This window comes from Nothoprocta perdicaria, unplaced genomic scaffold, assembly GCF_003342845.1.
Source record: "Nothoprocta perdicaria isolate Ctin4 unplaced genomic scaffold, notPer1 scaffold_18, whole genome shotgun sequence".
Classification (NCBI taxonomy): domain Eukaryota; kingdom Metazoa; phylum Chordata; class Aves; order Tinamiformes; family Tinamidae; genus Nothoprocta; species Nothoprocta perdicaria.
Window position 1 is genome coordinate 6,599,102 of NW_020454982.1, and position 72,089 is coordinate 6,671,190.

General features: G+C 39.6%; 1 protein-coding gene and 1 long non-coding RNA gene across 2 annotated transcripts in view; both read right to left on the reverse strand.

Annotated features, from left to right (window-relative positions):
* Nucleotides 1–41,850: 41,850 nt before the first annotated feature.
* Nucleotides 41,851–42,600, reverse strand: LOC112944943. Its single transcript, XR_003248889.1, has 3 exons — nt 42,538–42,600; nt 42,269–42,377; nt 41,851–42,119 (listed from the first exon to the last, which is right to left on the reverse strand). It is a non-coding gene; the product is annotated as an uncharacterized LOC112944943 (long non-coding RNA).
* Nucleotides 42,601–63,177: 20,577 nt separating this feature from the next.
* Nucleotides 63,178–72,089, reverse strand: part of TOX3 (TOX high mobility group box family member 3) — a 63,241-nt gene continuing 54,329 nt past the window's right edge. Inside the window, exons 4-7 of the mRNA XM_026036535.1 lie at nt 68,385–68,654; nt 67,440–67,667; nt 66,029–66,109; nt 63,178–64,678 (exon numbers count right to left, since the gene is read on the reverse strand). Of these exons, the coding sequence (XP_025892320.1) occupies nt 63,941–64,678; nt 66,029–66,109; nt 67,440–67,667; nt 68,385–68,654 (1,317 nt within the window). The 3' untranslated portion in view covers nt 63,178–63,940. The remainder of the gene's footprint in view (nt 64,679–66,028; nt 66,110–67,439; nt 67,668–68,384; nt 68,655–72,089) is intronic.

Below are 72,089 nucleotides of genomic sequence, written 5' to 3' on the forward strand. Positions count from 1 at the left end.
CCAAATTGGGAAAAAAAATGGACTAAAACTTTAACAAATTAAAAGTAAAATGAATTGGCACAATATAATCTTATGCCTGTTAGAATAGAAAAGGCTACTCCACTAGTCTTCCATTTGATTCAATTAATTGAGCCCTATTTTAAGTTTTCAGATACAACATGCTCTTTCATAAGCCTGTACTGAAAATGAACAGAGCAGAGTCTCAGAACCAACACCGTCCATGAGGCTTTCACACAAGAAAAATGGGATGAACCCCAGCTGCAGTTTAGCTAAAAGGAACAAGATCTTGGACTAACACAGAGAAATGAAAGAGGAATTGCAAGATACCAGCGGTGACTGAAAGGAAAACCTCTCTAGATACTCATAAGAATACAGTGTGCAGTTTCACAAGTCATATAATGTAGTTCAAAATACAAGCATTCAGTATAGAAAATTGTCTTATGAGGAAGTAAGGATTGTAAACTAAGAGCATTGCATTCTAAAACCAAGAACGAAGTTTTAAATAACCCTGTATGCATTAGACTAAGCGTGCATACAAAGTTTCTCCAAATCAGACAAAAATCTGATGCTTTTTGGTAAGCTTATTGAAAGTCAGAATCATTCAGCATAGGAAAAGCCTTATGGAGACTAACATAAGATTATACTTGACTTGCATTAATGTGACATTTTTAGAATTATGATTAAATACCATCTAACCAAAAATGTGTTTAATGACTGATCATTGTCCACCTACTCCCCTGGGAAAATACTTAAGTATTTTCTTTCGCACATAATGTTATAAAACATGAAATTCTATCCTGTTTTTCCTATATCTCTAGTTTTTTTTTTTTTTAGTATTTATATGATACACATCACTATCACAGAAGAGTCACCACAACAGTGGCTCCTAATTTACCACCCACTGGGCCAAGTTCAAACTGAATAAATTATAGCAAATTAGCAGATCAATAGATCAACTTCATAACACTGCACCAATAAGAGTCTTTCCTGCACTAGTTGGTGCAATAATTCCGCAAGTTAACTTCCACTAAAACAAAGTAAGTGAATACATGTTGAAGAAATTACTTGCTTTGCTTCATTAAATAAACTATGAGCTAAAATTAGCAGTCAGAAATCATGCAATCTGCCCTTAACTCTAAATGAAATGCATTGTTAAATTAAAAATTAGGCACATGTTCTACTACATGTCACTAAAAAAAACAGTTTATACTGCTACTTTGTTCACTTCACAGTCTACTTAGTATACATTTGGAACCCACTTAGCATTGTAGAGCTCTTAACATAACAAATATTTGACATTTTGATATACGATGTACTAAAACTTCTGCCATTCCAGAGCCTGTCAGGCTCCCCTGCTATGGTGCAGATCCAGTAATCTCAAAGCTAATAGAAGGGTTTCTATGATGAATGTTGAATCAGGTTCTCAACAACTGATCAGCTTCAGCATTACTCAATTTTTAACAATAAAAACTAGCTTTTAAACACCTCTCAACTAACAAAAGGTTTTTCAGGAAAAATTACATGCCAAGGAAACAAGGAGAATGAAAGAAAATGCCCTCTGTACCACAAAGTGCTGTGTTAGCTTGCTAAGGAAACGCTGGAGGACAGGTTGATTCCATGTCTGCTTTGTGACACATTCTGAAGAACGCTCAATTCGCATTTCACCACTAGAACTTTTTCATGGAATTGCTAACTTGCCACACCATTGAGCAATTATGTATCTAAAGTTATGAATAAATAATAAACATGAAAATTCATGAGATAGTTTTACTAATTAACAGCATCAATAGTCTTAGTTGCACTAATCAACAGTTTCAACATATAACAGCAGTAGCAGGCAACGGAAAAATCTTAAGCTTTTAAAGACAGAGGACTCAAGAACATGGTCCAAGAGCTCTGACCTCTTCTAACTGAAAGATACATTTAAAGGTTTGAATAGCCTCCAAAAGCAGAAGAATTTGGAAAAAGACTGAGCACTCCTTAATCATGTCCTATCAAGAAAATAAAATACATAGTCAGAAGTCAACTGAATGGAATAAGAATAGTTCAGCAGTGCATGACAATCGTTGCACATCTACACTCTCCTACAAGTTCCCTATCATCACAAGGGGTGCAGGCTCATGAGTTTGACTCACAGGATCAGAGCCCTGTTCCCATGGCTACAAAGAAAGTCTGTATAATCTCAGGTCATTAAGGATTCTTTGTGCAGATGATAACATTCGCAAAGGGAGGGCTGACAGTTTTTATGGGAAAGTGGCTCTGCTAAAGAAAGACCTCTGTATGGAGACTTTGAAGGGGACTATAAAAATAAAGAAGCCATAGACTAGAGCACCTGCAAGCTCATCATGAACATACTCTCACAAACTATTTCAGGCAAGGTGAAATATCCCTCTGGGCAGATTTTTTTTTTTTTTTTTTGGCCAGATGGTAAACCTCAAGTTCTATAAATTTTGAAGACAGTTTTTTTTAAACACTCAGCAATTTTGTGAAGCTTTAACAGTTGATATGCAAGTGTCAAGCAAGAAAGAACTGAGAAGAAAGATATTGATTTGTTACTAATGTCTGAAACAAGAGCCCACAGTGCTATTACATTTCTGCATTCTAATTTAGAATAAACTTGGGAAGTTTGCCAGCGTCCTGCATAATGCCTTGAAAGCTTCATTAGATGACAATTGATATTGCTCTCACTTTAATTCTTTGGAATCTTACTGGTAATTTCAGTACTATTAGGACTAACCACAGGACATATTACTGGTGGCTACATGAGCAAGAAACATCATCATCCTGCTTGTCTCTATACAGAGCTCTCCTGACAAACACTAAACCTTTTGAACTTCACACAGCTTTATAGCAACTAGTAGTTGTTGAGCTACTACAGTAAGTGAGTTGTTTTTTTTTTTTTTTTTTAATACCAGAAGCAGGTATATCTAGAAGTATATTCTGGGTAAGTCTTGCAACAAATGAGCATACTCTTTTGAAAACAGAGTCAGCGTTAAAATAACGCATCACAAGATCTCAGACGGCAAGGCTTATTGCATGCAATTATTAAAAGAAACCAAGAACAGAAAAGGAAATAAAAAATATTTCTTCAGAAAGACAATATGAGCCATATAACTCAACCAACTAGCAATTAATATCTATTTTTAAGAGTTCTAAATGCACAGAACTTGCAAGAACTTGCAAGAACTGCAAGTTACCTGTGCCTTTCCTCCACACCCACATGTGCATGCCGGGGAGATGGAAGCGCAGGAACCTTCCCCACCAGCCCTCAGGAGCTACTTGAGCACAGCAGCTCATACTTATGCCAGAGCTTCAGCAGGTACCAAGGCACTGACACCAGACTTGGCTGCACTCTGAGGAGGCTCTATCAGAAGGAAAGCACTACCCCTTCCACAGGAAATTTAAGCATGCTGGGAAATTACTGATATTCTGATCAGCTGTAGATAATAGCTCCAGGTGTCTCCCATCACTGGGAAGCACGTGAGTTAGCACAAACAGCCCTCAGACAGAGGTATCTGATAGCATACACCTGGGATGGGAAAGGAGAGCGGAGCAATGAAGATCCCTGACAGCTGTGAGGAGCCCTCAGCTGCCTTTCGCTGACACCAGGGCTCATGGTCAGCTCAGAATCAGGGCACTAGTGCTCAGTTAGCAGAGCAATGCTAAACCAAGCACTGAAATGGTGTATAATACCACTAAATGTTACCACCAAACCCTAGTCGGCATATGTCCAGATTAGACAGCCTATGGTAGATGTTCTTCACAGGAGGCACATCTGACCCCCTTCCAAACTGAGCTATTGCAACCTCAGGGTGGTGTTAAATCAAAAATGTCCCAGACACAACTGAAAAATGCTTAAGTGCTTTTGTTTGTTTGTTTTCTTTCTGTCCAAGTCCTTGCCAAGTCCTGATATTGAGGGCTGTAAGAAAGATTTAATGAAACACATTTTTTTTTTTTTTTTTATCAATTCACAAAATGGGGACAATCTCTGGTATTAACCTCTTCCTCACAAATCACGCTTGAAATTACACTTAACAAACACCCCTTTTCTCCTTGGAGCATAACAGACATCTGGAATTTTCTCCCTTGTGGCCAGAAAGGCACCGCATCCCTGGTGTCTGCACGAAACCAACACAGGGCAAATGGGAGCCAGCAAATGAAATAGACCCTAAATACCACAGCGGGCTGAGACAGGAGGTGTATATATGTGTGTGTGTATACATATATATTTATATATATGTGTGTGTTTGCCTGTTTAGGGTGTGCTGTGAGGCCATGAGGTGGCGCGACATGACATGAGGCGACAGAGGAACCGCCCCACAACCAAGATGGCTCCTTGTAGCTGGCGGGAGCCATTTCACGGCTTCTCCTCTCTGTGCACTTTGCCTCTCCTTGATCCCTCCAGCCACGGGGAGGCACTCGGGAATATCCTAAGGGATCACAGCTGCTCCCTGAGGGCACATAGGTTCCCGCCGTGCCACAGTGTGGTGGCTGCGGCCTCATGGCAGAAGGAGGCTTCACACACAGGTGGCCATTGCTCCTTTGTGGCAAATGTCAGATGGGGGGAGCTGGTTTCTATTACAATTTGCGTGTTTATCAATGGCTGAATGAGCAGCACACCTTTGGGGATCTTTTACAGCAGGCCACCAAAAGCTGTTTGTTTTGTTTTGTTTTCCCTGAGGCTGTTTATAAGGAGCTGCGCTGAGCTCCTCCCTGGAGCTGGCCATGAGTCTGCCACATGGCCTAGGTGAGCCAGGCGATACAGCTATTAACATGGCTTACAGGCTGTACACCATGATACTCTTTATCAGGGGGAAAAAAAAAAAAAAAAAAGCTAATTTAGAGTCTCAGTGAGTCTGCAGATGCCTCATTGTATCATGGCCATTTAGCTTCCACTTTTCTCATGCCACAGTCAGATATTGTGAAAAATCAAGTTCCATTTACAGCAGCCATTGTTATCCCTCAAAGTAGCTCTTCGTGCTACTACTGATGTGTTACAGACTATTAACAGTAATTTAGTTTTAAATGCCAGTGCGTGCCAAGCATTGTGGATATGAATACTAACGGGATGAAGTTATGCAGGTGTAGAGCGTTAAAAAAAAAAAAAAGAAAAAAGAAATGAATGAAAATCCACAGGAGCTGAATGCTGAATGCCAGCACTTTGAGGGAGGACAAGGAGGACGGGATTCATCTCCCCAATTTTAGCTGTCTAAAGTTGGTTCCCTCCCCATCAGCAGAAAGGCTTGCCCTTCCGAGGTGTCTGAAGATAAATGATAAAAACCCAGAGGCATTTATAACCTTTCACTTCTTATAGCAAGAAAATGAACGATAATTTATGGTAATTACTTATCTTACAGATGGACAAGAATAAGGCAATGCCAGACTAGCAATCTCCACAGCTTTACAAAGTACTGTGCAGTCCAAGACACCCTATGACCAGCACAGTGAGGTCCAGGGCGCACCAAAATCTCTGCCTACCAGACTGGGGGGGTTCTCATTCCTGGGGTGACTTCCCTGCCTTTGTTTAACTGTTGCTCTCATCTCCTGCTCAAACTGTTGTAACTCTGTTGTAAAAGGACTTTCTGTACCCTGTCAACATCTTACCCTCTCAACATCTCTCTTGTATGAAGAGAGACTGAGTTGGGCCTGTTTAGCTTGGAGAAGAGAAGGCTGAGAGGGGATCTAATTAACATGTATAAGTTCATGAAGGGGGAATGTAGGGAGGAAGGGGCCAAGCTCTTCTTAGTGGTGGCCAGTGACAGGACAAGGGGTAGTAGGTGCAAGCTGCAACACAGGATGTTCCATCTCCATGTGAGGAGGAACTTCTTGACTGTGAGGGTGACAGAACTCTGGAACAGGCTGCCCGGGGAGGTTGTGGTGTCTCCTTCGCTGGAGGTCTTCAAAACCTGTCCGGATGCCACCCTGTGCCACATGCTCAAGGTGTCCCAGCTTGAGCAGGAAGGTTGGACTAGACGATCTCTAGAGGTCCCTTCCAACCTTAACCATTCTATGGTTCTATGATTCTGTCATCTTCGGTAAATGAGTTCACTACCCACATGTGGGAGCACAGAGTGATAAGTATTGAAAAAAAAAAAAAAAAAAAAAAAANAAAAAAAAAAAAAAAAAAAAGCAGCAAAATCAAGCAAGTAGGCGACCAGTACTCTCAGGAGGACGTATATGCCCATTTCAGTTCCATTTTCTTAATAAGCAGCCAACAGACTCAACAATATCAGGAACATAGAAGTTGAGACTCTGGTGGATGCTTAATCACCTATGAAAACACATTTTTCCCAGTTCTTTTCTATGTTCTTGAAACTTAAGTCTGGAATTGCACTATTTAAAGTGAACCAGTCCAAGATTTGGTCAAGAAACTCTTCAACTTTATAAATATCTAGTCATCTTATTTAATGGATTCAGACAGGCAAGAAAGAATAGATGATGCCTAAAACACAGTGTATGAACCACTTCCTTCTCTTCTTTCTCACTCGTTCTGGCTCTAATGGGTGTTTTGGGCAGGCAAGACTTCCACAGTGCAGCTGCAGGGAGAAAATTGATTATCTGCCCTTTGTGCCTTGTTTTGCTCCTACCACGTACAATAAAACAAAAAACAACAACAACAACAACAAAATAATAATTTTTTGAAGCCTGGAAGTACCTTTTGATAGACTTTACCAGCACTGAAATGGTTACTGTACGTTGAAGTAGCTCTTCACCTTTCTGTTCAATGTAAAAGGAAAAAAAAAAAATGATGCAAATATGAAGCAATGTGTCAGTTCTGCTAAATAAAAATGTGCACAGTAAAACTAAATCACATATATTGAAGTGTTATTTTGGTTTTATGGAAATGTAATCTGTGTTGTGACATTTGCATTTCATATAACTGCTGTGGATAACTAATCTTCCAATGCCTTGCATACCATTTTGTCACTAAAAAAAGTAATACTGTATCATCTGTTTCCACCTGTAAACTAGAATATTCCATGACAAATGTATGAACATCAATTGTATAAATTCACTCAGGATTCAATGGAAAGCATGGCTACATTTAATAGAAAGATTTCTTTTTCCCTTAAACACTACACAGTTATTAGAAGATATCATAGTTTCGTAGAAAATATAAAATTACAACTTCAAAGGACAGAATGTATGGATATTTGTATGCATTCTAAGCCTTCTGAATTTTAAGTGAAAATTAAATACTTCAATGTATACTGCCAAAATAATGTGAAATCTTAGCTGCAACCTTTGAAATTACAAATTTTCTGTTTCATGCCCAAAGATAGCTTGAATTATGTTACATGCTAGGAGTATTATTTAAGTGTTACTTAAATACAGGTGATCCTATCTAAATACATTTGGTAATTGATTGGTGTTTCACTTTTTCTTCCTCATTTCTTGTATTTATTTCTTCTTTTGTTTACCTAATTCTTTTCCAAAAGACCCCAAAGTTCCAATCTCAGCAAATGCCCCTGAAGGAAGTTTTAGCAAAGGGCTCGTATCTGCCTTGGCCTAGATTAGGCCCTGATCTCACAACATGAATATGAACAAAATGTCCCCAGGTCAGCCATTTTGGAAATGTCCCAACACTGGGGGATCTCCAAAGTGGTACTGCTTGAGACTAAGCCTTGAGATTTCGCTCTCAGCCCTTGAAATCACTTAGGCAGCTGTTTAGCATGATGAGCAGCTCCAGCGACATCAGTCAATCAATCAGTGGGACTAGTTTCAGTAAAAACCTGGTGTGCTGCAGTATAGCGCAGTGTCAGGTGCCACTAGATTAGACACGGCACTTCAAGCACTTCATTGACTTAGCAGCAGAGTTTTCACTGACTTTCAATGAGATTTGTATTCTGTACGTATCAAGGGACGTTTCAGAAAGGTAAATCTGTGCCTAAAAATACAGTATGGCCTCGAGATATCCATTTGCATAGGTTTCTGAAAATCAAACTAACAAGTAAATATTTTCTTGGCATAATTAAGATCAGCGCTTTAAAATCAAATGCATTTGTTTGTTTTCTTGGGTGAATTGTGTTTTCCTATCTGTTGTTAAAGCTGATGCAAAAAGATGTCAGTTCTCTAGAATGTAGTTTTCTGCTGTTACAGATATGCTGTATCTGGGATTCATTTGTGTGCTAGGTTAGAAAGAGTAGCAGCTTCTTAAGCTCAGATGTGTAAGTGCCCCAATTTATACCCTAGCACCGCAAAAATAGGTTTTTCTGCATATTGCAGTCAATATAAATGCACAAAAGAGAAAAGCAAAGTAGAAAAAAATACAATTCTTATATTAGAAAACTCGGTACTTACCTAGTGATAGCAGCTGGAATGAAAATGGCTGAAAGCAATAAAAATCCATTTTACCATTTAGCACAGTTTGTCAGAGTAGAGAAACGGGATTGAATTTCAAAGCCACAGGCAAGCTGGCAGAAATCTGTGGTTATGCAGTTGATAGATTTTTTTCTTTCTTTTTCTTTTTTTTTTTTTTCTCTTATTTACAACTCTTTTGATAAGCCTTCAGCAAGTTACATAGGTTGTTCTAGTTGTATCTCCTTTGACTGGATTAGAATACTTGATGACAGTTTGGATAAGTTTGAGGCAGATGGTTCTTGACATTTTTCATGCCATCAGTTACAAACCGTGCAAGGAAACTCTTTCATCCTTTGTTTATCCTTCACTTAGAAGCCACTATAGTAGATCGTTAAACTTTCATTTTTCACAGTGCTGATTAAGGCATACTACAAGGCAGATGTTATGCAGCACCATTTTTAACAATTTACATTTAGCACCAAAGCCTGCTTTGTACTTGTTCCAGTGGATCAATTCACATTTCAAAAACTTCAAGGTCAACTTCTAACATTGCTACTCTGTTGAACAACTAAATGTTTCATAAAGTTCTCCCTATCACTGTAGCACTCAAAAATATGTGCTGGCCACTCTGTTTACTTGTTTGCCTCTGCCAGAATGAATACAACTTTTGTTCATCTCTGATACAATTAAATGACAGATAGAGTTTTAGCAAACCCGAAGACTTAAACTGCATTGAGCAAAAGATTACCATTTCAACACAAAGTAGGTCAAAAGAGTTCGTCGTTTATTTGCTGTATCAGCATTGCAAAATAAATAATTACTATTGCAGTGGAGTTGATCTTAATTTACATCTATCAGGAAATAACAGCTCATAAAAATGTTTACTGTTTTATCTCACATCTTTATGTGCATACTTTATTTATGATTATGTAAATTATATACTTCAAAAAAAAAAAAAGAGTGATAATAGCTACATGTAAACAAAAATTGGTAAAGGCACCTTTAGATCTTAATAAAACAGCTATAATGATGGAACACAATAAGCTAAAAGTAATACATGGCAACTTTATTTTTATGGGCACTTTGTGCTCTGTGGAAAGGTTGGAGCGCTTAGAGGTATTTGAGGCCATCTTTAGGTGATGTAACTCCCCTTGTTTTACATCAAAACATGAAATTCCTATCCATTTTAGTGGAGTGCATCTCAAGTCAGTAGTGGTGGCGTGGAAGGTTTTGTACTAGTGCCAATTTCACCTACGAACAGTAAAGTGAAAACAAATGTTTGGCAATGGAGGAGCAACGTTTTAATCCCAGTTCTCAAAATACCACGAAATGGAGCAAAGAGTAAATATGACACTTGAAAGTATATGCACCTACAAGGCATGCCAGCTGACCAACATGAATATTTGAGAAACTCATTTGAAAAAATTCATGGGATTTTCTTTTGGGAGGTGCACGTCTCTTATTGGCAAATTAAGCTGTAGCAGTATGTCTTATTAATTATTGTTGCTGTGAAGTTCTGCAGCAAAGATTAGCAGATTGAATTATAATTTCATCCTCGGATACCTCCTGATCCTGATCACACTCTTTTCTTATGCTCAATTTATTCTATTTTTTTCCCTGAATCTGTGCCATAAGGACTTTTCTATCCTAGTCCTAACTCCCTCAAGACTTCCCATCTGTTACTACTAAACCTCCCTTTACATCTAAAACTATTTTGTATCTGCATCTCTACCCATTATTCCTTTAAATTAACATTTGAGCTGTTTTTCAAATTAAAAAAGTTTTTTTATCTGCACAGTTAGCCTCAATGAGGATCAAAAGTCGGTGAAAACTTGTTCTTGGATAAACATCTGTACCATTGGGAAAAGTACTAAACACAAATCCACAATGTAAAATATTTTCTACTCCAATCCTATGAAATCTCTATTTCAGTCGTACCTGGCAGTGTTGTCTTTTCATTTGAAGAATTACAGACACCGAAACTGTCAGTCATGCTAATGAAAATGTGGGAATACACAGATAACACCTAGTCACAACTTTTTAGTGCAGCAGAAATCAACCTGGAAATCTTACAAAGAAAAGACTACTGAATCTCAAAAAAAAAAAAAAAAAAAAAAAAAAAAAAAAGAATGGTTTGAGCTAGCGTTTGCGTTGTCAATGAGACTTGGCTTTAATACTTTTCCCACCTAAACCTATACCCCAGTACGGGTATTTATAAGACCTTGAACAAAAAAGGCTCCGTGCAGTAGGGACTGTGTCGTTCCGGAGCGAGGAGCGGCCGTGCGAAGGCCTGCAGCAGCCATGGTCTTCCTCTTCAATAGCCGTATCAGCAAAAATAAGATGGATGCAAGTGGAAAAGTGTGGATTGCATCTTATTTTTGTTGTATTATTATCCTGGCTTACAACCATATTTATCATCCTGCAGTTTGATTTGTTATAATTTATGTTTACCTTTTATCTTCTGAGAAGAAAAGAGTATCAGCCCTTCAAGGATAATGGAGAAGTGATGTTATTTAATTATTCCAAACTATCTCATGCTTTGGTACACAGAAGATAACAGTCAACATACTGCTACAAGCTTGCTGATATGCAAGCTGTGGTCAAGATAAAATATTTAACAGCAGAAAAAATACACTTTATAGTGCAGCTGCTATAATGGGATTTTAAATTAGGAAAAATAATTCTGTTTACTCTCAGTTTTCAAAACGGGTAAAGCTAAATTTATTCAGCCATAAGTTAACCTGTTAGCAGCTGGAGAGAGGTGGATGGAAGTGGTTGCACAGCTGTGGAATTGGCCCATTTTCACATGAATATACACGTGCTATACGTGGCCTGGAGAGAGAGAAAGTAACTGAGAGCAGCAGTGCTATTAACACGTATCACAAAGAAGCGATAATAGTACAGAAATTGTGAAAGAAAAGCTTAAAGAGATTGTGCTGTCATAGAGCCCTGAGGTTCACCTCCAGACAGGCTTCCTGCATAGATTTACCAGTATTTGAATCTTTGGGGAAATAAAAAATAAATAATAAAAAATCATGGGGCAGATCCTTGGCTGTTGTAGACTGGCATCGCTCCATGGAAATAAATGCAGCGGTACCAGTTTATGCCAGCTGAGGATGACACTACATGGAAAAATCTTGAGGCACCTGCAGTTCTGGCAGGGTGAATAATTTATGAATGCATGGAATATTCTGAATTAAATATTTCTGAATATTTTTTTTCCAATATTCACTGCATTCTAATTCTACACCCCTTTATTACCACCTCACAATAGAACCGTGACAATGACCTCCTTATTGGCCAGACCTCCTCTCTTGCCACCCCTTTTCTGTTCCTTTGTCTACTACAGCTTTGTTGTAGGACTATTTTAGTGCATTCTTCTTCTGGCCCTTCTTTGAAAGTGATGCACAAAGGATAGACACTTAGACCTTCTCAAGGACTGTATGGACAAATACAGTCTGGGCTGACTTCCCTAATTGTTTTGTCTGCATTATAAATATTATCTCAATCCTTTTTAGAATTTATATTCCTTCTTAGAACCAGCACCCTTTAAATATTAGGTATGTTTCTCAACCCTCTTGACAAGTTAGATAAGGTAGTGGTGAATGGCGACCAGAATTGCCTCTACACAAGAACCTCTCTAGAACCCTTCCTGTAGGATCCCATATACAAAAGGTCCTATGCAAAAAACTAGTCACTGATACAAAAATTTGCAGTAAACCACTGTGCAAGCAAGAAATCAGTGAGAGAAAAAACAGGGCTCAGGACATATGCCAAAATGCAGAGATTTTAGGGGAAGGCTATGCCCACTGCCCGCACAAAGGGAACAGCTCGGGCATCGCACTTCCGTACTGCTTCACTAGATACGGGGTCTGCAAACCCAACCTGCCGTTCACGGACAGACTTCCTTAGTAGCTCCAGCACTGTCTGAGGCGAAGCCTGGACACTCATCCCCTCCTCGCTCCTCTGCAAGAACAGAGCTTCTGCCGAGGTGATCTGTGGAAAAAAAAAAAAAAGGAATTTGTCCAAGAAATTCTGCAAAACAAAACCAGCTTACTCAGTTCCACATGTAGAGGGATAAGTCATTGGACTTCCAGATGTGAGCACGCATGTGCACAAGTCTTTTGCAAAAAAAAAAAAAAAAAAAGAAAAAAAGTATGATAACAGTATTCTGATACAATTGATATGTGCACATATTTGGGGGGAGATCGCTGAAAAGGATGGTGTGGTGGGTAATTCCCTGAGACAAGGGACTGCAGGGGGCTTGCCCACCTCAAGCGCAGACCCGGGAGGACAACATGGGCCTCACACCTGACATCTCACCTAGGATGGGAGCCCTGGTGTGGGCTCCTGCTGCCACCTCTGTGGAGGTTGGGGTGGACAGGGATAGGGTTGTCACCTGGGCCCTACCGTGAAGGTCTGCTCTGATTTGCCTCCTGGGGGCCGCAGTGGAGCATGGAGCAGAACCGAAGATTTACATGGGCCCTATGACTCCTAATCCAGCCCCTTCAGCAGAAACCATTATCTTTGGTGCCTGCTTTTCACTGGGAATTTTTGTGCTTCTGTACAGCCTCTGCAGACAGGAGCTGTGTTCTCCCTTCCTTGCATGTGCACGATTTCCCATTAGTGGCCCCAAGATTTATGCATGCATTTGAAGAGGAGAAGAGCCCTGTATGAGTGTTTTAACAATCCGAATAATGAAGCATTGTGCATCAGACTGTTAAAAATGGTTCTACACACTGTGTTCAATACACACTACTTGATTTCCAAAGCTGCTCTGGACAGAAATGATTTAGAAAACAACTCACAAGTAAACTAAAGCTCTTCTAATAAAACAAATATTTCACAGTTCATTTAATCTAAGATATTGAAAAGAACTGCCAGTACTCAGGTACGTGACCTGAAGCACAGAACTTTATTGCTTTCTCCATAAGGGATTAGAAATGTTTGGAGTAAAACATATGCTGCTGGGCAGGACTTCCTTTAACCTAACAGCCATATCGCAGGACCACTGATCCTTTCCCAAGAAGTGGATAAAAACAGCAAGGGAATTGAGGTCAAGAAGATTTCACGTCTTTGGGGGTTTTGTTTCTCACGTTACAGAGCAAATTCAAAAGTTACAACTAAATGACTGAAATCAAATTGTTTGCATTTGATAATACAAATTAAGAGCTTTCCATTATCATCATTCTTTTTCTCTTAATAGAAAGGGTTTTATTTTACATTTTACTTCGCTGGGGCACTCACAGAGAGGTCCATGGCTCGTCTCCCTTTACTTATCTAAGCTTTTCCTTCTTACTTCTCCGTTCCGAGATTTGTCCTTTTCTTCCCTTCTCTTCCATTCCATGAGACACTTTTTCAAAAAGTGAAGAAGGATGAGCACAGTCACGGCAGTCAGTCTGCAAGCAGAGACAAGCAGAACATTCCCAGCAGATGAGGTTCACACCACCCAGACAACACATGCAAGGCCTATGCCCAGGACATTGTGTTCTGCATGGCCAGTTATGAATAAATGGAGATACAAATGTCAATAGAGATGCAAGCTTGCTTCCAACTCACACTTTTCTTTTTTTCTGGAACTGGCATGGTTAGGTGTTAGCACTGCATACTGACGAGCAAACTATTCCTCATTTTAGCACATTAATAAAACAACTTACATTCAAGGAACTACATCCCTGTGGTACTAATCCTAACAAGCCAATGATTTATCAAGCTTTCCCAGCTTTAATCTCTAGATGAGCTGACATCTCTGCAGCTTTGTCATGTAACTTCCGTTTTTCTCCCCCTAATCAAAAGCTGATAATTTGACATGGGTGAAATCATAAAAAAAAAAAAAAAAAAAAAGTCTCAGTTCTCGAAAATTGATGGAATCTTAGTGTATATTTTACTGCCATGTAATAATAATTCTCAAGGCTGGAGGACTAGCAATGCTCCAGATGCCCTATGAAGATGAGGGCACCTTTTAACAGATTTCTGTAAAGCAATTGAAGATGATTATTTGCCTTCTTATATATCATCATTTAAAAGTCACATCAGTTTCACTTTTAATAAATACAGATAAACAAAGATCAAAGTGACAGCCATTGATTTATTCATCTGTGATTGAACAAATCTGTCTGGCCAGACCATTCACAGATAAACAGACACCCATTGACGGCACCTTGAGGTAATCCCCAAGGTAGATTATATTAGCTTTTATACTGGGGAAACACAGTGGGGTTTCCATGAGAAAATACTAACAATAATTATATGTGGTACCAAGAAAAGAATCAGATAAAATTGATATTTTTCCATGTTATTTTAAATAATAAAACATTTCAAGGGTTAAAAAATGAAAAAAGAATATAAAGCATTGCAATTGTTACTCTTAGCACAAGTAAAAAAATCTCTATTATTCTGACTTTACATGTAATTTTCTAGCTGTTATTTAGTAAAACTGTGAGATGTATTTGTAAGGTAATAAGGTATATAGGTGATTAACACCATGTAATCCAAGTATAAGATAGCAGATTGGAGTTGCTGTCTTAGCTTTTTGCAAACTAGATCATGTTCCTGCATTGTCATAGACAGAATAATTTAAAAAAAAAATTAAGAGAAGGGTCTGTTTTATTTGTATTTTATATCTCATAAAAATTCAGAGTTCAGGTTTCAACTACTCAGTAACAGGAGTTCACTTACTGGCACATTTAGCCTGGTCGAAGTGAAAGATTTTGGGGGAAAAAGAAGAAAAAAAGCTTTTTTAAAAAATCAAGCCTTAAAAAAGATTTATCTTAGGAAAAAAAAAAAAAAAAAGTTTCTGCTTGGTAGAAGCTTTGGAAAGAGGGAATTCATTCAAAATGAAAAGGAATTCAAAAGAAACTACCACAATACACAGTCAACTTTGAAACAGCAGCAAATAGCTCAAAAACATTATATACCAATATGCACAGCACATTTATAAATTTATAAATAATAGATTGGTTAAACATCAAATAAGTTTGACTAAAAGAACCCAGTAGACCGTGAACATCTCCTAGCTATATTCACCTAATGTGTAATTCACTCCAATTTGCTCCATTAGTGAGGTGATGAGAGGAAAATGGTAGACACCAACATGACAGGAGTCCTTTTATAGTGCCCATTTCCAAAGAAACCAAACCGAAATTTTTACTTTAGTTAGAAAATGAAAAGGCAGGGTTCAAACTTCAAAGCATGCAACCTTTTCTAGAAAAAGGATGGAAGAAAGTAATCATTTTTATGCTAACAAAGGTAGAAATAATGCCCTTTTTCTCTTATCTTCACATAAAGACACTGCTATTGTTGGTACTATTGTGGATTTAACCTACATTTTGAAAGCTGGACTAGTTCCATACTGGCAAATAACCACTGCACTTATCCTCCCAAAATCTACACCATAGTTCTCTCCCTGCATAGCTCTTGGCTTGAGATGTTCATGGAAAGAAAGATGCCTGCAGTAGACCTTGGCTAACCTATCTTTACAAAGCTATTCACTATCTCTGGCTAACTGCCTTTTCTTGTTCCTACGCTGTAAGATCCACAGTTACAATAGGGAGCATTATTTTTACACAGCTTGCCTGATTTTTCCTTTTATTAGTTTTTGAAGAATAAAACAGAGCAGTGAGAAAAATCTCTTTCAAATATCTACTCTTGTGCTTCATGTGTTTGTAGCTTTGCAGTATTCTTAGCGTTCAATTTTGAGTCTGAAAGTCTTGGGGCAGGTGTTCTCAAAATACATTTTCTCTTGACAACGTGAAATCTTTCTCCATGATTGTCATTGCTTAGCAATTACCTTTGCTAATGAGTGTTCTGCAGCCTTCGCCTGGTTGCAGGGTCCGTAAGTTGTTCTCATACTGCAAACTGAGGATGCTCTCCCCTGTGATCCCCGAGCCCCAGCAATATGTCTTATGGGAAAATAGAGAAAGATCAGGGATGCTTATTCTGTTCTGATGTGACTCAAGTTCACTGAGTGGAGGTGGTGGCTGATTCATATTGACAGAAACTTCCCACACATGGAGTATTGCAACAGTTCTCAGTTCAGCTCAAGCACCGTTCCCTGAGTATGTGTCATTTCAATTGTGATCAAGTTGTCTGAATGAAAATAAATATCTGCAGAGATTACCAATCCCTAGCTAAGCACAGAGTGTTGGCCTCCGAATAATTTCCTCTTCTACTCCTGTTTCTAAGATGTCGTGTTTGACTGGCACATGCAGTGATCTTGCACAGATCTGAAGATTACAGATCATTTTCCAATGGGTCTAGTGTGAGTGTATTCCAGGGTCCTGTCTCCAACGTTGATCTGGGCCAGAACTGCCAGAATCCTAGAGTCATTATTGTTTGGAGAAGACCTTTGGGATGGAGCCCAACCATAAACCCCTCAACACTCGACCTGTTAAACTATATCCCTAAGCACATCATCTATGTGTTTCTTGAACACTGCCAGGGATGCTACAATAAAAGCAGGACTGCACATTGTCTCCTGAGCAGGAGATGCCTACTATTGAAGAAGATAAAAGAATGGGAGTCATGGTCATATATTTTCCAAAGTACAGATTTTCAGCAGTTTGTGGGAATTAGCAGCCTTTTGGTCAAACAATTGAAGTGTCTCCATGGTGCTGAATTAGGCCTCACGGGAGGGAAAAGGAAAATGTGCCTAGGAGGATCTATGCTTAGGCAACATGGAAGACATTCCCCCGACCATCTTTGAATGACTCCTAGCTCAGCTTGGGCAATTTGGAAAAGCTCCAGACTCCAAATCTCAGTGAATTATCAGTGGAATAGCACTGCATTATAGCATCTACCTATTATTTAAGAACTACAGCATTAGATACTGATAAATCCCTGGTAAATAGCTAGCTTCTCTACAGATCATACTTTCCCTAGATGGATTACCAATATAAAATACTCAAACTCTTTTAAGATGGAAACAGCTACTTGTAAATGGTTTGCCTGATATGTGAATGTAAGTTCTGAAACTCTTAGTGTTAGGCATCCTGTGCTCAATATTATATAAATCAGTTAGACACACATCTCATATACACGTGTCATGAATCAAATTTAAGTAGTGTCTCTGACCATTTCTTACCATTAGCATGAAGTCGTACAAATTGCTTGTCACTTGCTGCAGTATTTAAAATATTCAGTACACAACTAGCAAATTGTTACTAATGCTGTATGTCAAATAAAATTGCACTATGAAACAAGAAAAAAATGTTATATTCAGGTTGCCAGTCATTTCAGATCAAGATTATGAAGGATTTTTTATATTTCTTTTAACCAGAAAGAACTGCCCATGTCATACAAAAATTATAGAACTTTTATTTATTCTGTTATGGCACACGAGCTTTTATCAGTAATTGGCCTAGATTCCAGGGCCAATTATTGGAGACAATAATAGTTCAAATTAGGTTCTCACATTACTGGATAGGTTAGTCAGACACTTTCCAGAGTTACATCGTGCGGCTAATGCGCCCTGTATTGCACCAAGGGATATGACTGCGACTTATAGTATTTAATTTCAATTTGTAATTTTTTTTAATGGATATTTAAATATATTTTTCTCCTTCTAAGTATATTTTCATTAAAAGTTCCTCATAAAATTTTCATCCTTTTTTTAATATATAATTAAAATTGCTGCAATTTCAGTAGAACTACTGCTCCAGATTCATCTCTGATGTAAATCCAGAGATTTACTGAAACACCAATGGACCACAATAGAGTCTGAGTTAGCCATAAATATACATACTTTGCCTCTCAGTTATATTCATCTTTTTCTGCAAGACTCCTAATAAAGATATTCATTCGCAAGTTCTAAAGGTGTTTGAAGACCTTCTGGAAAGAAGGGGTACTTTAATAAGAATTAATCTTTTGCTTTTACTAATGACTATCTATCTCTCTGTTCATATGCGCACACACACACACAAACACAGCATATGTGTATAAAGACAGGAAATATCACAAGACTAAATAAAATCTTTACAAAATATGCAAAATAGCATAATTATGCAAAGCTGCAATATGCTGCAATTTAAAACAAGGCCAATAGTGAGGGCTAACTCTAATAAACAAGAAATTGCAATCGAAAAATAGCGGCAAGTGGATATGAGTGTACAACCACCATGCAAATGGAAGTAATAAATGCTTTATTCTCAAGGATGCTAAATATTATGACATTTCCCTTATAGAGGTCTGATCTTCTTTAATTGTATTTTTTGATAAACATCCTTATAACATTTGTTACCAACTTTATGTATGGGTGTGGAGATAGACATTATTTGGCGTGTGTTCCCCAAATTCCTGTTTAATTTAACCTACCTAGCTCTGCTCTCAGGCCCACCACAGGCAGGGGCATCAGTGTCCACCAGCTCATTGCACGTTGACTCACATGCAGATGTTGAAGCAGCAGACTTCATGCCAGTTACCATCTAAAATGCAGTTGCATCCTGGAAAAAAGACAAAAACAACAAAAAGAGAAACAGGAAAAATATGAAAAAAGAAGAAGATTGATTTTATTGCAGAGGGATGGGCCAGCTGCCCCTGCTAGATACCTTGTGGTGTTGGTGGTACCTTAAACCATTCTCCTCTGCCTCTTTCACCGTGTATAAAAAGAAGGGTATATCTTCTTTCACTGATCTTTCTCTTATTGCTTTATTTCAGACAAGCATAGCCAATAAAGCGGGTTTGAAACCACAGATTTCAGTCAACATTACTCTGTCAGATGTATAAGGAATACAATTCATCATCAAAACAGCTGTGCTGCCAACATCTGTTGCACAGACATAATTAATCTAGAAAAAGAGAGATGTACTGGTAAAGCTTGTGCCATTCATAATGGGTGATTTAACAGAGATCTGCTGATATATGCAAGAGCCATACTGCACTGTGCCAACACAGAATATACAGATTTTCTTCCTATAGCCAGACTGATGTGGGAGTGTATTAGGAAGGCTTCTGGGTGCTACTTTGAAGGAAAGGATAAAATAGCACTCAAAAATCCTAGTTAAAAATAACTAACTCTAAGAGAGATTCTCAGAAGAGCTTGGAGAACAAATGAAACCCTTGCAAAAAGGAGATATATTTATTTTTACACAATATTAGCATTAAAATGGCACCAGCCTTTTCCCAAATAATTCTTCATTTCTCTCTGCAACCTACTGGCCAGCACCATCTGGCCTTATTTACACTGCATGCTAAATGTTAGGAAAATAGGCACAAAGTTCATATTTCGGTTTCAACCAACTGTATTGGAAAGTGTAACCTAAATTGCATTCCTTCTCGTTTCTGGGGACAAATTAACCTCGGCTTCTGCTAATCCGGCCTCCCAGCCTGTTTAGTTGGGTGCCTGAGGCAGGTCCGGGGCCGGAGCAGCGCTGGGTGCAGCGCATGAGCGCGGCGAAGGCGGCAGCGTTGCAAGCACCGGTGCACAGCAGCAAGTCCTGCAATGACTTTTTGTTTTCAGTGACTAACCTCTGTCCCCTTGCGACTTGCACACCCTTGCACTGTGTACTGCCGTTTGGACTGGAGCTGTGCACCCAAACACAGTGTTTGTGATGCCCGACTCTTTCATGCGGCGCCGGGAGAGGTCACAGCCCCAGCGGTTCCTGCGCCGGCCGCAGCTGCAATAGCAGATTGTTGCGGGCAGCATCAGGCCAAAGGCACCACGGCCAGAGCGCTGAAAACCTTCTCCTGGCAGGAGAAAAAGCTGCCAGTTTAACAGCTGAGCACAGGAGGTTCAACCAGTAGATACCCTTCTCGTCCAAGTAACATGAAACCCTGGAGAAGAGAAAAAAGAAAAAAAGGAAAAAAAAAAAAAAGCTGGAACTGTGTCAAGTTTTTTAACTTGTGAAAGCTCTTGTCAGTGCTGAACAAAGAAAACCAGCCATTTGTGTTGCCAAGAGAGTGCTACTGAATTACAAAATAAAAGAAAAAGAGGGAGCCTCAATATAAATATATAATATTTGTGGCTATATATATGTGTACTAAAACCAAAATATTATAAATTTAGTACAGCTTTATATTTGTATTCTGTCTTAAGACACAAACTGTGAATATACACAACTATGCACATAAATATACAGGTATATATGTTAAATATATATCATTTCTACCTCTGTATTTTCTTCTCTTCTGTTTTCAATATTATTAATCAAAATAGTGCCAAATTACCAGCCCCCTCTACTTACTGCTGCTTGACACGTCTGGGCGCCTTGAAGAGCAGTCCCAATGCCATAGCACCATCCCTGGAGAGCCGTGGGGGCATCTTCTCTGCTGGGGGATAAATTCAAACACCTCTGACAAAACAGACCTTATCATATTAACATCTAATAATAACATGAGAAACAAACCCCATGACTCCGGGCTGGCTGTAATGAGAGTGGTTGCAGTGGGAAGCCCTCGGGCCAGAACCTCTCACATCTCTGGAGCCAAGGACCGCTCAGCACCAAGGCACAGGGTGGCTGCTTGCAGCCACTGTCATGCTAGGTATCAAGCACTTACTTATGGCTATTGCAGTTTTAAGCCTCCACTGCATGAAGAGCAAATCATTTGTAAAAACTGAGCATGTCATTCAGCTCAGAGGCTATTTACTTCATTTTCTAATGCTTAAATAGGAGAGCTTTTGGATGCCAGTAAATACAACTGGAGCACTACCTGGCGGACGTGCCTGCGCCTGTCACTCCATCTGCCACCGGGTCCCTTCCCAAATACCAGCCCTGACGTGTGCTCTCCTAGTTTTGTTTTCCACTGCCAGAGGATGGCTAGTTTAAAAAGTGATGCTAATTTTTAGGGGAAGGGCTCTGTGAAGTAATGCGAGGAGACAGGTGTATGCAAGCGCGGGATGAAGGCAGAATATTAATACATTACTCTGACAACATTGACAAAAGAATTGCCTTTAACTCCTTTGTTGTGCTGTGCTGCTGCTTTTCTCTTATTAGAAAGCAAATGCAGATCATTTTTGCTGATTAGAAGTTCCTGTAGCTCTTTTTATTTATCTCACACTTGAAATCATAACACTCCGTTTGTGACAACCTAATTGTCTCCATAGAAACTAATTGCGTTCTCATGAAATCGAGCATTTGCACAATATTTGGACCCTGTTTACTGAAAACCTGGTAAATGCACATACCACAGAAACTGTCACACAGACACCTACAAACCATTTTATTAGGAATTTCTTAAAACAACACTGTTTTCCACCTCTAACCAGCCAAAAATAAATCCTTCACTCTATTCGGACCAAGTGAACTTCTTGGCTGTTCAGCACCAGGACGGCTGGCTGATTTGTTATGCTGAGGTGGAGAAATATTCAACCTAAGCTGAGTGTTAGATCTCCGGTTACTATGAATTGGTGACACGTAACAATGACTCACAAACCAAGCAGCACATTGTGAACCTTTTTTATTAAAAAAAAAAAAAAAAAAAATCGAGTTGAAAATCCTGTTACTATTATTTTACTTCTGTTTCTGATTTGAGATCTGTAATCATCACTGGGAAGCTCTTTGGGTAACATAGCTCAGCCTTGCCAAGAAACTAAATTCAAAGCTCAAAATCTCAAACAAATAACTTCAAGAGGCTTTAGGAAAGGGTGGATGCCTCTCTTTAACAAATTCCACTGCAAAAAGAGAAGTATTAAAATGAGGCTGTATTCCTTTGTTACATCAATATCTGGAATCGTTTTGTACATATCAGTCATCAAGTGGGATTCTTCTCACTCCGCTAGAGCTATTCCATAGGCTCCCTTTACAGTCAACAGAAATCGATGGGTACTGCCAGATAGTGAGTCAACCCGCACATCTACAACATTTATCTCACAGTAATGTTGCAAACAAGATCCTAGTTAAGCTCAAAACTACAGCACGTTGCCCTGCCCACCTGACCTGGGCGGCCACACTCATCATACAGCTGCGCACCGCGCTCCAGATGTGGACACGAGCAGATCAGGCTCCCACATTCCCAGTGCTTTAGAAAGATGAAGCTTAGAATTTTGTGAAGCTTTTCCCAAACACATTATCTCAATTTTTCATTATCGCTAAGCAGTGACAATTTGCTATTCCTCTCAATAGAAAATGCACGGCATAGTTTGTATGGGTAGAGATGGTCTCATTTTCCTGAGGATTGGTAAAAGAAAGAGGACTGGGGAAAGATAAAATTCTTGAGCATGTCATGATTAGTGCTACCTGAATACCTCAGGACAAGCCCACTTATATATACGATACCACCATATGATGCTGTCTTAGATACTTGCCAGAAAAGAAACAGATGGTGCCAATAAAAGGCAAAAATGAACTTGATTCTTCCATAACAAGGCAATAAAAAACAACATAATATAATTATTTTCCATTTGCTTGTCAAGTCAGGTCATAACACATAGGGGAAAAAAAAGGGTGAAAAAAAACGGACAAACTGCCAGCTTTGGTATCGTCACTGTTGTTTCCTGAGAAAGAGTTCTCAAAACTTCATAAATCCTTTTTAGTCTTTAGTTTGCTCTGCTTCAGAATTTAAACAGGATGTCAGTGTAGGGTTACAGACCAGATTACAGTTCGCTTTGCTGCCAGGTGGATGTGGGCTAGAGAAATAAATAAGATGCATGGAGATGAAGTTTATAGTTATCTCTTTTCTCATATATTGATGGATTTTCACAATGCATCGATTGAGCGTTCTTTTTTTTCCTCTCTCTCACCCTCCATCTCCCTTTTCTATCCCAGGCATCCCTTGGGTACGTGAATATTTTTCTTTCCCCACTCTGGCTTGCAAGTTTGTCCCACACACACCTGCAAGAGCAGGAGCTCTCAGCCACAAAGGGCTGCCAAAGCTCTTGTGTCAAGGAGGAGACGTAATTTGGAGCATCCTTTTCAGCTTCATTAATAACAAAACACCTGTGAGCCAGGGAGTTTAAGAGATTGTGTCTTCATCATTTATGAATCTTCCTCCCTGCTGCGGCACTTATCTTTTTGCCAGCTTGGCCTGGCACAATTCCTCAGCATCCAAAATTTAAAAAGAAACAAAAACCCTTTGTCTCTAGTGAAAGCAGAGTGGAAGGAAAAGGCAGGATGCTGAGAGAGAGATGCACCCGGATCTAAAAACCTAACCTTGCTAGAGCTGAGAAGTGATGAGCCTTGTATATGAGGCTCTGTACTTATTCCTAGTTTGTCTTGTCACTAGTTTCTGTTTTTTTTAAGAAGAATGATAGCCAAGGAAAAAAAAACATAAAGATTCAAGCACTGAACTGGAAGGCTTCTCTTCTCCTACATGCTACCTTTGCCACCCTAGTATAGTGCATTTAATACTTGTTTTTGATAAGCATTGAATAGTGGTTTGTTAAAGGGAAGAAATGCTATTAACACATTCTCTCCACAAAAGGTTGTCAAAAACCCTGTCAAAAAGATTTATTTTTTAAAATTATTGCCTTCCCAGAGAAGCTTCGAGGAACGCTCTCCAAATGCTCCACTCAAAGAATGCTCCACTCTACCAAAGGAAGGGCACTTGATTTGCAACCAAACTAGCAGCAGCTACACAACGCACTGTGGTTCCTTTGACCTCCGAGGAGACTCTGAGCACTTCGCTAACTATCCCAGACTCCCTGGCATGGAGATTGTCTTTTGATATGATTTAAATTCTTGCCACCCCCTTTGAGCCTTTTGAAATTCTCTCAATACAAATGTTAAGACCTAGAAGTCCTTTGGTAGACTACAGAGCTCCAAGACATCAAAGATCATTAAATAAATCAATTATTACGTCTCACAGTGTGGTTCAGCAGAATGAAATATCCCAAAGGCCTGGTAGATGTCCCTATCTACCTGCAGCAGAAACAACAGCAACCACCATTAGGGAATTGTGACTGAGGATATAGCAGGAGCATCATCCACTCTTTGAAAAGAGTAGAGACTACATCTTTAAATGGGAAAGAGTTAAAACACTAAGTTACAAAAGTGATTCACCAAATTACCCTGTTTTGCCTTTGTGAAAAACAATATGTGACTTATCCAATAGCTTCTGCTTTTACCTGTTGATTTTGTGTTTATCTCGTATTATCATGATGCAAATGCTCCATGTGTCAAGGGCTCTGATCTTTCATAGACTCTGTTGGAAAAAAAAAATCTCAGTTATGTAATATCTGGCATTTTTTATGATGTCTGATTATACTGATTTGATGTGTGATATTTGCTTTGAAGGTAGTAAAGAAGGTAGTAAAAAATATTATCTGGACTGCAAATCCTGCAAGGAGTTGGTATATCACTAATTTCCCTACAATGCTGCTAACTCAGTGAGGGTGGTAGGACCTTCACCCACAAGGACAACATCCATAGAGGCACCCGTGCTCCTCCGTAATGAAGCTCTACTGCACTTCACTGCACTGCTCCGTGCTGCAGTGACCACATTCTGCAAGCAGCCAAGTGAGGGCAGCCACTGTTCATAGCCCTGTGCTTCATCTTCTAAATGGTGCCTTGAACCTGCACCTCAGAGCTGATGTGCTAGTTCATTAATAAATGGAATCATTGCACATAACCCAAAAGCGAACAAACGTGGCTTCAGCACACACCTGACCTCAAGCTCAGATCAAAAGCCAAGGAACCACAGATGAGATGTTTGGTCTTTTATCACACGGCCAGAACTGAGTATCCTTCTAAAAAATTAGGAAGGGTATATTTCTTTGCCATTTGGGAAAACCATTTTCTGCTAGCACGGTCCTTAATGGCTAGTGGCCATGGTTTGTGGGAATTCAAGTTTCACGAACCTCCTATGCAGATTTGCAGGCAGCTTTGGGAATATGTGCATTAGAACTTCATCCCGGGAAGAAAAAAAAAAGTAATATTTTTAGAAACATCTTCAAAAATTCATGCAGTTCTTACATTCTTGTATGTTCACAGGTTCAGTTGCACATTTTATTGAACTTCTGGATAGAAAATCTGAGCTGCTTCACACAGTAAGAAATCCCACTGCTGCACTAGTCAACACAATTTAGGTAGCTTAGCACAGAGCTCTGGGTCACTGTTTAAGTCTAGCTTGCAAACTAAGATGCAGACTTCCTTCAGTGTCTGTTCTTTTGGAAAAAACAATCATCATAGAACAAAAACAAGAAGATCCTAGCCCAAAGGCTAAAATGAAGAGATGAAATGAAGATATTGAAGAAAGAAGAAAAAAAGGAAAGAAAAGAAGACTAGTGAGAAGATAGGATCAGAAAAATAGTAATGATTCAAAAATAAAAACACAGCAATTTGAGCCAGGGCATTTCTTCTCACTCAAGTAACTTGAGACCTTAGGAAGAAGCAAGAACTCTCTCCAATGTTTTAGGTTACAAAAGCCTTTGTCAGCTCCAAACAAAGAACAAGGCAGTGCTGCTGAATTAATAAACAAGAGACAGGCTGAGCCTCTAGATTTATCTATAATCTAACTACATAAAATGTTCTGCCTGTGCTACACGTGTAATTCTCCTTCAGAAAGGGACAATTAACAGGACATGTCTCCTACACTGCTGTTTCCCACACACACAAATAACGAAAACTGAACAAGTTCTGGAAGCTTTTGGGCTACTTATTGATATTGTGTGTTGTTTCTGTAAATAGCATCTTATTCATTAAATACAACATTATGGAAAGAAAAACATACAACATGAGGAAGAGATACAGACTTGATCTGAAAGGTGATATTGTGTTCCTAAAATTTAAGTGTTTAGCACCCTTTGGGGAACTATGAGTTTACCAACCTCAAGCTGCTGGCTTAGCGCATGTGGGACTTTCTTAACCCCAGCATCAGCTTTACCAGCCTAAGTCCCCAAACTGTCAGGTCCTAAATGCTCACATCGACTGAAAAGTGACTTAAAAGAGCAATAAGTAGAAAGTACAACAAACAGCTGGCGAGTGCATAACACACAAGCAAAGCCTCACCTGCAGCTTAAGCAAGAATCCCTGCATCCAGGCTTTACTGTCTTTTTATTTTCCTCAGTATTTCCAAGAGTTAAAAAGGGGTTTTCTAGCAAAAAATTGCAAGGCAATTGCATCAGTAAGGCAAATACTGTTGGGAAACTTGACATGCCCTTCTCTGCTGTGCACATTTGTCATTAATTTAAAGGAATATACTGGAAGTAAAGGAAAAAAAAAAAAAAAAGAAAGAAAGAAAGAAAAATAATCTGCTCTCTGACAGCAGAACAGTGATCCGGACATCCAGAGCACAGAGTTTACAGCCCTTCCCAACGCCTACAAAAGTCAAGTGCTGGGGCAGTTGCTAAAGCAGGTACTTGACCAAACCCCTGAACTCAATACTCATAGGGCAGGGAGAAAAACAGGTATTTCTCTGCTGTAGTTTATATTACTGACCTAATCAAATCAAATGGTTTAATTCAGTACAGCTTAATTTGTCTTCAGTTTAGCAGTTTCCTTGACTTCAGTCCAGCTGGGTTGATTTATTCCAGCTAACGAGTTGGCCGCATTCTAGTGTAACTGGTGAAAACTATTATCCCGTGAAAGGACTATCGTAAAGAAAGAGGTATTGAGAGACCTGGTATGAAATACCGAATGTTGATAATACTGAATGGTCGCAGTATTTATAGCAAAGACAGCTCGGTCTTTCACTGCTGTGATTATAGGCCCCTTTTGTTATTTCAGAGCAAAAGAAGAACATCTTTGTTGCTTGGAAGTCCATGTGCTCCTCCTATTTGTTTTGCACTTGAAGTTCTTACCCTTATTTTGTGACAACCTAATTATCTCCATGGAAACTACCCAAATTGTCATGAAATAGAGCACTTACATAATATTTGGACCATGTTACTTAAGACCTACTAGGTACTCATATAATACGAACTTCCACTGCCAAAAAAAAACATATGCACCTCTTGCTTTTCCTATCTCTTTTCATTCAAAGTGCTTACTTATTACATTACTTATTGCATTAATGTTTGAGAAGCATCTTATTTTTTTCAGCATGAAGATTAATTACAGTGATTTTATATTCATATGTATAGATGCCCATAAAACTAGGTTTATGATGATTTATAGTGCAGTACAACATACAGAAGTTATCACAGAAAACAAGAACTGTTTTATAAAAATGAATTTTCAATCTGAAAACTGAAAACACAAATCTAGCAAGCAGAATATTTCCTATTTTGAGTTAGAAGAGGAGTTCATGTCATGGAAGCTTAACAACACGGAGGTAATTCCTATAAAAAGAAGATCAACTTTGGGAGTTCTATTAAAGTATTTTTGTCCTCTGGTGCTTCTGAAAATCCCACTGCATGCTATTAGCTACAACTTTGCAAGGTCCAATCCTATTAGCTCTCTCCAGTAAGTGCTCATAACCTCCACTGAAAGATTGGCTCTCCCTCCTCAGAAGATGGATCAAGGTTTTCCTACTTAAGCTGCATTCATCAGATTTTAAATTCAGTATCACTACTGCTTGGATTGCATAAAGTTTCTTGAATATTTCACAATAAAAAAGAAAAATCATATATATACATCTTTTTCCAGGAGTAGGAGAGGTGAGTGGGAGCTGTGTGGCAAGGTAGCACACATCAGCCAGCTATCTAAAGGCCAAATCATTTTTAGGGTGCTTTCCTAAAGAATTGGTCAGACAGACAGCATTATCAGTGAGGTGATTGCAGAAGACTTTGAGAAAGTCTGCTCGACTCTGAGCTCGCCATGATGTGTGTTGTCTTGTGCCCCTCTAAACATGTAAGAACTTAAGAGCTTTTTGGAGACAAAGGGAGGGAATACTAATGTAAAGTTGAGTGAGAGACAAAGCTAGGAACAAGGAAAAGGCTTTGAGGTTTGGCCTTGTGCATGTCGGGAGAACTGAAGCTCTGAAGATGAGTGAAGACATGAAGAAACTGGATAGGGATCAGTGAGGAACTTCACTAGGAAAGGTTCAGCAAGGAATTGTGCCTGGAAAAACACAATTTCTTGTGTTAAACTATTAACTGGAATTCACTGGCTAAAGTATTGAAATTTTGGAGAATATTTCAAGAGAATAATCACCTAAATATTCTAATGCTTGGTGTTCCAGGTGAATACATAAGGTATTTTCCCCACCTCCAGAGCTACTCATTTCTAAAGCTGTCCTGTGCTCCAGCAACAGCAATTTCACCCCACATTGTATTTAGTAAATTGCACTTAAAGTGCATAAAACCTCCCCAGAATCTCTGCAAATGTGGCCATATATCTAAAGGCAACTGTTACGTATGGATCATTATCTATTCTATTGCTCAATATCTCCCATTCATGACCATGTCATCTCAGTAAAAATGAAGTTGTTTTGCATTTATATGCCAAGTAAGATGTTCCGGAATGTATAAAATAAAAATATTTCCATAAACATAATTTGCTATTCATAAAGCAGGTTATATCATTCATATAATGCCTTTAAACCAAACAAAATATACATCTGGAGATTTAAACAGTTCCACAAGGTCCCAGTAATTTTGTCTGAATGCATTATTTCCTGAATCTACATATTATTTTCTTCTAGGTTGTGTGCTAATGCCTGTGACTGAAATATCTGAAAGGCTTCATCATCCCTGTAAAGTTTGTATTAACTGATTCAGGAAAACATGAGGTTAGGCACAAGTTTTTTGAAGCTAGAGATGGGGACCAAAACTGTTTGTGTGTATCATGTAGCATCTAGTACTTATCATGTGCAAATCCAACCAGCTCATCATAGGGTAAAGCATTTCTGTAATATGCATCTCCTAAACCCCTTTTTCTCTCTCATTCTTCATGATCATGGTCCAAACACTGACTGTGCAGGCAACAGGATGCAGGATATGTGCAGGATGGCAGTCAAGTGGACTATTAGTTTTGTGCTCCACCTACTTAAAGACCAAAAAAAAGAATTCCATCTAGTTTCCACATAGAAAAATTGATGGTGGAAGAAGAAGACAGCGTTTTCATGTATTTTTCTGCCTGAGGTTTAAATATCAAGCAATATTTAATAATAAAAGGCCAGATTCTGTAACCTTTAACTTGTTGTGTAAGGGCTTGAATTCGCTGAAGTGTGTCAAGCTGCTCAGAATAAAAGTTGTAAAGTCAGGCACAGAATAGTAAAATACTAACTGTAATTCAGAATAAAGAAAATCAGAGATGATACATCTGTCTCTAAAGAAAGACATTTTCTGGCATTTTAATAAAACAGTTCATCATGGTGCTGTTTTGTAATACTTCCAGAATCTGATTCTTTTCCTCAAAGAAAAATTTGACATTATCTTCTGCCATAGCTCATTAGACTTAACCGTGACGTGAGGGAAAGCAGTCACACATGAGTAATGCATCATCAATAACAGATGAAGAGAGATTATTGGTGGTATCTAGCTTTATAAAAAGATTTTGTGGGTAAGTGAACATATATTTAATCTCTATTAACTTTTTTTCCCTACAATTTAGAGTATAAGCTTCACTGTCACTGCAATACTAAGACATCATTTATCATAAAAGGAACAAAAGACCAAGGCACTATTTAAAGATAGTGAAAGACTTTGGAAACATTTCATGCTTTCAGCCTCATTATTCTGACTCCTCCTTCTCTCATTTGTTTCTGTATATTTTGTGTTACACTGTGCATCTGTCCAATGGCACATCTAATCTGGAGGTCAGGATTTAATATAATAATTCATACTAAAACATAAATTTCTCTCTCAGCTCCAAGCTTTTCCTGAGTTTTCATAGCAGTTTTACTAAATAGGTGAAGTTGTATGTCATTTATCCTCAGAATCAGTGTATTCAAGCCCAGTGGTTATGTATTTGAAAAACAATACTTATTTTCCTGTCTTTAGTGCTTTTCTCCAGAGACCTCAGAGCATTTCTTAAATAATAATTAACAATAGCCTAATCAGACTCATTTATATTCTCAGTTAACCAGTAGAAACTCAGAAATGCAGACTGCTTTCTGGAACCTTATAATAAGCCTGAGTTAAGGCCAGAACCTGTAATTGCAGATGTCCAAGCACTACGCTTTCCACAGAAGAGTTTTTGCACACTATTACATGTGCTTTATATCAGTCTGTGACTTGCTTGGCACAATTTCCTAAGCTAGCAATTTTCTAGGCAAAATGAGGCAGAGCACTGAAATCTCTCAGGATTTTGTGTCTAGCCATAGACATGCAAACTATTTATTCCTGTGTTGACACGATAGTTTTCTACTTAGGTTATGAAAACTCCTTGTTCTCTTCTGCATCTTCAATTTTTCCACCTCTCCTCAATGCAAGAGAAATGGAACAGGAGCATTTTAATGGGGAATACATGCAAGGGCCATAGTGCTGCCTGGGTCCTCAGCAGAGGAGCTCAATCACAGCTCATGTTCTCAAAGCAGGCACCAACCTAAACATGTTACACGTGCTTAATTTTTAATATCCTGGTACATAGGAATATGCTTGGTGTGTTTCCTGGGGTCCGACAAGCCCATGGCCTTCAGCTGTATTCCCACTGTTCACCCACATGTTACACAGACTGCTAAAATCAAAAACACAATCTCTAGATCTGTTATAAACTTGTCTTTGCCAACCATCCTGGAAATGTCCATAAACAAGATATTAAAAGTCTATTTGAAGAATGAATGCAAAAAATATAAGGGTTTCCTCCACCCTACCCATGGATTAGTGTATGAAAAGGACAATTCTTGTACTTGCAAAAAGACATATAAAAGGAATAAAACTTATTAGGAATTAAAGTGTATCTTAGAGGGGGTCAGCTGTTGAAAGCTTTGTTTGTCTGAAGGAATTAGTGAGAAGGATAAAAGAACTCCATAGTTTGTGAGACAGTTCAAGAATTTCATCCATATCCAACGTACTCCATCCACTCGCTAACAGTGTTCTTGTTACTCAGAGCCTCTCCCCTCTGTAGAATCATTTCATTTTTAATGGAATAAATACATAAAATTAAAATATGAAAGATTCCCTGTAGCCATTAGCTGACTATTGACAATGTCCATATATTCGCCATGAAATATGGAGAAATATGGTAGGCTTACCTACCCTAATATTCACAGGTCAATGGCAGAATAAAACAAGAATAAAATGGAATTTGGAAACTGAAAACAAATTTCTAATCTACAAAAAGGCTTTTAAGTTTACTTTGTGTTAATTATTCTCTTTTCATGGGATTTCTACTTTCATATCCTCATAGACAGTAAGAAGACAATAAGAGGCAAAAAATAAAGACCTGGAACAGCTGACCTGTGTCTCCTGTTAGTAATAAATTACTAACTTCAGACACAAATTTATAGTTTTCATTACTATAAGACATCACAAAAAGTCATAACTAATTTAAGCCAGTTTCATTGCAAGTTATTCTTTTTTTTTTGAGAGAATGTTTATATTATTTCCATTTGATCTGCTAGGAATGACATTTTGCACACCATTATTTATAATCTACAAAAATTAATTATGCTTCTAATTAACAGCATGCAAATAAATTATTGCTCAAGGAGTTATTTATTCAGTTGTAAAGCAGGAGCCTTAAAACTGTATATAAACACATTTTAATCATGCTTTTAGGGGTTTCTTTTTTTCCCCCTCTCTCTCTCTTCTTTTTACTTATTCATTTCTTTTTTTGAGGTTCATTAGAGTTTGGCGTTGGTGGAACTTTTCAGATTCATAATTATTTGTTCCTCTCTAAACAAGTGGATGAACCACTTGCTGCACCCACATGTCCTGCAGAGACTTCCCTCCACCTGCCTCTGCAGAGGTCCATGTCCAGGGCAGCTCCTTGGCTTTCCATGGAGGAAGAGAAAATCTAGATGAACCTCTCCAAGTCAGCAAGTCTGGGCTTATGCCCTCTCTTTTTCCTGGTGGTTGTCATGCAAGTCATGTTGAAAACATAATGAAACTATCAAAGGTATGCTGGGCATTTTAATAGGGAAGTCTAATGAATAGTTATTAGTAATGAAGAGCTACAAAATAGATTAACATATCTCCTTTCTAATAAAATGTAACCTAAAGGAGATGGATAGTGATACTCACCAACCTCACTCAACAACTCAATTTAAAATTGAATTATACGGGAGAAAAAACAGCTCTGTTCTGATTTCAAAATTATGTTGATCTACTGTAATGATCCATCACTAGCAGAACAGTAGGTGAAACAATAATAAATCACTGTTATTTATAAAGCAGCAAATCATAAGAAGTGTCACAAGAAGAAACAAGTCATTTTCACTTCAGGTTATAATTAGATACCTATTGCATTTTATTTTTGCACAGGTATATCAGTAGTATGGTAATCCATAATCCATCACACAGCTTCAAAATAAATGCAAACTGAGTTAAAAAACTCTCTTCCCTAGTGTATTTAATGTGTGTATTAAGTAACTGCAATAAGTATAAAGTACAAGTATAGACAAGAATATTTTGTCTATTATGTGACCATATTTTAAAGATTAAAAGGGAATTTTTCACAAATGGCTTTTGAATTAAAGAACCTGAAAAATTTTCATGCTCCAAAACATACATTTACTAGATTTTTTGGAGGAGCTTTTTTTTTTCCCTTTCATTTAAGGAAGGAATTCCCCTATTTTAATTTTTCCCTTTTCTCCTTTTCTTCCCACTTTGAGAAACCTTGTTCAAAAGACTGTGCTGGAAAGCAGCAACTGCAATATACACCTGTTCCCATCACTGGCTTTTATTACGATAAGGATTAGAGAGTCTTAGTTATATTTACACAAAGTTCTGCCTCCAAAGCAGAGTGAAGTCCATGCAGCTTACTCTTCACAAATAAATATTTAAAAATAAAACGCACAAGATTAGTTTGGATGTAAAGACATTGAGTTTATTTATTTATTGACATACTGAAAAGGAGGCTGCTGGAAGCCAGATCCAAGCACCGAGGACCAAGACCAGCATATTCCTATTTTAACTTAATATATGGAGGCTCAGAGTTTCTGATGTCCACAAAACGAGGCCATTTCTGGACAACGGGCTAGGAAACATGAAGGTTCATCAAACATCAATTAACATCAACAAGCATCAGAAGAATCAGTTGCCCTACAGAATTCCTAAGCCAGTTGCTGGTGGGGTCTCTTTTCCAATGGAAAGGACGTTCCCCCCAAACCTCACGCAATTTCAGGGTTAAGCACTCCCTGCTCCCTACAAATCCACTGCCATTTCCCTGCCACAGAAGAGAATCCAGCCCCCGTGTCGGTTCGGTGGAGACATCTGTCTGATAAATAGCTCATTTTGCAATCACTATCATATAATTTAGTATTTTGACAGGTGCATAAACTTAACATGAGCTTTATATAAATATTAAACAGCCTTTCTAAAAATGAAAGCTCTGAAATGAACACAGCTCCCTAGGTCTGCCTTAATAATTATTCTGCAGGAAGGTTCTTCTGAGAAGGAAAGGGGAAAAGAAGATTTCTCTAGTGAGAAAGTATTGGAGTAATTTGGTTATATTGTATTTGAGTTTCATGACTACCGTGCTATCAGCCGGTACCAATAATGATGGTTTTGTATCAAGCCTCGCTTTTCTTCCCTTTGTTGTTGTTGTTTTTTTTTTTTTTCTTTTTCTTCTAAACAGTTTAGAATTATCTCTTTTTCACTGCTCTGAAGGGAGATGTTTACAATAAATTAGCGAGGATATCACTGAATGCAATCAAGCTCGAGTGAACACACGAGAAGATTTTGGAAAGCAAACACATGATAAAATTAATGAAGATGTCACAGCCTGATGCTGTGTTTTTTTCCTATTCTATGAGATGATTTAGAGATTGATAGAACTGAAAACTGTTATTTAACTTGTTTTTGTAAAAAAAAAATTTAAAAAAGGTTTGTTTTTGGTTTTTGGAAGGTTTGTTTTTGGTTTTCCGTCCTTAAGTACAGTCTTAAATTAGGCTTTTAGGAGGCCGATCTTTTGTTGTAGTAAAACATCTGAAAAATAGTGGTCTTACTATTCTTTAGGTCTTTCCTGATAACAACAGTTAATAGTCGTACCTTAATTTTATTCTGTTCACCAGTTATACCCAGTCTTCTGAATACAACCATGTAAAGTGTTTCTAACTTCCCACCTATGACAAGGAGTACACAGCTTATCCCGGCAGCTAACTTGGAGTCAAATTCAAAGTTTAAGAACATTTACCATAAGTTTTTGGGAAAAGGAAATTTGTTCCTTGTGGCTACTATGGCAAATCAACTTCAATTCCTACAAAACATTTATTTGAATATTTCTATATGATGTTGATGTGGCTTCTCCTTATATGCATAAATTCTCAAATCACTCATCATTATTTTACTAGAATAACTCAAAGTATTTAGAGTATTTGTATACATGAAATAACTTTCAAAGACAGATTTTTTCCTCTAAGGCAAAGAACTCCCTGAATGTTTAGCAGTAGTTTTTAAAGACCTGTCTGAATTTCATGGACAGGATTTATCATGTGTGATTTCCATTCCATTTTCTTCATCTCTGTTACAGCATAAAATTTCATCAAGTGTAAATGTCAGATCTTTTCTTTATTATTTGCTAATGTCATAAAAAGCTGAATTGTTTGCTTTGTTAAAGGGCTTACTGAGCATTGACTTTTCTTTATTTGTATTTTACTACCAAAAGTATTTTAAAAAATAAAATTAAAAAAAATCATCTCATGTGAAATGTGATTTAAATAACAGAGCAAGTTTTGCCATTATCATAAATGTATAAAGTGCTTTGTGAGTAATAAAATGGATCATGGATTCAGGATAATTCAAACTGAAATGTTATGTTCAGTATCAAGATTAGATTACATTAATGTCGTTCATTTTAAATGGTTTAAAGGCCATCAGATGCATGTGAAAAGAATCTGTATCATAACTTAGAATAAATAGACTGAGACATTTGTTTATAATGTCAGCGCTAAACAAATCTATTACTATATTTCTCCATGTAACATTATGTTATAGTTGTTATTAAGCAAACAGAGCATGAAGATAAATTATAGCTTTAATTATAAACATTACCTTTGCATATTTATTAATTTATAATGAAACAATGCTCACTAACCTGGGGTTATTTATATTTGCTAACATTTTAATTAACTTTCCTTTATTTGCGGTGCTCCTTGCTGCTACTGGGCATACCCAGCTAGGCACTTAACACTGGTTAGCTAACATGACATACTGCATCTTACCTATGCAGCCACGCAGTCTTGTTATGGCTTGTTTTGCCATGAGATGCATATGAAAATCAGAGCTAACAGCTGATGGGAAAAACCTCTATAAACTCACTCCTACTTAGACTGCCTCACTTCCTTTCAAATTACATCCATCTGTCCAAGTTGCTGGCCATAATTCAAAGAAAAAGAACTGCTTACCCAGAAACGGCTCCCTCCAACAATACGCCCTTGGTTCAATATCGCTCGCTTTCATTCCTAAAGTGATTTGGAGAGAAACCTCCTTCAAGGACTCCCTGTTTATTATAGCTCAATAATGAGCAGATAATGGGCTGCATGGATGCATTAGGGGCACATTACAGACCCAAATTTTTCTTCGCCTGGTTCAAGAGTATCTGAGGAAGAGAAACTGCTGAAGTTTCAAATCCGTAGATGAGTTTCAAATCCTGTCCAGCTAGGAAACAGCAAAGCAGGCTTACCCATAGAGTTACTGCTGTACAATGAACCTCTTTATAACTTTCCACCAGCCAAGCACACCTGAGGCTGAAGGAGGAGTCGGCCGCCTTGCTGGGCCCCACCTGAGCACAGCTGCTTATGAGGCACAGGCTTCATCTGCCCCAGGACCTGGTTAGGGAAGAAAAAACAGATAAACAAACCAACCAAACAAAAAAAGCACCACACACCCACACGCTTATGAGGATATTCAACTTAGAGAGGTTTATCTGAAGCTTATGTTGGTGAAATGGATATTAAGACATTCCTACAAAATTGTTGTTAAAGCTTCTCAAGAACTCAATTTCTCAGATGTAACTTAGTCCTTTGATGTTTTTAGCTCAAGACTTTTGTGTTATTTTAGGAAATTTCCTTTTTTTTTTTTTTTTTTTTACTGCAATGCCTCAGAATGAGGTAGGTTGTTTTAACATCTGTCTGAACTGCAGAGAGCTGCAGTCACTTTGCTCATTGCCACACCCAATAGCAATTCTGTTTTCACTTTTATGTAGGACAACCTAAAATTCCATGTCCTAAAATCATATACGTTGTACTGAGTTGCAGCCACCAGAATGGGAGAAGTTGTGTGTTATATGTAAGCAGCCTCTTTTGCAAATCCTATAAATCCCATCTAAGAACAGCTGAAACTCTTTAGTGAGCTCACATGTTAATTTTTGATAATCATCACTATAACTGTCTAATTATTCCAACTCATTATTCATTATGACTAGGGAAACCTTTGCTATCATCTCCCTTGACCTCTATGGTTTTATTATTCTTTAAATCATTTGCAGCATGTCTCTTGCCATAGCTCAAATTGTCATTAACCTTAGTGATATCATCAAACACTTTACGAAGTTCTTCATCCAAAACTTTGGAAAAGGTCAAGCGTACTATACAGGGGAACTAAAAGTAAGGGATTTTGCCCAGGTAAAACATCTCTAGTGGTGGCCTTTGCTCATTCCTCATCTCTGTGGCAGGGCATTGAAAAAGGTAAAAAAGTTAAGGTTATATATGAATGACAAAGTAAGAATCATCATTCTTCCCTCAGAAGAATATTATCTTAGTCCTTGCCTAAGATGGCAGTATTTTTAATGATATCCAATTAAACTCAATAAACCAATTAGCATTAACTCTCAAGGTAATTGAGTCTCCGGGCTTGACAAAGATCCTACTTAGCCCAATACAGGTGGCACCCATGTCTTATTGGGCTCACACTCCCGTTCCTTGGAAGGAAACAAACATCTGCTGGGGCAAAGCTTTGCAAAACTTTCCTGTTTCAGCCCTTCTTTAAAAAATGCAAGAGAAAACACAATCTAGCCCTGCAGAAATTAAAGTGGGAAGTGCTAAGTTAATGGGATTTTACTTTGTATATATGGAACAGGCAGATGGAGCAGAAACAGATCCATCCATGCATGCTGCACCTGGGGAACCAGAGTTGTGGGACTCCTGCTTCCACCTCAGACAGTGAATTTGGAAATTCTTATGCCGTATTTATCTTCCAGTATTCCAGAAAATCCTATTTGGGGGTAAATATCTTACACAAATGCAAAAGACCAAAGTGAAAAATCATTTGGGTTCATTCCAGTAACTACTTTACAAAGCCCATAATACACTCTTAAAACGCCTCAAAAAGTGATGGAGCACTAAGCAGCTATGGATTTCAATGAGTCTAGCTACCATCTCAAGGAAAAAACATTTTCTTCAGGATTTTTTTTTAGCCTAGGTTTCTGCAGAATCATTCCCTTAATAATCCATACCTATGCAGTTTTATTAGAAAAGGAAGAAGAATCATCTAATTGCAATAATCTCTGTATTTTCAGGTAGATGAAAACTACATAAGAGAGTAATTTGCTATACAAAATTCTCTACACAAAATCATATCTTCATACCCAATATTAACTGGAGTCTGGAAAATGATGGTCTCCATTTATTATTACATCACATAAATTTGCTTCTGATTTCTTTCACCATTGATCCCCAGTTTAGTTATATTTTCTTAAGTACTTCACTGTGCCGAATATCTTCATTGTTCACATCCAAAAACCCAAAGAGAATTTGAGAAGACATAACACTAATTCTGTTGTGACACATTTAACGTCGCTCCAGAGATGACAGTTTAAAAAAGTAAAGCTATTTCCAGCAGGAATCTTTCCAGCACATCTCAACTGCAGGACTTGATTAAAGACCTAACAGGTCTCATTCTTGCAGTGGCAAATGCCACCTATTTGGGATGACAGAAGAGATGACAAGTGATAGGATGATGCTTGTGCTTGGGAGCCAAGCAACATCCAGGACTAAATCTTGCTGGATGCTGGCAGACTTCCTCTTAACTTTCCCAGCACGTACTAAAAACACTGTGCCATGGGTAGCATGTGTGTAATCTTGACACAGCAATTTAGTCAGGCCTGCCATGGCACCTCAGCTGTCATTAAATATGCAAGATACAACCCATTCGATTCAGTCTTTAGGTGATTTACCCACTTCACCAAAACAAGGCAACCATTAACAAATGTCATACTGTAAACACAAGTAAGCTGAGTTTTATTTCTCCGGATTTTCCTGACACCAAATAAAGCTCAGAAACTGAACATGAAAAGAGAAAACACGTTGGTGCTCATTGTACCTGCCCAGTCTGCTCCATGGCAATGGAAGCATCCTTGCTGGTACAGCTGCAGAGCTCTCCGCCTCCTTCCCACTTCCTTGCTCTTGGTCCTTCTCCAGCAGCAGGTGATCTTTGGTGTTTCCTCTGCCCCTTTCCTCCTACAGCTTAGCTGCAGTCAGCATTTGCCCAAAAGGCTGCAGCATCTCTCAAGACATTTAATGAGCTTTATAAATTCCTCTTTTTCCCTTTACTCGTTTCCTCCGGTAGTTTTAAATCGGTTGTTCTCTCCCACAGAGCAGAGGTCCTGACCGGACAGACCTTTGACCATGGCAGTGCTAACACAGGCGCACGCTCCGCACTAGAGCCCAAATAGCTGGCACTTCCCGGGAACAGAGCTGGAAAACTAACGAGCTTGGACTTGAGCTCACCAGGTCAATAATGTGATTCAGGCTGCCCGGGGAGGTTGTGGAGTCTCCTTTGCTGGAGGTCTTCAAAACCCGCCTGGATGCCACCCTGTGCCACATGCTCTAGGTATGCCTGCTTGAGCAGGAAGGTTGGGCTAGATGATCTCTAGAGGTCCCTTCCAACCTTGAACATTCTGTGATTCTGTGATACCTGAGGAGCCTCTGTGCCCACAAAGCCTGTCCCTATGGACACGGGCAGAGCTGGAGAGGGAGAAGCAATACCTAATGCCCAGAAGTGATGCTCCTCCTCCAAAAGGGGTTGATTTCTCTTTTTCCTCACACTATTTTCTATAACTGATTTAAAATAAAAGGAAGGGTGCTGTGCTTATGCAGATTCCTGGAAGATTATTGGAAAGCAGAGAGATGCAGATGCTCTCGTGGCCTTTTCCATTCACCCCTCAGAGGATCCACCAGGTGGACCCTTGCCTTGGACGGTTCTTCATCTACCTCCTATGACACATTTGAATTAAATATTTTGGATAATATAGACAAAAACAAGGATTGGCTATCAAATACTACGGAGAGGTAGTAGTTATTTTACCAAGCATACCAGTTCTCTGATTCTCCAAGAAAATTCATTGGAGATAAATACCTTCAGGCTTTGTGGTTTATTTAAGAACTTATAAAAGAAGAGAATACACAGCATGAGTGGGGTTTTCCTCAGTAATCCAATCAATTTTCACCACTGGAGAAAAAAATAATAAAACCGAACTATAATCAGCAGAACAACCTCCATTTTATACAACAGTATTGTCCTACACTGTTTTAAGCTTGTTATTGCTGCAACAATAGCCACTGTTGCTAAATTGTTTTCTGGGTATCTGAGAGAAATTGAAGGATAATTATGTAATCTAAAGATGCTACAAGAAATTTGAGAGAGAATTCACTGCCTGCTAAATTACACCACTCAGGAAATATATCTGGAGTGACAAAAGATAATTCATTTGTAGTTTATTGGCGTAAATTTAAAGTTGTAAGCTAGGTAACCAGTCTTATTTACCATTGAAATTACATGTTCTTCTGCTTTAATCCACCGTCTCCAGATCTATACTTACAGGCAAAGACAAAAAAACCCCTTTAGAAGTATGAGATTCACAGCTATTGACAAGCATCTTCAAAAACCTCTGTCTGGGAAAGAAACAGAAATAGAAGCACACACACAGGCATGGGGTGGAGTGTGACCTTAGGAACTGGACCAGGTGACCAGTCAAGGCACCTTTCCACCATAAATTTTTTTCATAAACTTATTTTTGAGCCTTTATGCTCATTATTCAGCTATTGAATTTTAAATTGGGCTTGCTGCTAGATTCAGATATATCATAGGATCAGCTTTCAGCTCTCCATTTCACAGCTTCAATTTTGAGATTTCACTCATCATAGTCATACGACACATCTTACCTTAGGCTAGTCTAACCCATAACACAATCTCCACTTTCATGGACAGACCCATAGTGTCAATGGGAGTATTGTACAAGGAGTAGTATGGGAACAGGTTGTTAAATCGGGCTTATTCCACTGCAAGATAGCTTCTTCCTAGGTAAAAAAAAATAAATAAAAATCAAGCCTCAATGACAATGAATATTATCTCAGCTTGAGGACAATTTTGCCATAGTTCTCAGTAAAATCCAGATTTCAGTACAGTCCTCATTTTCATTCTGGTTTTCCTTCTTATTTGTGTAATTCAACATGATACATATTTGCTCAACACAGTTCATATTATTTTTACAAAGAAACCTTTCACTGCTGCCGTTCCATAGAACCACACTAATCACAACTTAGCACATAAATTGTGGGAGCTTTAATGTTTTTTCCTCTCTGGTTCCATCTTCAGGTTTGACTTTGATTGGAGTGGGCTCGCCAGCAGACTTGGATGGTTTACAAGCTGTCCCCAAAATCCTGAATGATGTGTTTCTTGCTGAGTCTTTGCCCCCCGGGATCCGCCAAACAGGCATCACACTAATCCAGGATTGAACTAGTCAAGCATGTGGGAGTTTGAGCTGTCAGGAACTGTAAGAATCACACATAAGAAACCCCAGCTTTTCTCTTTTCTCACTCAGTTCATATATATAACTACATTTATCAATATGGTGTGTGTTCATCTCACCACTAGCCTATTTTCCTTTCTCTGCTTTGAAGAAGCCACTGTAATCAATCTAAATAATTCTAATAGTCCCAAATGTTCCCTTTTGAAAGTGCCTCTGTGCAGAAAAAAAGCTTTCAAAATTCATGTGAAACATGAACAGAGGAATAGGCGAGTGAAACTGGACACATCCCAGTGTGGTCACAGACCTGCACCAAAGCCCGAATGGTTCTTCAGAATAACTGCATGAGCCTCCTTTTCCCCTGTGCAATTTCAGTGTTACCTCATAAATAAGGAAATGACGTAGAAATCCCAAGTTTGAGGAAATTATTAACAATCAAAAATTTCTCCTGACTTTGATGTCAGGAGAATGAAGTGGCTCCGGGAGCTCCCTGCAGTTCCTGGTGCTCCTGCCCAGGCTGTGAAGGAAATGGCACTGCCTGTGTTAAACGGAGCCCTGCATCTAGTTCCAAAGGTCCCAAATAAAGCTCTGCACAACTCCTCCAAAATTCTCAACAGAAGTTTACTCCTAGTTTACAGTACTGTAACCAGCCCTGTATTTCTAAGATAACCAACCATTTAAAAAAAAACATGGTAAATTTTCTTCACATGGAGGGTAGAAATCAACTGACACATACATCTCCTAAAAGATTAAGAAAAATCAAAGAGGACAAACTTTCCTCACAGTTCTGTCACACCATCAGTGGTGAAAAATCCCAGCTTGAGATCTCTGTAACAAAGTAGGCACTATCTATTTCAAGAAAATGCTTTTGTCATTTATTATGTCATAAGCAAAAGAGTAAAATAAACTGTTTATTATCATATATAAAATGCTTTTGACCAGCCAAGTGAAAAACTAATTTCATTTTCTCATTGCACTGCCTCGGGCATCCTTTAACATCAATTCTTATTACAGACAAAGAAGGGAAATTAAAATGATCAGTTACAGTGGAAGAAAAATATTTGTTTCAGAATTTTAAAAAGTAAGACTAATAGGGACTGAACCTGTTAATCACTCTTGGTAATTACCATTAATTTCATACGAAATGGAAGAAGGATCCTAGGGATCTATCCTTTAATGCCCCAGAAGGAACTCTCCTGTGTGGAAGTATTAAGGCATCTAGAAAAAAAAAATACTTGAAATAGTAAAATCAGGGAGTCTCTGCAGAGACTGCTAGGTCTCACTGCACTCAGATAGCAGAGTTAGCTATATAGAGGCTCCCCAAAGGAAAATTAGAGGCATTTTTCTTGCTTCTAGGTGGAACTCACTGTTTTCCTTTGGGTATGATTAAACCAGCTTCGCCATCCCCGTTGCATTTACTCCTTAATGTCTTCTCTGTCTTACAGAGAGCATCAGGCTGCCACTCTTTTCTCTTTCCTGGACAAAATAAAACCAAACAAGGTAAAAAACAACCCCACACCCACGAACAAACCAAGGGCAGCCCAGCCCTGGTCCCACCACCGAGGAGGCACATGCACAATGCTGGTGAGACCTCAGAGAGGTGTGAGAACATTAACAGGAATGAACCTGCACTTACCAGCATCTCATGTTGCACTGTGGCTCTTCTCCAGGTAGGAAGCTCTTTTGAACATCCACAGCTAGAAAATCTGCAAGTTGCCAAAGGTAGCAAGACCAAAACATTTTATATCTGCTTTTTTCCTCTCTTACAAAGAGTCAGAGAGTGCTGTCTAACTCATTGCCATTCAGTGCCAAGAAGACGCTGTAGCAAAACATTTAATCATTTTGGTTGCTACAAGACTTGGCACGTGCTCTTGGGCTTGGCAGGAGAGAAGACCTTCATGGAGGCAACACCAGCTCCCTGCAAGAGGGTAGCACAGACCTTGTGCTTCCTGCAGCTACCTTCTGCCAGGGCAGGAAGGTGAGATACAACAGGGCAGCAACACAGGGAACAAGACACACTTCACACCTTTTTATCTGGTTTTAATACATTTTCCATCACTTTCCCAAGTTGCTCACAGATCCAGGAATACAGGCTGTTTGACATAGCCCTGACAGTGCTTTAGGACTCATCCTTTTCCTTCCCTGACATCCTCTTTCCACCCAATCCCCTTGACATGGGCAGGAAGGATGGGTTTAAAATGACAGGGCACTGTCTTAAATGGTTATCACTGTCTTCCACAACAAAGACCCCAGGGAAGCTCATGCAAGTATATGAGTTTTTAATTCACCTATGTATTGACCAATCGCCTTAAGATAATGAAGTGGGTGAGAGATGGGAGAAGGAAGGCAGAAGCACATGTTGGGAGAGCAGGCAGCTTGGTCCTTGTCTAGGATCAGCCCCAGGGGATCAATCCAGGCATAGCCATTGAGATCAAATTAGAAATTCTCCAACTCTGCTGGAAAGTTTAATCTTCAGAAGAGTTCACTGCCAGCACATCCTCCAGGAGAGCTGTACTGTGAATCCTGCCTGGGATGCAGCAGAGAAGGAGGTTACAGCATCTGGGACAGCCTCATCCTCACTTCTTGTACTGTGATGGAGCTGCTACCACTTCTGGAGACCATAGTGGTCAGGCCATAGCAGCCCAAAGATCAAGTCTGTAGGTGCCTGATAACAGTTATATCTGCAATGTTACACACAAAACGAAGACTTACACCTTCAGAATTGAGCCTTAGCCAGATATTTTTCTTTTGCTCCCTCATTTTTTTCACTGCTTGAAATATTTTCCGGCAGGTGCTTGAGTGATCAGCATAAAAAGCTAACTCACCATCTATCTCCTTTCTAAGTGACATGTTGATTTAGGACTGCGTGGCACATGGGCTATAACATGACTGAACCCTTCTTAATTATTCTTTTATGCAACTCTATACATTATTGTTAGCTGTTTCTTTGCCAGACTAACATTGCGATTGCACCAAGTACCCTTCACTTTAATTTTGCCTGATAAAATCCAGAAGAACTTTAATGTTATTATTAAGCTATTGAATCCTAATGTAATTCATCCCAAAACCAGACAGCAGCAAATAGCTACTGCATGGGGATGATGAGCACAGCCTGCTGCTAATGTGCTCCCAGGAACCTGCCTGCTAAAGGCATGCAATGGCATTAGGAACCAGCATAGGCTTTCAGTAAATAAAAACAGTATTATAACAAATTAAAGATGCAAGGGATTGTAGAATAGCATTTTCAGAAAGCAGGAAAGGGTTAAAACAGAAAGCACTCACTATACAGCAGTAAAGGCAATATTTTGAGAGCACCTATTATTCTTGTGAATATTCTCAGGAGGCTAAGGAGGCTTTATATCACAGATAATTAAATGCAGGCTCTTTACTATTATATCCGTTGTATTCTAGAGAGCAGTAGGTTATAGGGCAATAGACTGAAATTAGATTTTAGCAGAACATGTGTCCTGACCTTTCTTTAAAGCAGATCTATTTACTTTATAATGCAGTTCATCTTGTAGGAACTGATGTACTCATAGCCAGTGTAAAGGTTAAGACATATGCGACTCTTAAACCTTCTTGCTTCTACCTCTAACATAATTCTCTTTGTTTATATTGTGCAAAGAGATATTTTAAATACCCAGGACTGAAAAATTTTTCTGAGGTCACGTTAATTTCCGCTCTCCTAATGTTTATACACGCAGTGGAGCAAATGCGCCTCTAAATTGCAGATCTAATGGGCCTGATCTTCCCCATGTAAATCAGAATAGCTCCAATGAATCAAGCAGTCAAGCCAATGAAATTGCACTGATTTATATCTAGGCACCTAACTTAGAGCCTAAATGGATTAACGCCAGATTTACATGATTGTAAGTGCTAAGATCTTGGCCTCATGTACTTTGATGCATTATGGGCCAGACTGCACAACCCTTATGCCAGTCTATAACCTGCATGACTAAGTACTTGCTGACGTGGCTGGAGGGTGCACAATCTGGCTCTGTATTACACAGATGTAAACAAGGAACCTCGAGAAAGTTATTAAGTGGCTTTGATGATATCATAAACAAACACGTCATGACACTTAAGTAGCTTTAATAGTATCAGAGCCACAAGAAATATGTGCAGTCATATATTACAGACACCCTGTGTTATGGTCCTCAAACATAATAGATGAGAACTGGTACAACTATATTGTACCCCAATCTGGGATACCACTTGATTTGTGGGGGAAGAAAAGCATGAAATAGGACAACAGCAGAGAATGCAATGCAAATAGGAGGCTCAGCACCTTCCTTACTGCCCTTACTTTTGTAGCCTGTTGATAGCTCAGAGCTGCTTTCTTTTTCCTTTGGCTTGCAACCTTGTTTGCTTTCCCTTGCTCTTATTTTCTCCTCACTTCATTTATTTCCATAGCAAAACCTTCTCCTTCTGAGCACTACCTTTCTTTGCAATGCTTAAGTCTAAACATTAATATTGACAGTAACAGAACACTAATATATATGATGTCTATCATGTGTGTGCACACACATATGAGTATTCACAAATGCACGCACGCTTAACAGACATTAATACACAGATAGTAAGAATTGCTGATGCTGGGTCGACAGTGCAGGCTGATTTATAAGGACCACACCCATTATTTAAGCAGTGACAGCATCCAAAGACTCAAGGCAGTTAGTACTTAAGTGATCTCTCAAAACACATGCACGCTCATACAGATACTACCATGTAGTGGCCTGGCAATGCTTCATACTCTGGCATCCCACAGCCCTCTAGGACCTGCACAAACTTGCTCCCATAACACGTCACTCAGGGCAAGAGACCACAGAATTAGCTCCTTGACCCCATCTGGAGCTCATAGCCACTGAGCTCTACATAACTCATCACAGCCCAACAGGCAGGTCCCACTCTGCTAAGAGTACCATGAATGGGAAAATACAAATGAATTGGGGAAAAAAAATGACTTCCTGATGGACCATTTAGATAATGATGCAGTTTTGTAACATGTAGAATTATTTGATGTGCCAATTGACCACAACAAGAGAGAAGTGATGAATAGCACCTACACAACTTGTCAAACATGACAGCAAACAGAATTATAAAATGAGGCTTTTATGAAAGAAACTACTAGGGGAGAATAAAGCAACTAAGGAAATAGCAGATTAGGCATCCTGAAGGTGCTTCAGAACTTCTCAAATCTTCCATAGTAGGTTTTGTCATATACCAAGAGCAAGCCATTTCCCCAAAACTACTCTTGCTAATGGCATGCTCAAGGATGGAGCCTCATGGGGCAGGAGAAAACTCACAAGCATCTCTCGGTCTTTTCCAACATTTCTCCAAAAAAACTGATTGCCAGCTGACTTTTAGATATTTCTACCAGGGCTGCTTTATATGCCTAGGATAAAGGACACGGCAAATCATGAAAGAAAGCAGTAGTTAGTGCTAAAATGCCACAGACTGCTTTTAAAAGGAAAAATAATGTATTAGGCAAGGTTAGTGCACTGCATTTTCTTTAGTAAAAGGACAAACTATCTCTCACAACTGAAACTAAAATCAAATTATGAAACAGCACCAAAAAACATGATCATGGCAACCATCTATAGTAACAAAAAAAAAAAAAGGCACTTAATCTGGCAGTCTTTAGAGCTGAGTAACAATTGTTTCTAGAATAATGAGGGATATCAGCAGAGATTTCATTATGAACAGAACAGCTTTTTCAGGGCACTTAGAGGAAAAAGTAGAAATATTATGGAGAAGGCCTTACATAATAACCTTTTTGTAAAGCTTGGATGGCAAGATGATTCTGTAAGACATTGAAGTCACATGCCATTAATCAGAAATGACAGTCTTTATTCATGTATATTTGACTGAAACTGCATAATTTTAGCCTCCAATAGCCCTGGAAAAATGACCCTAAGTATAGTGCTTTTTCAAATTGACAATGATTGATGATGGAGCAAAAAATTATGAGCAAAGAAGTAAACATGAAAAATAGACAACCCCTTTGCTATCAAGCAAATTTCTTGTTTTCACTTTTCAAACTCTTTCCATCTCCTTTTTTTTATCTCTATAACCTTGCTCATCATGTTTTAATCATTTTTATGCTACCACATTTTTTACACTTTTCCTGCAGTGCCCCCACACTAAACCCTATACTTGCTGAAAGATTCATTCAGATAAATGAAATTGATTTCATATTTTCCCATTCATGAAAAGAGCCTTCAAAGTTAGGAGCTCTTTATGCAGCACAAAACTAAAGAAACTGATTACTTCTAACAAACGTTTATCCACATATCTTGACAAAACTGAGCAACACTTACTTACATGAGCAGCATTACTGCTGCCATCAACAATAAACCAGCCCCTCAAGTGCAGCACTCCAGGCCCTCATTACAAACATTAACTACACCCATGACCATGCAATAAATAGTGGGTTTTAAGTGATTAAAAACCCCACCCTGTTGATCTCTCTTACAGACCACTGTGTGTTTGTTCTAATTGACAAAAGAGGGGAGAAAGGGCAGCACCTAATTAAACCTGTTTTGCATTAAGGTGCCTGCAGGTGGAATTAATTGCTGCTCTTACCTGGTGCCTGCTTGCAGCAAATGGGCTTCAGGTGACACAGTCATACAGATGACACAGCAGAGCAGATTGCTTATCAGGACCAAAATGACTGAGCAAGAGGAAAACCAATGGACACTTGTAAAATATAGAAACATTCCAACATATTTAATAACCTAGATCCTTACAAAAAGTCTTAGGATTTAAAGATGAAATAAGAACTAGATGATGGCACTGTTTTTTTTTTTATTATTTATTTATTTTCTCTTCAAACCAGGTGCTGGCCAAGCCTGAGCACATTCCAGAAGTCACCCCAGTCTTGCAGGTTCCTTTTGCTGCACAGGCTCGTGGTTAGGCTGCCATTTGTGGCAGTGACTACTTGTCCTGGCATCTGAAAGTTTGTTCTAATTTTGCTTTTGTCTGGAGCTACCAGACAACTGAAATCTCTTCTGTCCCTCAGGCTTACATAAAAAAGTTTGAGTTTTTTTTTTGCTTTCTTGCATTTTTTTTCCCTTTATTTTTAACCAAAAGGTTTCTCATTTGAGAAAGTATCGCTACGTATTTTCAAGGTAAAAGTGAGATGAGCTGTCAATGCAAGCAGAGCCAAAGTTTGTTTTCTCTCATGCTGCATCGTTATCCCACATGCCTTTACATTGTTCTGCAGCAGGATCCCTGGCTGTGGAAATGACAGTAAGCACCAAATTTATTCTCTGTTGTTTACTTTGAACAGCTTCTGCCTTTTGGCAGATGAAGCCAAAGGAGCCGTTTGAAGATGATTGCTTCTTCATCAGACATGTAGTTTTGCCTGTCCCACTTTCTGGTATCTGCACAAGGTGGCTGGAAATGCTGATTTGCAAGCAGGAGGATCTTGGAGGCATTCCCAATGCAGGGACACATGGGAGCACTTGGGATGGGGAGAATAATTACAACAGAGACACAGCCCGAGCCCACAGATCTGTGACAGATCCACCGAAAGGACCAGGTCCCACTTCTTACAATTATTGCTAAAGACCATCTGACTTGTCTGGAAAGCAATAGAGCTCCAGGTTGTCCTCACTTCCAGCTGTCACAGTTTTCTACTGGCCTATGAAGACAAGGAGAAGCTGGAAAAGCCTAGGTCATAATTCTGCATTCCCTGGCACATTTTTTTCAGCCTCGGAATTATGCAAGAGAGGAATCTGTCCTCGGGTGCCTGCTTTTCTCCTGCCATAAGTCATGGCTTGCAATGCCGCATTCAATACCAGCGAAATGAAAAGAGCCCCTCTCTGTAGGAGGCACTGGGACAGACTTTCGCCGAGCGAAGGCCTCCACGCAGGGAGGGCCGCAAAGCGATGAATGCCAGTGTTTATCCAGCAGGAATCTGGAGCATCTGAAGTTCTCTTTTGTTTTTCCCCCCCCTCCTTCTTTACTATCCTTTCATCCGAGTGAAAAGCTCGTGAAGAAGAGCCACTGTGCAGTTTAAAAACAGATTAGAGAGCAGATGTTCATCTAATCCAACCACCATGAATTTTTGTTTATTGTTAGGTTGTGTTTAGACCATAGGAAAAACAAGGCTGCTGCCCGAGCATGTTTGTGTGCATTGCTCGTCAGGCCATCCTACGATGGCTTTAAATGACAGTTTAAAGCAGAGAGCCTGGTCTTGGCAGCACGGTCACAATAACACTCATTGGTAGTAGTTGAGCCAAGCTGTTCCTCTGGTCTCCTGGTGCCACCTGAGTTTACACAAGCCTTTACAGCCACATGTGTCCCTACTGTCACTGTAAAGTATGACATAAAGTCCAGGTTACTATTTCTTAGGCCTTACTTTTTAGTAAATATTTATCTACTAATGATAGATTTTTTTCTAGGCTCTAGGAACCAAAGCTCCAGATGGGACCTACCATGGTAGACGGTTGTCTGATCATGGCTGATGTCCAGCTGGGAGCTATCAGGACTCATTTCCAAGTTAGTCCAGATCACTTTGGATTTACTATTTGTTTGTTTTTTGCATCCCCATGGGTTGCAAGTGTTTGATACAACATCCTGGAAATGTTTTTCCCTTGACTATAGCACTGGGCCAAAAGTGGGTGGATCTATTAGTTATGTCACTAGTTAGTCAGTCCCCAGTATAAAATGCATAAACAAAGGCACATGAATCAATGCTAATAAAATATTAGAATAAGAACTCCCAAACAGTCTTAATCTATTGATCACACAAAGAAGCTATAAAAACAAGAAAAAAATTCAGCCAGTGGCAATTCAGGGACTCCAAACTCCTGGTGCTCATTCACACAAAACTTCCTGATGCATTGCTCTAGCAATGTAAAGATACATCCCCTCAAAGGGGATATAAATATTAAAACCTTAAGGTCAATTTGTATTGCTGGAGAAGGGGAAAAAAATGTCCTTAGGGTAAATGAGAGTTAAGATAATAGATTTTAAGGCCAGAAGGGATCACTGTGATTATCTAGTCTGATATGGAATGGAATTTACTCAATAATTCATTGGCCAAGCTGATGTCTTCTGGTTGAAGGGTTGCATGTCAATGCCACTGGTATCCACCACAAAGGGGGGCAGGAGAATATTTTGTAGTGAACATCTCAGAAACCCATGATGTAGCGAAGGTCTCTTGGGGCATTCAGATTTGTAAGAATTCCTTGTGCTTAGGAAGGGATTTAATAGCCTGAGAGCACTAGGGATATGTAGCACTGCTTTAGCATTTCCAAGATGGGACACAGCATCCTGCAGCAGCAGAAACAGGCGGCAGGACCAGCATTCAGAAAAAGTGGCCTTTAAGAGGAGTTATTTTCTTGCTGTTTAAAGCAACTGCCTTTATACACATGGAGACCACATTCATCTTCATCCCCTTGCTCAACTGCCAGCAGACAGGTTTTGTGGTGGAAAGAATCGTGATACTGAACTGGTTGTGGCAGAAAGCAAGGTGGAGAGATGCCAGCTCCAAGGGGAATGCAATCGCTTCGGTCTGAAACATCAGACCTGGCCATCTCTGCCCTTGGGCCTGAGCCCCCAGCATTAAAGTTACAAAAGTTCATAGGCATTTTGCTGGATGGAGCTCCGTGTGCTCTAGATGACCTACTTGTTAAAAAAAAGGGTTCAGAAAAAGGGTTCAGCCTTGCTGAAAACCAGATGCTGCAAGTGAGCTGAGCAATCTTGAGTAATTAAATTGTAATAAAAAAATGCTTCATTCATTAACTATGGTAATTGACCAAAAAGCAATAGGACACCTGCTATTTTCATTATAACTGCCTTAGCATAATTTAGGGTGCGATCTTTCTGTGAAACAGGTCATTTAGGTTTAACATGGCTTTAGATGGTTTTATTAGACAGCTCATTAATGTCCTCGCTTTTTTTTTTTATTTTTTTTTTTTTTATTTCCAGTCATTGATTTTAAGAGAATTTGACCACAGGAGAATCCTTAAGGCAGGATTTATATCAAATAACATGTCATCAGATTTCTAAGAGTAGTCCCATTCCTTTTAGTGTCTTTTTCATTCCTTCCCATTACTGTATATAGCATGAAGTGAGGTCTTTATAGATCTCTCAAAGTTCAGTGTATGTTCCCTTCCATATTTTTTTATTATTTAAATGTGATAACATACTCTCTCATTGCTATTTTTACTTGTCATATGCCAGTACATGGAAGTCTATCCCGTATAGAGTACTGTCTGAGGTATTGGAGGTGTAGGGTGTTCATTTTTTGGTAGAGTGTTTGTTTTTTGTCTTTTTTTGTTTTTTTTTTAACATCATGTACAGTTAGGATTTATTCTCTAACTGTATCTCAATACTGGGCCGCTTGGACAGAATTTCTAGGACAAAACTGTACTTTTCCAAATCACTCTTGCCATTGTTTGACCAAGAACTCAACCAAACACATTTCTCTGAATTTTAATTAGTGACAGAGCCTGTACTAAGGAACGAGGAAAAAAAGTAAGATGAATTCATATAAAATAGCAATTTCAATGTTTATAGTGTCAAAATTACCCCATAGCCTCTGATTATGTTTTGAGAATTTCTTCCTGGCTGTTTCATAAGGGCTTCACTTATTTTCAGTTGAGCTGTACAGCTTGTACTGCACACTGAATGATTTAACCAAGCAGATTTAGAGTTCAGTAGACAGTGTTCTTTGTTAGATTTTAGTCACATACCAAATTCAATAGACTCTCTGCTGCAGGCGTACGTCAAAATGCCAGGAAGGCATGAGACATTGTTGAATATGTTGGAGTTTATTGTTTAGAAAAAAAATTAAACTTGGACTCTCATTCAATCTTTAATTAAATAGTCATACTCTCAAGCTCAAGGGACAAAGGAAGAGAAGGAATAAAGGCAGTTGTTCTGTAAAATACAACAGCAATTTCTTTATCTCAGTATTGAACAAGCCAGTATATGTCATCCTCTCTGAAAATAAGTATCCGTATTTTGGGTAAATGTGTTCCAAGCAGCAAATTACCATCACTACTGCTAACTATTACCTACATAAGATCATTAATGAGCAGACAGCTTTTCTGTATAAACAGAGCTGTGTTTGTTTCCTAATAAGAACTGCCATCATCTTCTCTGTTGGTGAGTTTTGGAAAACAAGTCTTAGATCTCTGTGTAAAAACCTCACACAAAATTGAACAGTCATATGTGATAGCTAGCTAGAAAAACAGCCAGTCATTTTGCTGCTCCCTGTCTGTAGATTTGTCCTTAAATATGAACACAGAACAGGCTGTCTCTTAAATCATAAGCATGAAGCTCAAATTGCTTAGATTGAAGACCTGCCCAGAGTCTACCAAGCCCGTGAGCTCAAGCAATGTTTTCCAAGGCCACTCTTGCTGATCTGACCACAGCCAATGGGATTTGGAGTGGGAAGGCCTGAAAAGTGCCCAAACTGTGGATGAGCCCTGTCACAAGCGCCACGACCTGCCCACTGTGTCACCACAATGCCCAAAGCATCAGCCTTCTCTAGTGGTCACCAAAGGACACACACTGTCTCTACGAGGCAGGAACACATTTCTTGTGCGATTCTGTTTTACTGGGGAGACAGGATTTTGATGCCGTGCCATCCAGGCACGTGGTCCTCACAACTCTACGGAATATCACATCGTCAACCAACGGTGAAAGAACAACGCCTTTGGCTGCTCTCTGAAGTTGACTGTGCCATCATGAGAATAACTAATAGAAAAGATAAATCTCTTTTATCCTAGGAATGGATAGAAAAAATACATAATAGCATCCTTTATTTCAGCTAATTTATTGAGAAAAGGAAATGATACAAAATGTAAACTATTCAGTCGTTAAATTGTAATCTTGTTTTCCTCCTTGCAGGACCTATTCAACAGAAACATGCAGCAGAGCAACCAGTAGCACTTTAAACCAAGCTTCTTTCTATCCATATGCTTAATCATATTTAATGTACATAGTAAATGTTATTTATGCTGCTTCTGCAGTTTTACGGACTTACGGCCAAAGTAAGTGCCATTTTCTCACTTTGAATTGCAAAGGTCAGTAACTCTCCTAGTTAGTTGTGTGCTCTGGCAGGATAGTTGCAGCAGTGACCAAACAACCACCATTCAAAGCTGTGTGCTGCTGAACTTTCTTAATATTTGAAAAATAAAATATGAAAAGACTCCTTCAGTGCTCACCAATTAACTTCAGAGCAGATAATGCATATTCCCATTTTCTTAGGCTCTTGTTTTTACCATGTTACTCGTCTTGCAAAGAGTGTTGGTGTGCCACTTACAGATGCTCTTTGGACAAATAGTGCAGGATCTGACCTTTCCCATCAATGTATCTAAGCTGATGAGGTCTTTAGCTGAGAGTACAACAGCTGTTTGCCTGTTTTGTTCAGTTCTTTTAAAGCAGAAGCTAACTTTTTCACTTAATTGAACAAGCTTGAAGTCAATTCCACCAATGTTCATTTTCAGACTACAATAGCCAATAATCATTTGCAATCCAGGTGCAGGGGAGGTGCGCGAGAACCTTTTTAAATGTAAAATAACATGATTCTGTGACAAATAGAAAGGAAATCATTTTCAGTCTAAAAGAAGCTGGAAAATTCATGATGTGTACTCATTAAAAGTGCCTTCAAGATATCAAGACAGGCTTTCTCTATAAATACAGGATGAATAAAATGGTAAGTATCAGCTATGATATGCAAAGCACCTCAATGAGCACATTTGTTTTCATTTTTGTAGAGTTTTGCTTTTTAATCTAAGCAAACTTGTATTGCTTTAAAAAGTTTTATATGGATCAAAAGGAAGAAATGAAGCTGGGAAGAGAATCCAAATCCAGCAGTGTTGTGAAGCAGTGTTGGGACTTGCCCCCATCTTTCTCAGATGAAGGGAGACCTCTCTGCAGCTCAACATATTCCGGGGCAACTCCCCCATTTGGAGATGATGGGGATTCACTGGACTAAAGTAATGATAGGATTAATTCAGCTTTGTGACTGAAGGCCTCGGTGTCAGCTCCTCTTTCCATGGTGAATTCTTGTGTATCTGCTCAGGTGCTGGTGGATAGGCACTGGGCTTGCAAATGGCTGAATGTGCTTCACAGGGAAACAACATCAAGACCATGTCAACTCTTCCAATGCCAACTACATTCCAAAAATGTCCCCAGAGTTCAGGACTGATAGCAATTGTTAATGCCACATTGCAGAGTTAAATGGACTGTACATGTGAAGGTCCACAGGGTTTGCTGGTGCCAAGCAGAGAGAGGGAGCATCCTGAGGCCACTTAACCTATCTCAGACCCACACTGGGCTGAGTCAAAGCACCTTCACTCAATGCAGGCACTTAAGCATCACTCTGAGTTACAATAATTCTTTTAGTTAATAAAAATATTGAAGCTAAGGCGATTCTTTTCCTGCTTCATTAGGACCTGGCCCAGCAGCACTGAGATCGAGAGTTTTACCACAGACTGCAAGAGGGGATGGCTGAAACCTGTCACTGAAATAAAACTGTAGGCTGGGAATGCTCTGTGTGCTGCTCTAATGGGTTAATGAATCTTTTTTCAAGTACTGTTCAATTCACAGAGGAATCATCTATCTCTGCTTTCTGTTAGCTGAACAACACTGCTCCCAGGACTAAGTTTCTTTCAGTGTCCGACCAGAAAATCTCAGTCACAGCAACATTTACCCTGAGCTGCAGATGAGCAGCCACTCACCCCTGCTTTGCCACTTATGAAACCCAAGTGGATGTTTTAAAGAAACGTGCACAGTTATCAGCACTTACACAGTCCAGACTTTAATTAATCACCAAGAATAATAACCTCCTGCTCCAGCGTTTCCTGAAGCCACCTATTCAATCTGCTGCTTAACATTTAATAATAACCTCCTTAACAAACTTTTCTTCTCACTCCACTTTCACAGAGCAAAATCTTTAACAGAAGTGAAAAATAAAATAAAAGTGTAACACAGATCCTTTGGGAATTCTCATCATTTCCATTTTGGATGTTTGAAGAAAGATGAAATAGATTATAATCAGTTACAGGCTTTTCTACTGTTCTCAATTATGTTTCTTACTCAGGGACACACTTCCTAAGGAGCTTAGCTATAAGCATGTGCTTAGAAGTCACCAAATCCAAGAAGAAAACAGTAGGGCTGGGATGCCAAGAACCAGAAATGGCCTTGTAGTTGGCCATAGATACCTCTGGTTTATCACCAGGTTCAAAAGGCAGCAAGGGGCCCTTGATGCCTGAGGGCGACATTTAGATTTGTTTGATTTGATTGGAGTTTTTATTATTGTTTATAATTTCCTGTAATTAAAACCTATGACATTTAAGCATATGCCTAAATACAAACGCATGCCAAATCAATCAGCTGTACATCAACAGGCTCCAACACAGGAAGACCCAAATATAATTATGCAGCCTGGAGGGATTAGTGTCCCATACCCCGTCCAAGACCCGTGGTCCATCACTGACCACCCAGCCAAACAGGGGCAGCTCAGCAACACTCTCCTCCTCACTACCCAAATCCACTGATAGTGAGAACCTGAGCAAACTGCCCAGAGCCGTTTCCTTCTTCCAAGCATTTCACACCCATTACGTTAAGTAGCCTCGTATGTGTGCATGGTGCCTTGCAGGGATTCTACGAGTTCGATGTGCTTATTGCCAGCCCAATTTTACGAGCAGCAAATACAAATCTGGAGGAATTTCTGCAGCACATAAAACCTCATGAAGTCCATAAATTTGAAAACAAACAAAAAAAAAATGTTCAGTTTTTTGGCACATTCTAAGAACCCGAAAGCTATTTGAGTTCCTTCTTGGATAGCTTCTTGACATAGCTGTATCTTTTTTTCGCTTGTGTTCTCAGCTGAGGCAGTCCCATGAGAAAAGTTTTGTTTTGTTAAAGACAATGATAGTGATAGGCAGTGCCCACGGACCCTTCCATCTCCTTGGCTCCCAGAAGACGGCTGGAGATGCGTGCGATTAAACGCAGGCTTCCCCACGCAAACACTCTCTTGACTTCTCCGCTCGGAGCAGGGCAACAATTGGTCTACGCTGGGGTTTCTTATGGGTACAAACTAGCCTAGAATATGCAGTCTATCCCAGATGAGGTGGATGAAGAAATAGGTCAGCATTTCTTTTTTCCAAGCTTACTTGCACGTGCCAGCTTTTGCAGCAAGGGGCTTGCTCCAGTGGTGTGTGGCTCCCCAAAGAGCGACCTTCATTTGCTGCTGGATAGGCACTGCCTGAGCCCATGGGTCCGTGCATCCTCACATGCTCCCAGCTCTCCAGAGAGGCCCAAGAGACACAGATTTGTTCCCAGGGACAGGAGCGGGGTGGCCAAGAGCTGTCTAGCCAGGACGGAGAGCCCTGAGATCCACCCTTGCTGTGCTGGCAACACTCGCCTTCAGCCAGGAGCTTGTCCTGCTGCTGGCAGCTCCTGTTGAGCACAACTGCATGCTCTTCCCATAAAATAAAATGGAAAAGAATGTTGTGCTTTCCAGTTACACAATAGCAATGGTGAAGTGTTATACAAAATCTCAGGATGTGCTGCCTCTTTCTAGCATTGTGCTTGCGTACACTATATAAACACCACCTGTACGAAATGTAAGATACAACCAGTGCCTGAGCACAGGTATACAAAGCTGCAGCAACTGCTCAGCGAGGACCCAGGCAAACGGGTATCACCTTGCCTAAAACTACAGTCTTTCACCAGTTCACCTTTAGATTCACACTCCTGCTTTGTTGCAGGGAAGCACTCTGATCTCCAGGATTTTCTTTCTTTTTTTTTTTTTTTTCCTTTTTGCAAAATCTCTATTCACGTGGCCTGAATCTCAGTGGCCACCTCCAGGGCCAGCTCTGTACCAGGAGTTATGCAGCACTTTCCAGATTTCCCCACGGGAACAGCCTAGCAGGTGTTTGGGGAGAAGGCTACTGGACTTGAATACCAAAGCAGGGGCTTTTCCCCCTGCAGAGGCCCCTGCTTAAGCAGAAAGCATCAACAATGCAGATGAAAAGTAATAAAAATGAGAGGCTCTGGGCTCTGAATCCTTCCTAGGGTCAAGCACTAACCATCTTTAGGCAGTGACACAGCCCACACTTGTTCTCCTCCAGAGAGCCTGACCCCAAAGGAAGAACGGAACAAAGTGCATATTTTGTCTGCAGTGGATAAATACATTGCAACAAACTTCAGGTAAGGCACACAGAGGGCAAGAGAGGATAAAAAAAAAACCTCCCACAAATGAAATCTCGCTACAATTCATGCAAACTTCTTAAAAACACTAAAGTTTTTTGATATTATTGACTTTGTGTTGTATGGTAGAAGGTTAATCAAACTAAAGTATTACATTTCTATTCTGTTATTAACTAAGGCCAAATAGCATTATACATAATATACTGCATTTTACATAACGCATTTAAATCAAGAATATTTTCTCAGATGCTCAGCAGTCACTGTGCAGATTTCAGTGGCAGTTGTCCACGTATGGAAGCATCAAGCCTGGACAGAAACACTTAGCTGTGATGGCAGCACGTGCCCAATAGTTTGCATTTTCTCATTTCAGGATGAAAATGGCTTGCTTTTCTTCCCCTTGCAAATATCTCTTTGTATGGGAATTATTCCCTCTTGTTTTCAAAATATATGTAAGTGTTCATGTACCTACTGCATTTCAGCACTGGTCTTCAGCTAAGCCCTTCTCAGAGCCCCCACAAATACCCTTGTGGGGGGGCATGTCCCTTGAGTGCAGGCCCAGTCCTGAGTGAGCTCCCTTGGCTGTTCTGCATGTCATGCAGTTCTGTTGACAGAGATGCCTGATGACAGATCAATTAGTTTTCACTGATCAGCAGCTTTGAAATGGAAGGAAATAATCAGAACAAACTCAGTTTTGGGCTAATTCCAAGCAAAGCTCCAGCAGGCTTCAACAGAACCCAACGTAAGGACATTTTTATTCCTATTACTACTCAAAGGAGACTTTTATTACTATTTTGGTTCAAAGCTGTTTAATTTGTTCAACCTTGCTAGCAAGCTCTGGACATCTTCTGAAGTGAAAGATTTAATTTGTATGGGGATAAATAAAAGGAAGGGAAAAAAATAGGGGAAAAAAAAGTGAACGTTTTTCATAGAGACATAAATACCTCTGAACTGCCACTTGCAATTACATGTATTCCACAAGGAGCTGAAGATACACTGTATCTGCTGTAAATGACCAAAACTCTTCTAAATTTACCTGCCATGATGTAATAAGGGAGAAAGTCCCTTTACAGAAGGATGATACGTATCATTATCATCTTACATATTTTGCTAGTGCCACGCTGTGCTAAGCAATAACAAAATCCTGCATCAGGCCTTGCTATAAAGCACCTACAAAGATTACACCCAAAAAAATTCCCAAATGTATGCATGATTTTTACAAACATTTTTCACATACAGTAAGTGTACACATATGGGCATCTCAATATGACTCAGCACTCTTATGGCATGCTAGGAGAGGAGCTTACAGGCAAGGCACATACAGGCATTGCTTGCTACTGACAATTCACACATACGTACATACATATATACACCTAAATATATACACATACACGCATCCTTATATAGGTTCATCAGCCCATCAGCCTGTCCTGATCAACAGCTGATAGGTCAAAATTTTCAAAAGTGGCCTCTGGTTTTCAGACGCTGAACATTTGACACATCTGAAAACAAGGAGTAAGATGGAACTCCAGCAATATTACATCTCCTTGCTAATTTTTAAATATTCATGCTGTTTGGTCAGTTGGACTACCAAGGCCAAGTCCAAGGTTAAGTATCTTTAACTACCAGTGAGAAAAGTAGCTTAAGTGTACAACAGGGGACTTATTATTTATGTAATTGTGTTGATACAATGCTCAAGTTTGTTTATCAGCACACTAGTGGACATAACATTAAATTAAACCAGCCTGAAGGAACGATACCCTTTAGGTTTCACAAATATTGCTGGTAGGTATAACGTTGTTTTGTTTGCCTGTATTTCCCTGTATGTTTTGTCAAACAGAAATATGTTAGCAAGGCATTTGCTTAAGCAAGACTGCTGACCCAGGTAGGGATTTTCAGATGTGTGCACAGATCTAAACGACTTTGTATACAAATCGCCATTCGGATGGTTAATTCTTCACACGTTTATCGTGGTGCAGTCACCGAAACAGTCCAAAAGGGAGATAACTAGGCTTGAGAATAAGCCCAGTAGCTAGTTTAGACCATGATTTCATACAAGAAAATGCAGCAAAAGGGAAGTCGGGTTATGTGAGGATCCTGTGCTGTTCATTCTCCTCTGTTCTTTGGAATTGTTTGGAAAAGGGATACAGCATTTTGCAATTAGACCCCCTGATCTGTGCATGCACTTGAGCAACTGTATAACTGTAAGCATATGGCTCGTGACTTTAATGAAATTACTACTTAAATACATGAATTATCCTCTTGTTTTAAGTGATTTGCTGGACCAAAGCCTTTATTTTTAATTAGAGCAATAGAACTAAACTAACACAATGACCCTAATTGGAGAAAAAGAGAGAGTAAAGGTGGCAGCATCACCACCAATACCCAAACCCAGAGGCAGAGAGCAACCACATCTGGAGAAAGTGCCCACAAAATGACAACACAAGTACTGTAGCATATCAACAATTTTTGGCCAATGGACTACAATGTGGAAGAGCTGAAAATATTAAAATCCCACCGATTTAGACACAAAAACATGATTTAAAATGCTATTTTTTGTCTGCAGCCAACATAGCACTGCATAAATCTCGCGTGCAGCCTATTTGGGTGTCAGACTGGCTTGCCGAGTTCTGCACTGCCTTCTGCGAGATTTCAGCACCCTCGTTGCCTCGGATGCACCTGAGAAACACTAGCTTCCTGGGCACTTTAAGAACCAAGTCCTTTAATACAAACCTCACTTTTCTCACAGGCATTTGAAAACATTTAGCTTTTTTTTTTTTTTTTTTTTTTTTTCTGCTGAATGCAGCTCTGATAACAGAAGAGCTCCCCAGGCTGCCTGACACCCCAGACAAAACTGTGAGCAGCCACGGCCGAGGCCAGATCTCCAATTCCTCTGACACCAACTCTATGGCCAATAGAGTTGAACACCAACTCTATGACCAATTCCACGACATCTTTGCTTCTCTAACACCAGTCTGGGTGGCTGATTTAAATTTTGGGGTGCTGGGATACAGTATTTGCTCCATCCCTGGACCAAATCCCTGCCGCTACAGAGCAGATTCCTCCACAAGTCCTGAAGAGCAACCACACTGCTCTTCACCAGGGAAGCTGCTACAGGCTTTTAGAAAAGGATTCACTTTAATCTCCCCTCCCAAAACTGCATGAAGGACCAACCGACCCAACCAGGCCCGCACCTTAGCCCTGTCATGGTACAACACTCCGAGGCCCCAGCGCTCGTGTGCAGCCATCTCAGATGGGCTCGGAGGAGATGGAGGCCTCAGTGCCTGCCTCACGGGAGGCCCGCGCGGCTGCGGCTCGCGCGCGGGCGCCGAGCAGGGCAGGTGGTGCAGAGACACCATTCAGGCCGGCCTATTCACTCCCTGCTCCTCTAACTCTCCATTCATGCATAGCAAAACACCATCTGGTCCTATTTTGCCTCCAGCAATCACAGCTGACCAAAAACGATAATAACAGCTGTTGCGAAACAAAAGCCAAACAAAGGGGGGAGGGAAAGGTTAGAGCTGGGGCCGGTGCCCAAAAATACCCCGTGAAGGCAGGGGTGGAGAAGGAGCCCCTCAAAGAGGCGCTCCCCATGGAGCAGGGCGAGCTCCGGACTCCTGGTTAAACTCGAGATATTTAATCCATCTGTCCGGCTCCCCACAATGGTCAGGTGATAACAAAATTGAGATTATGTTGCATAGAGGTATTTAGGGCCTTTGTTCTCCGAGTGAGGAACTAATGACCCTGTGTCAGCTAAAAATTAAACCTCCTTATGTTCTTTCATCGCGTGTCAGCCTGGGTTAATGCGAAGGGAGAACGTGGTTAACTGGGGTGATAAAGCAGCCGAAACCTTGGGAAATGCAGGCAGCAGTTAAGCACTTGTAAATGATAGGAAGCAAAACATTATTTAAAAGGTAGATGACACTGAAATCATAGAGATGCTCTGTTTTTTTCCCCCCACATAAATGGCATATTAAGTGATTTAAATTAACAGTTTTAAGTATGACTTATGGTAGCAGAATTATTTACTCAGACTCAGAGAAGACGAACGCCAACTTGTGCAGCTTGAAACACAACATGCTCTGCAATATGCTACGGTGGGTAACATAAAACATGGTTTTGTAACAACGAGAAGAACGCTCTGGCTTTGCCATGACTCAACTCATGATATTTAAAATGTACAGTCCCGCCTGACACTTTTTAAAATTCTTTTTTTCTTAACTACAGTAATTAAAAGTATTTTCCTGGAACTGACCAACAGTAATTCAGCAGCTCTTAATCAATCGTGATGAAACCCAGGATTTATGAAATCATTTAATGAGTGTAATAACACCTGCTTCTCGATGCAAATAGTTGAAAACAGACTTCAGTTGTAATTAACTCTTATCACTAGTGACATTTTTCCAGCGATACTTCATAGGTCTTCAAAATGACAATTACCGAACTAATACACAATTACTGTCACATGCAGTTTAGCAATTATTTCTGAAGACATTTGTCTCACGGTTTCAAGAAGGCTAGAAAATGGTTCCCTTTGTTATGTAACATTGCTTAAAACTGACACATACACAGACACAAAATCGTTGCTGACCAGCCGCTGCTGTGACATTTCCAAGGCACACAGGCTCCCCTCCTCTGCAGTAAACACTTGCTGTCCCAGGCACTATTTGATACTCTACGACGGCTATTACAAACATGGGGAGCTGTCAGCTAGCACTGGTTATAAAAAAACCTTCAATTTATACATTTTCTTTTTTCCTGCTCCAAGAAATCTATAAATTTATAATTAGCATCTCTTGCTGCTCAATATTTGTACATAATAACGTACTGGAGGATTATGAAATATTGAAAGGCAGATTCATTATTAATAACTTACACTGTACAGTGCCTCTTCCTCGGCTCGGCCACAACTTTAGGGGACTGGAAAGACCCCTGGTTTTTGCAGGAGACCCGAGCATGGTAACCATTGACACCACCTGGAACAGGATTAGGATTCTGCTCAGGCTTGACACTTGCTGTTTTTAATTTTCATTTTATCATAAGCAGTTCAAGATTGTTGCCAGTGGTAATTTGCAATTTTTATCAAGACCTCTTCATTATAGCTTCTGACAGGACAGATGCTGTAATTAATCATGCAAGACAACTGGGGATAGTGGTCAGACGGCACTCACAGCACAGCTACTGCCTGCAAAGGAGGAAATAAAGGATTTCTCCTCCCTGTCAAGAGCAAAAACGTACAAACAGCCCTAATATCCCAATAACGAGGCTGTTTCTAAACCTGCAGTGCAGGATCCTCGCCCACTCATCCCTATCTCCCACACGCTGCCCTGCTAAGCTCGGGCTGCATTTGGAAGGGAAACCTCGAGACACACGAAGGCAGCCGCATTTCACACTTAGTGCCCTCTCTGAACGCACCTGCTCGCTGTCCTGCTCGTCCTGATTCCTGTAACGTCACAGAGGTGAATGTTTGAGAGCTCTCCCACCTGCCTTCGCTCCCTGCAGCCTTCCAGGAAAACCTTGGAGAAGCCGCGTGCAGCTCCATGGCCGCGAGCACCCATGGACATGGAGCCGAGCGCACCTCGGGACCCACCTACTCGTCACGTTCAACAAAACAAATCCAAAAAAAATAAATATATTTCCCAAGATGGCATTCTGAGGAACAAGCACTTCTATTTTTTTCTTTTCTTTTTCTCTTTCTCTCCATCAAAGACTTCTGGTCCACAGGTTTTACTGAAATGTGTTTATTCTATAGCAAGATAAAAGCATTTATTTTAGATAGGCAAAATACAAACAACTTAATTGCTGCTATCATAACTCATAAAAAAGTATAAAACAGCATAAAAACACAATAAGCAATGTAGCAATTAATAATTCATGTTACCAGTGTTTACATTAAAGCCTCATTTATGAAAACTTTACAACACATGATATGAAAACTTACAACTTTTAAAGAAAATATTTACATTGATTATTCGGTTGTGGAGTTTCTTTTAAATATTCTACTGGTTTTACAGCGTATTAAAAACTCTTGCATTTTTTTTTATCTTAGCTTTTTTTCTAATAACAGTTTTATTTAAGTGCATTTCCCTTTTAAAAATACAGTGTATTAAATCTGAAACTCATCACTTCGACACAGAATATAATATTCACATTTGTTCCGTAACCGGAATTAACGTAACAGGGTAACCGTCATTTCTATTTTGTCATGGTGGTATTTGGAGAAACGAAGTGAAAGGATGGGTCCAACATTTAAGTTTAGTGACTTGCATTTGTTTTTCCGAAGACATTTAAGGAGGAAAAAATTAAGAGCTTTGGCAAAAATCTGTGACTTACTCCATTTTTTTCATGACAAAAAATGCCATCAACTAACTCATGTCATACAAGTATGACTGTATGAAATCCAATCACCATTTTACAGGTAGTTACAACTGTGCTTTAAGGGTCTCATGAGTTCCTACTGCCTTCAAGTGCATCATTCACTTTTAGAGAAGCAAGGGTTATATTATATAACTCTGAAAGACCATTTTGCAGTCATAAGGTCCAGGTATTTATCAGGCCATTTGATTCACATATTGTAGGTAAAGCTTAAATAAATTAAAAAGGCATCACATGAAAAAAGAGCACAGCTTTTTTTTAAAAAAAAGAAACAAAACAAAAACAAGATGATTTATAGTCAGCTAAAAGATGATACACAGCTACATTGTAGTTCTTTATTGCCTATCTAATAGACACTTTAGAGGATCATTTGATCTGTTATGCATCCCTGCATAACAACCATCAACAATTTACAGTTTCCAGCCAAATATGGTTTACCCCTAGCCCCCCTCGATAAACGCACAGCGACGTCGCAGCATCATTTATCTTCAGAAAATACTGACCTGTGATAATACTTGAGTCTGTGCCTGAGGCTGTATTTGTGCCTGGTGCTGCTGAGGTGCCGGCTGCGGGCTCCCCAGCGCCGGGATGGGAGAGGTGATCTGAGAGGCCACCGGAGAGTGCTGCTGCTGCGGGGAAGGCTGCGACTGGTGCTGCATGTGCTGCAGCTGCTGCTGCATCTGCTGCTGCATCTGCATGTGCTGCAGCTGCATCTGCTGCTGACTCATCTGCTGCTGGAGATGCTGCTGCTGCTGCTGCAAGTGCTGCTGCATGTGGTGCTGGAAATGCTGCTGCTGCATCTGTTGTTGTATTTGCTGATGCATTTGATGCTGGTGGAGCTGCTGCTGTTGCATCTGCTGCATCTGCTGCTGCTGGAGCTGCTGCATCTGGTGCTGCTGGCTTTGCATGGAGGGACTTACTTGAGAGGATGATGGCGTTGGCACCATGTTTGAACCCATAGAGCTCATCAACGGAGCTGCAATGTTTGTGGGCATGTTTGGTGCAACGGTAACAGAAGCTACAATCTGATTCATGGGCAGTCTCATGGTTAAAGGCTTGGGAGCAATTGCCCTGGGAAGGGACTGCTGAAGAGTTTGAGGAGATGCAGATACTCCTGGGTGTTGCGAAAGAGAAGTATTCAGAATGAGGGAGGAAGACAAATTCGTGGATGCCAGCGTTTGCTGGACAGAGCGAATGGTCTGGGCTTCAGCAGACTCTGCAGCCGCCTGTGTTTGAAAAAGAAATTCAAGAGTTGATACTGGAGAAACACAGGTTCTCTCCTATCTATGCCCTGGACATGGAACGGACAGCAAAAATTCTCTAGCAACCTCTACAGTTTGTCTGCTGTAGTTCCTTGTGTCCAAGGCATCAAGCCCTCAGCATCTCCAGCGGACACAAGCCTATGGGGAACGCTTTCAAACGCACGCAGCTGAAGCAGCCTAACCACGCTTGAAGAATTGAGGCACTCTCATGCTTTTAAAGACATAAGGACACCTATATTAGGTGTATTTTAAGATACTGGGTGCATTTAAATTAGATATATTTAAGCACAGAGGTGAGATTCCTCTCACCAAGTTTTACATGTCTGCAATGTACACACTACATCTCTAACAGCTGCCTAGAGTCCCTTTAGAGACAGTGGAGAGGAAAAGTCTCTTCCAGAGCAATTATCTGACATGCTTTAGGCAAGTCCCTTGCAATGTGTCAAATCACGCTTTTAAAGCAGCTTTTCCATCCCTGCTCTCAGCAACAACCTTGGCCGAGAAAGCTACAACAAGGATGTCTCAAGTTAAGGGAAATGAATTCTGGATTTAGAACATATTTCCACTCTCGGTATTCCCAAATACAACCCAGGCACTCAGCAATCCAAGTCCCATGGATTTTAAAAGACAATGTGACTTCTGATGGTTTTGAGAAGGGAATTTAGGATTAAAAAAAAGACCACCTGTCAAAGATATTTAGCATTCCAGCTGCCATTGGACTTAGCATCCTTGTTTTCATCATATGCATTTTAACTAGAATCTGGTAAAACACTCAGTGTGGCTCACTGGCAGTTTGTCCCATTTTTAAGAATATCCCAAACTCAGGGCTAAGGCACAACGCTCTCCCTCACCTAGAGGAAATACTTAAGCTTTCTCATACAGCAACTATTGTCCAACCCCAAGCAACTCAAGCCTCTCTTTTAAAAAAACAGCACTTGGAAGAAAATAAATTGGCAAATAATCTGCAAATGTTAATGATGCAAAAATCAATATATTTTTCATGAATAAATTCTCTTTTACAGTCAACGACATAATTTTGCTTCCAAAGATAATCCCTCAGAGAGTACATTTGCGTAGCTACTGTTTGGTACTCATTATTGTGGCATTAGAGATACTAAATATAGCAAAACTGTATCTTTTTGCAAAGACTAAGTGTAGCTAAAGCACAGTACCACATCTTTTAAAACTATATTTAAAAAAAAATGCTAGAATTTTAATTTTCTTTTGAGAAACAAACCCTTTTCCCATCCCCCTATTTAAAAACCATTGCCAAATATTTAACTTGCATCACACTAAAGTCACTTCTCGGCTTACCTTGGAAACAAGGCTTGCTCTATAGGCAGCAAGTGCCTTCAGGTATTCTTTTTTGGCAGCTTCAGTTTTTCTTTTATACACCTATTGAAAGAGACCACAATTTCACCAACTCTAATTATAAAGACATTATTGCCAAAGTGCTCTCAAAATAAGACCCAAAAAGCAGAAACCAAAAAACACCATATGCTCTACCAGTACACATCTTCATTCCTGAAAGTTCTCAATATCCTTGCAGGTGATTTCAGGCTGCCAGGTCTACTTGCTGGACTCTTATCACACTTCATGTTGATTTATTATGAATAAAGAAAATTGCTAGAGCAACCAACTGTTTTACAAGAAGATGTATGCACAATTCATCTCCCAAGAAGAGATGTCATACTGACTGTGTGCACCAGGGAGAATTTTAGACACCAAAAAGCATCTGAAGTGATCTGAAATAGCAAAAGCACTAAGGCAGTAATTGCTTTCAATAAGTATTAGAACTACTTGTAGAAAATCTTTGCATCTCTGTAAAACGGGGTTTATAGAGCTTGGACGATTCACTTTCCCCAAAGCCAATACTAGAAACTCCCATTGAGTGTAACTAGAACAGTTAGGCAAAAAGCCAATAAATCCTCAATCATTAGCAAATTTAAAGTCTGCCCTTAAATCATGATCACATGTAAGATCAGACTAAAAGCTTCTAGGAGTGTATCACACGCAAGAGTTTTTCACATCGTGCCAGAAAGGTGTTGTTCTCTCGGAGATCTCCTCCTCCATCACAGCTTCCATTAACTATTAATGGGAGCTGCACAAAAGTACTAACAACCCCAAAGGAATATATTATTTTTCCAATTCATGTGTAGGAGTTACATGTGTATAGAAAGAAGAATAACCCTCAAGGAAGAACAGCTGATCTTTAAAAACTCCTCATTCTGCAGCAAGTTTGAGCTGGAGATAGCATTTCACACGCTGTATTGTTGTAATGAGCCATACAGCACTGCCTTCAAAGCTTCAAAATCAACAGGCTTTGTAACAAATTCATAAGGCAGATCAAAGGAAATGGTAAATGGGGTGTACCTTCCCCTCTTCTATTCTAGCTGCTGATTAATAGGAAACAAGGGCTTTGAAATAAGAATCATCAAAAGATGGGTCTTAACAGGCCCCTAGCACGGCATCACCCAAGCTTTCTACAAACTGCCCTTTAAAATTTAAAGACAAACACAGCTATTCAATATTACCTACTGGGTCACATAACAAAACGCGTTTCAGAGGGCAGATCTTCAGCAAGTTCAAAATCAATGCAGCTCTACGGGGTAAGATGTCTACATCAGCCAGCAGCGCAGCCCGCTCGGAGCAGAGGCGGGAGGAGGATTAGTTAGGAGGATTACTAGGTTACTTCTTGCAAGAGCGCCTCGCATCAATTTTTTACCTGTTTTTGTTCTTCTCCTAAACTGTCCCACATGGAGGCCACTATTTTTGAAACCTCTCCAAATGTAGCATTCGGGTTCTGCCCTTTAATTGCAGCCTGGGTATCCCTGAAGAATAGCGCATATGCTGACACCGGCTTTTGTGGCTCATTGGGATCTTTCTTTTTCTTCTTCTTTGGAGTCTTGGGCTTCTTGCCAGAATCTGGGGCAGCTCTTTTTTCTCCAGTGGCCTGGGAAAGAGGAACAAAGGCACAGTCTATATATGCTTGAAGTATATGTCAAAAGAGTTCTGAATGGTTCTGGACAGTTTGGTTTAATAATAAATGGATAAAATTAGCGTGCAGGCAACATTTTGGAGAGTCCTGTTGTGCCAGCCTTACTCCTACCAAATAGGATTTACTCTCAACTTAACCTCATCGGCTCTACTGAGACTAAAAGCATAAATAATTGCTCCTCATTGTGAGTAAGACTCAGAGACTCAACCCTGCGAGTTTCACCTGAAAAAGGTTAAACTACTCCCCCCACTACTCATTTCTACAAAATGTTAAGATCTAATCTACAGTATGTTTTGAACTGACAACCTGTGTATTCCCATAAAGACATAATTTCAGCAATAGAGACTTGGAAGTACAGCAGCTTGGAGTCATTTCCTTATTACTAGGCTTAGACTGTTTACTTCGACACGAGGTAAAGTGAAAAACGCCCTATCCTTCAGGCAAAAAACAGGAACAGTTCCCAGCCTCTCTCTTTAGTGGACATCCACTGTGGCAACCAGGCAGTTCCCCTATTCCTCTTGCAGGGACAGAGGTTGTGCAGGTTGTCCTGCTTTCATTGCTCTATGCAGACATTATGGCAGCAAGGGGATACCATGCCTGAAGAAATACCTTTGTGACAGTCATTATATCTTGATATTTTAGGGACTCATGACGGCATGTAGCATGACTTACCCGATTTGATTCATCTGCATCTTCCTCATTGATAGAGCTGGACGGGGAAGGAGTGGCCGATTTGCTGGCAGGAGGGGAGGGAGAAGTGTGTGGCAAGGTCGTGCCCCCTAAATTGAGTCCCAGCTGGGTGCTTAGCTGAGACTGGTTGATGGTGGTGAGCTGGGCAGGAGGCATCATTCCCGAATGCGCCGCATCCGTCATGTGCACGATAGACCTCATGATCAGCGAGTGGTCTTGGCGATACTGAGAAACCTGCGTGTGACTCTGATCCTGAAAGAGATCCAGGCATTTCATCATCAGGGGTGTGCAGGGAACATGCTCAGGTCAAGTTATTTTATCAAGTGGGGAGACTTGCTGCTACCACCTTGCAGCTTGGGTCACCTCTCGTTCCTGAGCTCAGTGCAGCGAGGTGGCCACACTTGCCCCAAACTCCACTTCTCCTCCATTTGTTTCTGGGTGGAATAAAAATTGCATTTCTCCATTTCTAAACATGCATGTTTTTTCCCTCCTGATGCTGTGTGAAGTAACCACATAAACAACATGGAAACCGTCTGTTTGACTACATCCAAAAACACTGCTACAGTGGAGACACCAATTGCTGTCAAATGCAAAAAGTAAACGAGTAAACAAAAAAAAAACCAAAAAAAAAAAAGAAAAGAAAAACATTTTCCTCTACTGACATTTTCATTATTCAGGGTTGTTACTAAGAACAAGTGAAAGCAATTCTCTTTGAGTGGAATTTTAAGGTCATCTTAACGGAAAGCAGAGGCCCTACCGCACTTCAGCACAGAGCCTGCAGCACGGGACAGAAGCCATTCCTACAGATCCTGCTTTCCTGGGGCCAAATTCGTCTTTAATCCCACAATCAGATATGCCTGAAACGGCCAAGCCATGCATGAATCACCAACTTGAATGTTCTTATGCTTTGTCTCTCTCAGAAGCTCAGCACTTGCAGGCTGGAGTCTCAAGACTCAAAAGCAAAAACTTGTCATGCATCTGTTCGTTATTGCATTTGGGAAAAAAAACGTAAAAAGTGAGGTTCTGAAGGGAAAAGTCAACTGCAACCTGATTATGAGCTACTCGATTTTGTTATTTTTAACTACATACAGAAGATCAATATATAATAAAAGAACATGTAAGGCGAAAAGAAGATTTTCAAAGCAGTTAGTAAACGAAGAGAACAAATAGCTCACAAATTGATTCAGCAACATCACTAATCTATATCCACTTCTCAAACAGAGAAAATGGAGAAAAATTAATTTTTGAAAATTTCCATCATTAATAACCTACACTGCAATTATTAGTAGGTTCAATGAGCTTTAATGAAATAACATAAAATGAAGCAGCAATGCTGCCAAGCACCTGGCTTATGCCCCACCTCACTTCCCCAGAGCATTCCGACTTTTCCAGGGCTATCCTGTTATGTGCTGACACAGCTAGGCCAGTTTCCAAAAGCCTGCACCAGCAGCAAGGTAATTCAGCGCATGCTGCTTGGCTCTTACTTTGTAGGACTTGGTCCCCCAAAAGGACCTCTGCAAATCTTGGGTGCCACAAGTGCTGGCAGGGCCAAGAAGCAGCACACTTGCTAAAGGTGATAAATGCTCAGACCTCCACATGCTTTGCCCATTCAAAGCCAGGCTGATACAGCAAACTGCTCCTTGATAGCAATAAATTACATTAATTCTGAATTTGGGCTTCACATGTCTCTGATAAGGCCTCTAGGTAAGAGAGCAGAGCTACTCATTAGCACAGCAGGACATTTATTAGGCCAGATGTTTCACCTGGATGGGGTACAGATGAAGCACATGCTCATGATCTGGATCCTATACACTACATCTTATTCCTCCTATAGAAGTCCTCACTTTTCCCATACCTAGCTCCTTAGAGAAGGATGGATGTGCCAGAAGTGAAGCACTTGATATAGAAAAGATAAAAACATTAGGTTTATTGGCTGAAATATCCATTTGCTCCAGGGCACCTTTTTGTGAAATCTCCTACTGTTAACGATAGGGTCATTTTGACTTAGAATTACATTGACAGAGGCATCTAGAAGACATTCAAAGTCATTTTCAAAGGATATCACTTTCTGCATATCCTGCACTCTTTGTACTTAGAGGCATTATTGTATTGCATGGAAAGAAAGCTCTGTCTTTAAAACAAAGGTGAAAATAATCAGAATGAGCTTCCCTCTTAGAAATTACCATTCTTTGTTAATCTTGCACTCAGCGTTTTCCTAGAGGTATTCCTCCTCTGAAAGGCTGCCTTCTGCTTTATCTTTACTGTTATGCAAAAGGGCTTTTTTGGCTTTTACATCAAAGGAACAGAATACGATGACATGGGTTACAAGTGACTTACCCTACGTCTTGTCATTTTGGTTGCATCCCTGATTTCATTGAGCCTAAATTCTCTTGACTTGCACTGACCCAGAATCTAATTTTATACACAAGCCTATGAATTCTTAACTGTCCCTTCTTCTGAGACTATTTGATGTTGGTGTGGGTTTTCATCCACTTATTTCTTTCCTTTTTTTTCCCTATACTTTCCCTTTTAAGTCAATAACAATAATGAAAAGAAAAACTATAAGCTTCCAGTAAAAGCTATAAACATCAACAATAATATTTTGTAGTTGGCTGCCTAACATCAAACAGATGAGAAATAACATAGGAAAGACAAAATTCTACAGCACTTCAAGTTTTTTTCATATATTCATCACTTTAAAAAAAAGTTCTTGGGACAGTTACAACGAATATATTTGTCGTGCTTTGTACATAGGTTGCATTGCTAATCGCTGTAAAAAAATGAGGAAAGGAGAGGGAATTTAACTTATATTGCGTGGCACGGTGTTGCAGGCCTCCACAGATCCATGTGCGAAGGGCCCTTCAGAAAAGGGCGCACAGCATTTTTCATTTGTACAACAGTTTGCTGTGCAGAAAAAAGGCAAGGCAGCTGGGCATCAGTAATATCAGATTCACAGTCCTTGTACACACCTCCTGAGCAAACAAATCCAGCTAAATCAAACTTCTATCGGCTATCCTTACTTTTTACTGGATCAAAGAAACTTAGGATTGTCAACATTTCACCCTCTAGGCAATGATGAAAAGCACCATGTACCAGGAACATGCATGGAAATAAAATCAGACTTGCACTAAAACATCTGCATGACATTCTAATTGCATTACTACCCAAATAAAAACTGAAAAGTGAAAGGGTAAAGCTTGTGTATGCAGAATAAATCCCATGAGAATATTGTGAAAATACTACACAGTATCATATGCTCATTTCTTACATAAAGTTAACCAGAAAGGATATTTAAGTATTACAGGCACTCAGGATTTTTCATTACTCAAAAGCCACAGATTAGTTCTGGCAAAAAAATCACGAACTTTCAAGTGGAAAGAATCAAGTTTTGAATGAACTTCATTTGCTTTATGGTTTTGGATTGAAATTTGGTGATTTTAGCACAAAGCCAGGCAAAATGCAACAGCTGGTTTTCTGGGCTTGACAGTGAAACAGGAGCATAATGGAAGAAAAGGAAAATCCAGAGAGAAATAACTGGCGTGACTCCTTTGCAGGTTGAAGGAACTTAGTTTGAGACCTCTCTGTTGCAGCACTGCATGGTGCTATAGAAAATGAGGTACTGACACATCGATGGAGGGGAATGCCAGCCATGCCTCTGGTCTCCTCTTCTATATTGCACAAAAAATG